The sequence below is a fragment of the Chenopodium quinoa genome, unplaced genomic scaffold (genome assembly GCF_001683475.1).
Source record: "Chenopodium quinoa cultivar QQ74 unplaced genomic scaffold, ASM168347v1, whole genome shotgun sequence".
Classification (NCBI taxonomy): domain Eukaryota; kingdom Viridiplantae; phylum Streptophyta; class Magnoliopsida; order Caryophyllales; family Amaranthaceae; genus Chenopodium; species Chenopodium quinoa.
The window spans coordinates 6,149,644-6,221,732 of record NW_018745286.1 but is presented as its reverse complement, the minus strand read 5'-3'; the positions used below and the strand labels follow the sequence as shown (position 1 = coordinate 6,221,732).

Here is a 72,089-nt window from a genome sequence, read left to right as displayed (position 1 = left end):
GGTTCGCGTCAACCGGTTGTCTCTTTGTTTGATCCGGTTGTATTGAATGGTTCGCTTGACGTGTCTCCTTTGGTTTGTTTGGTTGTTGATGGGGCTTGGGAGAGGTCGGATAATAGGGTAGGAGCTGGTTGGATCCTTCGTTGCTCTGATTTTGATAGGGTTTTGGGTGGGGGTTCTAGAGCTTTATTGGCTTCTTCAGCTTTGCATGCTGAAATTCAGGCTTGTTGTTGGGCCTTGGCTATGGATGTGCGTTAAGGCTTTCTCAGTGTTCGTCTATAAACTGATTGTTCAGATATCTTGATGCTATTACGTGGTTATAGGAGGACTGTCATGTCTTCCTATTGGCTCCTTGGGCCTCTGCATTCCCTTGTAGCCTCGTGCTCGACTCTCCATGTCCAGAAGTCCCTCGTCTTTGGGTGTCTCCTGCTCATTGGCTAGCTACTCATACTCATCGTCGTCACCTTCAACATTTTACGTTCTGATTCTTGTTTCTTGTTGTGTTTTTATCTTGTTAATTGTATAGTCCTTTTGTAAGTAAAAAAAAAAAAAAAAAAAAAAAAACCTACGTATGTGAATTTCAGAATATGTTATGTCATGTGCAAAGTGTACTCTTAGTATTTTATTTTTTTATTTTTTCATTTTTTTAATTTCTTTGTTGTAAGTTTTGGATACGTTTAGGCCCAACCCAAGCCCACCGCTAAATTTCCCATACATACTCCATCCTCTAGCCCAGCTTAAAATATCCAAGGGAAAAATTATATAAACATAAAATATACGGAGTGTTTTATATAATTGTACTAGATTAGTGCCCGTACTACGTACGATAGTATTAATATTTTTTTTCATAATTAATTTGTGATATAATATAAAATGAGGCAACTCATGTGGAATAAGGTAAAAATTATTAAAACTACAATTGAGAAAAAAAAAACTCCGTATTATTTTTCATTAATTGTATTGAAAATATTTAAAAATAGTGTACATTATATTACATTAATGATGCATGTTATTCCCAATAAAACTATACATCGTAGATGTTATATGACCATTTTTGTGTTTATATTTTTTTACTTTTTTTTTGTATGGAATTTAGTTTAAAAAAATACTATACAATGCACTTCCAAAAAATAAGTTAAGTAGAATAATTTTTTTTTTTTTTTTTTTTTAAAAATAACTCAAACCCGGCATCATATATAGTGTTGGTGGGAATTTTTATAATATTAGCTTGACATATGTCCAAAAAAATCGATGTAAGCATGACCTGTTTTAGTAATAGTTAATAGATTTTTTGAAGGAAATTTTTTTTATAAGTTGGTAAAATTATTACAGAAATATTTAGAAAACTAACTCAATTATTATTATTTTATAAGATTTCAAATCAACACCATAAAACCCCACTATTGAACAACTATATAATGGTAATTTAATGTTAATGTTGTAATTTTGGCTTCGTTATTTTATACTCTCCACCATATTTCGAACTTCTAAATTATAGCTTATTCTCCCTTAATTAAAAGGTCACAAAATCTTGTGTAACTATTTTAAGTAAATAAAACATGAAATAAAAAGGAATACAATTATTATAAAGATACTATATAAGATTACGAATAATATATTATTATAGTTGTAGTATACAAATATTCCATAGATAAAATATTTTTGCTAAAAAGGGAGGGGGAATTTTGGAGGGAATTATTATAATTATATTATATAAATATTACAAAAGTAAAAGATTTTTGCTAAAAAAGAAGGAGGGTTATGGAGGGAAAAAACAGGAAGTGACACGTGTCATTCCTAGTGTCTGTTTTAGTATTATGTTATTAATTGCTTGGAAAAAAACTTACAGTACTCCGGATTATTGCTTTCACTATTAGCTTCTTTTGGTTATTATTTGCTTGTAAGAAAATTTAATACTATTCCATAATGTTAAAGGGGATTGACATAAATGGGAAAAACGAAGCGTGCTAAAAGAAATTTCGAAAACAGAAAAAGATAAATAAAAAAAAAAGGAAAAAAATTTCACAATTTTCAGAAACGAATGTATATGGTAGTATATCACAGTTACATGCCATAATTTGCTTGAATCATATTCAGAGTGCATTACATATAAGCATATGAAACATTAACTCTCCTGAAAAAATTTCCCAGAACTAGCTGAAACCAATGAAGAGAGTAGAAGATGGTCTTATAAGAAATCTTAAGCTTCTACTACAGCTTCATAAAAGAGGCAAACAGGACCAAATTGGAGTTACAGAGACAAAAAAAATATATTAATAGTCCGAATCGTTGTTTAACTTTGTTAAGGATCATAATACTACTCTACTGCCAAGCACACCCCCGTCAAAAAGGGAAATTCAGCATAAATACAAACACAAAACAGTTGACAATATATATACATACAATTCTCAGAATCTATAAGATTGAATTAAATTTTTTTAAAAACTATTAATATTCAACTAGATCACAAACAAATAACTCTATAGACAAAAAATAAGTCAATTTTAGATGAAAATCTAGTATATCTACCGCGATGCTCTTCTAATCAATCATCGTCTGAATCTGAACTGGAGTCCACACGTCTATCAGCTATTGCAGGAAATAATTTCTGCCGCATATCCTGTATGGATTGATGCTGATCTAGAGCAGGTCTTTTGAGGGAAGATTCCTTGCTGGAGTTTCTTGATAACCTTGCAGATTGCCTCAATTCTGTACAAATCTTATCCAGCATTAAGAGAAAGTCGCGCACAATACTGAACAAACGCAAGCCTTCTTCTCTTCCAGCATTTGATCCATGGAAATAGTCTGCTGTTTTCCTCACCAAATCTGATATTCTTTTTTCTTCTTCTTGTAGCCATGTTGCCTCACCTTCTGAATGCTCTACAAAACTTACAAGAGCCTGATAGAACCCAGTCTCTTCCTCAGGAGTACCCATCTCATTGTTTAAGAAATTTTTTATTTTCGTTATTGACTGACCAAGCTTAGACACTGTTGACGTAAGCACATCATTGTCGATAATTGCTGCCTTTTTTACATTTTCAAGTTCGCTGCTTATACCTGACACAACTTGAAGGCCAAGAGTCTGGTACTGTTCTGATGGATCAAAGGTAGGATCCTCAACAGAATCATCAGTCTTCATGCTAGACACACTGCGGTTATCTTTTGCAGCACGCATAGCTTTCAAGCCTTCTGATCGTATTATCTCTTGAACAACAAAGTGCAACAATGTGGTCTTGCCATCTGTTCCTTTTACATCAGCAAGTTTCAAGAGGGTATCAAGTTTGAATGCCTGAGCCCCCCCTCGATAGGTGCCATCGTTCATACGGTTGCCTGTTTTCAGAACAGCTTCCAAGAGTTTTAGAAATAGTCTACTCTTTTTGAGGTCATCGCAAGCCACCTGGAAGATAAAACAGAAATCACATACACCAACTAACTTCCTGGAAAGACCTAAAAATCTATATTTCAAGTATTGTTTTACATTCAGGAAGGCATGATCTATTGAAAGTGAGAAGATCAATAGTTTATTCAGTTACATCTATTATTTGGCGAGGAATAGAACTATTACATCTTATTTCACCCTCTCCAAGACAATTAGGGTATGGAAAATACGATTGGAAGAACTAAGTTCAACATTAATTTTAATATCTCCTAACAAATTTATCACCAAGTTTAAATCCCTCTTACGCATAGAATTAATGATTATGGCCTTCTTACCTCCAATGTAGCAAAGGACTCTTTAATATTGGAAACTTCTTCCTTGAAAGTCATCATGAACATCAGTGAATCCATCCTTTTAAAAGCAAAGGGAATATCTACCATTACTTTTAAGAATCTTTCTGCAGGTCCAAGTTGAGAAGTATCACCACTGAATATTCGAAGCTTTAGTTCTTCTTCTTGTGTTGGTGCCATTCTCAGCAATGTTTGCAAAAGCTCTGTTGGAAGCTTGTTCCCTGATTCAATGCAGATAGCCCCAGACTTATTAATTTGAAGAAGAAATAAGATAAGAAAATTATAAACAGGTGACAACAAAATCAGGAAACAACAAAATAATATTCTGTGTGAAAGGCATATGTAAGTACAGAATTAACAATCTTATCATGAACTAGAGAAGTAGCACCAAGAGTCCAAGATGGCTGTTTCGAAGGCTTACTTCCTCTAAACGACATCATAGTTTGCAATCAATCTCACAGATGCCTTAATGGCATAATAAGAAGTGTCACAGCTTATTCGTCAGTTACGCTATTGCAAATATCGGAGATGGAGTGTTACATGAAAAGGTGGAATTTGGACATGGTACATACCATGTTTTTGTTGTTATTTGAATCACTCATTAATGTGCATGGGGAGTTTATGGAAAGTAAGCACTTAATTGGATTAGTTTAACGGATAGTATAGTGGAATAGCTTGACACAATGTACAGTCTGATCCATGGAGCAATAACATGGCATAAAAGGGATATGCATTGACATGCACTGGTGTCGTGACAACTTCAAGTTCAGCACCACATATATATAGATATATAATATCTAGCACTGGGGAGAGCCATACCTCACAGATAAACTAATTAATTTCAGATGTTACATATAACCCCACTAAAGTAGGAAATACGGTGTTCCACATACTCTATATGTGCAATAAAATATGCACAGTGAGCCTGTGAGAGCTGTGACTACAAGAAAGAAAAAGATAAGATTTAGAAATATGAAATGTGAACCTAACACCTTTATTCATTTAAAGCATTGATAAATTCATCACTATTGATAGGAGCTAGATAAGACATCATCCTTTTCTGCAAATTGTGCACACTATGGTTCATCTTCCTGAGTATAAGTAATGCATTTATCAAGTAATTGTTTTGTGAGCGTGTTTGAGTGAATTGTATAGTTAATTCAATACATGGACGAATGCAGAAGTAAGCTACCGATTAAAGTTGAAAAGAGGGAAGAAAGATAGGGAGATATACCTTCCAAAAGGGCATCGCGAACTTCCTCTGTTGTTACGTTAAGTGCTTTAAGAAGGATGGATAAGTTTTGAGACTTCTTTGGATCAATTATCTGTATATATTGTGGTTGAGAAGCATCATTTGACTGATTCCTATTCCCAGCATTCCGTTTGTTATCAGGATTATATCCAAACAGAGATTCTATCATCTCTTCGTTGAACCTGCAATTTACGCAGATATCAATTATACTGGTGATAACCGTGCTTAAACCAACATAGCAATTTTAATAAATAAACTTTCCTCCAAAAATACATGTAATTGTGAGAATATGCTTTCAAAGTAGATCCACAGAGACTTTTAAAGAATCTTACTGGAACGATCCTGATCGAATTTCATCCCACACCATTGACTGCTCAGGGTTACCGACCACTTTATCCCAGAAGAATGGCTTTAGCTTTGTTTTAGGGGCATCAGGATCATTTGTAGGGTCACTACCATCACCAGAAGCTGATCGTCCACGACTTGGAGGTCCTTTACCACCTGCTTTTGGAGGCGCAGGAGGAGGTTTAACACCTTTTGGTGGTGGTGGAGGCTGAGGTTTAGGCTTTGGTGGTGGAGGTGGTGGAGGTGCTGGGGCAGGAGGATGACTTGCTTTTTCAGGAGTAAGTTTCTGGTAAGACAATCCTTCAGTATTTGTAGAACCATTTTCTGGAATTCCAGCTAGGGGACCACCAAATCCCTCTTGTTTTAGATTTGAGTCGTTGAAAGATGTATTTCTTCCACTATCCTTAATGTCAGAACTCATTGAAGAGCCTGGCAGATGAATTTAATACATTAGGATATAAATAAGAGCAACTGACATAAATTCAATTGAGAAAACACACACACACAGGAAAAAAGGAAAGAGGAACACTGAGATTACCAGCTGAATAGTCACTTGAACTCAATGTCAGAAGAGGTCTGTCATCTTTCGGCCCATCTGCAACCCAGTTGTGACCTCTCATTAGGCAACAAAATAATAGCAAGGCAAAAATGACAACTGTTCCTGCTATTGATGCAGCAATAGTTATAACTTTGTTTAACTTTTTGTTATGTTCTTCCCTCCCTGAAGTAGCTACTGGAACCTCAACTTTCATAGGTGGTGGTGATGGATAAAGCAAATCAGGTGGTATGATAATTGGGTCATCAAATATATCTGGTGTTGGACTAGCAGCAGTACTGGAAGCAACTGCATCAACAGTGTCAGACTGTTAACAAAAGATAGGAATGGGGATGAGAAAAGCAAATGGATTACAGAAAGAACTGAAGCAACATTCAAAGATCTACCTTTAGAAGATTTCTCAGCCAGATATCTTCTAGGAAAACTATACTGATGAGAATGCAGTTTAGCATTACGACTACAACCATCTTGTTCACTCAAACCACGAAATAGATGGTGATTCTTTCTTACACAACCCAATACAAGTTCTTGGAGACTGGACTGCAAGGAAGTCAAGGTCCCATGAGGCCTCTGCTTTGCCAAAATTATACTTGACCCAATGTTCATTTCACCAGTTTTCAATGACAAATACAAGATGCATTCCCCGAGTTCATTCTTCATTTCTGTCAGTTCTTTGGAGCAGCTTTTCTGCATGTATTCTGCCTGAGGAGAGAAATCTATTCAATTTTCAAGTTTGATAAATATACAGCTTCATAATATACAATTGAAAGAAACTGGTGAGCAAAATATGACAACTAGGATCCGAAAAAGAATGTGTCCAAATTCTTAACGCATCTAGTATAATCTTTTAAGCAAGATTGATGACAAATCTATAAGATCACATTCCCCTCTCAGATACCATACCCAAGATTTCCATGTCAAAGAGATCCATCATAGATAATAAAACAACAACAACAACAAAGCCTTAGTCCAAAATGATTTGGGGTCAGCTAACATGAATAGTCAATTTGTCATAAGTAAATGAAACATTGTAACAAAAATCAAGTGAATGTGCGATCAAGACGGTGTCGCTCAATGAACATGCTTCTGTCTGAATTTGCACGGTTTAACAGATAATATTTACTACATAGTTCTCTACAATATAGTAGAAATGATATTGTTCATGCAGTGGTTCTTCATAGATGAACAGAACTAGTATCTAACTACCTAATTTACAACAATTTGTGGCAGATAACAGGAATTAAACATGGATAAAAGGGAAATATTAGAATGGTGAACCCCTCAAAAACAAAATCTCACCTGTAGACCCACCTCCCTCCACAAATCGCCATTCTCCACCACCAAAACAACCATTCCTTTCCTTCTTTCCATACACCCATTCTCTCTACTCCACACCACTTTTCCATTTGGGCAATAATTTTGCTCGTATAAGAGCAAGAGATTTTTTTTACGAACACTTCTGAGTAACAACAACCAGAAAAGAGTAAGCTAACAACAAGACCGCGCTACATAACACAAAACAACCTCATAATCTATTATTACACACACCATGAACATTATGCAACTATAACAATCAGATACATATCTTGATTCACATTAGAAATCCATCCTATTGAATTACTTGTATATTTAAAGAAAAAAATAAAAGCAAGTTTCATATACCCATTTTTTCATTACAAGTACAATAAAACCAGCATTAGCAATCAGTCGATCAAAACTCGATTTTACAAATGACATACATTATAACAAATCAAACAATCAAACACCCTTCAATTGTTAAACAATGCGAAATATGAGGTTTTGAAAAAATTATTGACATACCCATTGTTTCTTAAGCTCCAGTGGACAAGATTCAAATTCATTACCATGATATATTCTGGTAGAACATTCTCCTTCCAAGAAACTACAGGCAAAAAGCAAAATTGCTACCAAAATAATGATATAATTGAGTTTTCTCATTTCCATGAATCACCAAATTATTACTATTCCACGCCCATTTCCTTCTTTTCATCTCATCAAATAATAATTTCTCCTACACAATATTATCCTAAAATTATTATATGATTCAACAAAAATCATACAATCAAAATTTCAATAATATTGCATTAAATCATGCCCCCTTTTTGTTCTTGAAGATCAGAAATTCCAAAATGTGAGAACCTACAAAATAAAATGAAATAAAATAAATCAAAATCTAGTAAAGATAATAAGATTGAAAATGGGACAAAATTAAGATATTGCACAGAATTATACCTGAATGAGCTAAAAGGGGTGAAAATTGTAACATATAACAGAATTATAAAGAAATAAAAGTTATGAATTGTTTGTTGTTTTTGTGAAATGCTGATCAAGCAACGTTTTTCTCGGGGATAGTAAAAATAAAAAAAAAAACAAAAACAAATAAAAAAAGAAAAAAGTGGGAATGAAGTTTGGAGTTCACCCCCACCTCTTTGGTTCCCTCCTGGTAGACGTGCCGAGGACTACGTAGAGACATACACCAATTTCTACATTTTCGCTTTCACAGTTGGGGATGACCATGGCTCTGACTCTGATGTTCTAAAGATTGGCACAGGTTGGGTCGGGTTGGGCAAACGGATGTGAGCCTGTGCCATTATCAAGTACCTTATTCTCAACTTCCAATTGGTCTAAGATACATTCTTATACAGCTAGCATAGCTACAACAGCCCAAATGCGCAATGAACCTTTATAAAACGCAGACCCAATAAATGACTTTACTTCTCGCCATTATTCCATTTACATTAAAGCTGAAAAATTTAACAATTAAACAACTCTTCATTTTCATACTACTCATTCTCTCTCCTCTCTATAATTTTCTCTCTCTAAAAACTGGAGAATCGCTATGGATATTCGATAGAGTAAGACATTGACCAAAAATTTCCCAATAAAAGGTAAATTTATTTGATTACTTTAGTTTGTTTGAATTTTATGGTACTATATTAAAATTGAGTACTTAATATGATTTTATTTAAAAAGTTTCAAAATTCATGGATTGAATTTATATAATTTGTGTGAGATTATATGAACATCGTTTTGATTTGTTCGAATTTACTTGTACTCGATTTAATTTGTGTAATTGTATGATTATATTCATGAATTTTTTCATATTTTACGGACTACGCTCTCTTTCTTTATGTAGAAATTAAAAAAAATAATTAAAAAAAAAAGTAATAACTACACTTGATCTAGAAGAGTAAGTATGTGTAAATTAGTAATTGTTACATTGTTGATAATCTAGAATTTGAAGAACAATGTGAGGAAAATCTAAGTAAGAAGTATGTCCAATTTTTTGATGCTTATGTTCATTTTTTTGAAACGTAATGTTCATAATAATCTTTGAATTTCTTTTTGTTCATTCTTTTTATCTTAAAGTTTCATTTTATCAAGTATAATAACAAGTATTAAGTCTATTCATTTTTTTAATACATATATTCATTTATAAAACACATTTTTTTTTTTTAAAAAAATAGCTCATATTTTTTTAAAACGTAATGTTCATAATCTTTGAATTTCCTTTTGTTCATTCTTTTTATCTTAAAGTTTCATTTTATCAAGTATAATAACAAGTATCAAGTCTCTTCATTTTTTTAATACATATATTCATTTTTTTAAAAAAATTTCATATTTTTTTAAATTCCACAAAAAAAAAAAAAAAAAAAAAAAGAGGGTTCATTTTTTTTAAAGTGTATGTTCATTTTTATAACATCATATGTTCATTTTTTTTTACAAGTATAGCGACGAGTATGTTCAATTTTTAATGCTTTTTTTTTTTTTAATGCATATTGATTTATTATCAATATACTTTATGTCCATAATCATTTAACTTTAAGTTCATATTTATTTTGCCTTATGTTCGTATATATTAATTAATTACATATAGCTCATAAAAATTGTAGTGTTTATTTGCTAAAGTAGATGAAGATATACATATCAGATCTTTTGTAAGTGTAGGTTTGTGACTTAAAAGCTTATGATGTAAGTTTTTTATATCTTAAATATTCATTTATAAATGTGTGCTCATTTTTAAATCTTATATGTTCAAATATTTATTTGATTTGTTCATATTTTTGTTTTTCAGACTGATCAAATTAGGAAGTTAAGGGTGAGAGATTGTGCTAAAATTATACTAAAGAAGAAACACAGAAGGACATAGAGGTTACAATAGAAATACTAAATCAACTACTTTGCAAAACAAGTATATATATATATATATATATATATATATATATATATATATATATATATATATATATATATATATATATATATATATATATATATATATATATATATATATATATATATATATATATATATATATATATATATATATATATATATATAATTGAGATCATGTGAGAATCTAGGAGGAACTCATCTGGACCATTGATTCATTTAATCTAACGGTTGGGATGTTGTCCGCCTTTTTGCTAGAGTAATGACATTTTGGTAAATCTATCGAATACTTACCCATCAGCTTCTATTTCCACTCTCTCTTCTTCCCATTTTTTCTCTCTTGCTGCTCTGCTAGTCTACTCTCTTGCGATTTCGACGTTCGTAAATTCACAAATTTTTCATCATCAATTGCTGTTCTCTAAATTATAGGCGAAGTAAGTTAATTTGATTTTGATTTTCGTTGTTTTCTATGATTTAATTTGAATTTTAAATCAAGATTGTGCGATTTTGATTGCAAAAATTAAGGCTTCACATTTTGTGATTCTGAGTAGATTTGATTTTGATTTTCGTTGTTTTCTATGATTTAATTTGAATTTTAAATCAAGATTGTGCGATTTTGATTGCAAAAATTAGGGTTTCACATTTTGTGATTCTGATTAATGTATTAGAGTCTTTACAATTATGTGTTTGTATTAGGGTATTCACAATTACTTGGTTCGGAATATATGATTTCGATTGATGAATACGTTTTTTACAAGTTTTTGTTTGATTTCAGCTGATAAAATTGCAGTTTTGTGAATTTTTATTTATTTATTTTTAGTGAATTTTTAATGTGCCAGTATACTCTGAGTATAATGGTTTTCATCAAATGCTCAACTACTTCCTCGTATCTGAAGTAATGCTTGAAATTTGATCCAATTCGACAATTTTGCTGTGTAATTTACCAAATTTTTGTTGAGAACTCTTTACTTCAATTGCAAATTCACTTTGAACTTTGAAGCATAGAAAAATGTGTGATTACAATAGTTTCGTCTTTGATCTGTGTTAATTGATCATATCAAATTTCCTATCATATTCCAGCTTGAATTTGCAGCTTAAATTTTGAAGTTGATAGGAAATTCGGCATGAATTTGGTCGTTGATTGGTTATTAGACCAAGGGTTGCAAATGAGGTGATTATACTTGTATCTAAGTTGATTTGCTAGGAGTAAACGTAACTATGTTGCATATCCAGCATTTGTTCATAACTTTACTTGAGCCTTTTCTGACTAATGCCTAATGACTAGGTAATGGAAGTTCTGGCTGGCAAGCTCCTGAACAGTTACTTCATGAACGCCAAACACGGGCTTTGGATATGTTTAGCTTAGGCTATGTACTCTTTTTCTCTGTTACTGGTGGCAGACATCCTTTCGGTGATCGACTTGAACGTGATATCAATATAATCAGGAACCGAGTGGATTTTAATCTTGTGGAGAATATGCCAGAAGCACAGGATCTATAAACTTGCTGCTATTGAAAGATATTAACAGCAATCAAGCGTGTTCTGCTACTACCCTCCGAATGAGCTGTTTGATATATATGCTGCAAAAATCTCGGATTCAGAAGCTGCTTAATCATCCCGCAACTGCTGCTGTTCCTTGGTGTCCTTTTGCTACTAATGCTCTAGTCTAGTGGCCTTTTCTCAGTAGCTTGATATTTTAGTCAGTTTTATCTCTAATAATTTTGATACTTTGTGTATTTTCAGGTTGAGTGTCCTAAGTATCCAGGCTTTTGTATAGCACAACAAAGGAAGGAATATATCCATTTGTTGAAATATTTCACACCCCAAAGCAAGTATGTTAGATCCTTTTATATCTAATACTCCGTAGTCTTTTGGGATTTGGATTATGCAAGCATCCAGTTTTAGGATCTTACCTCCTTTTAAATTAGATTTACTTTTGAGATCGTTTTATTTTTTTTATTTACTTTTTGAGTAATTTTCTTTATATCGACAATATACACTAGCCTACTAGCTCAATAGGTAGAGCATTGTGCAAGTGCACAAAAGATGTGGGTTCGAATCCCATGTAGGTCTATTTATGAGATGAAATTATTTCTTTCAATTATTTGTGTGTATTTCATTCAGTTTATTTTAAAGTCTTTTTTATTCACTTTAGATTCTTTTTTATTTAATTTTAAATACCCTAATCTTCTTGCTAGTTGGAGGTCGTATCTTAATGCAAGAGCTTCAGCAATTGCAGGAGAAGTGTAGTATGATCATACTTTTCCAACAGCTACAACCTTATCCTACTCATCCATGATCACTGTCCCAAGCCTAATAGCCCGCCCCACTCAAACATATGCATCCATATCCACTTTCTTGTAAATGATCGGGAAGCTGCTGTGAGCAACAGTGCAGCCTGTGCAGGAGGAGCAGCAGAAGCATGAGCAGCAGAATAAGCTGAGGTATTTTGAGTTCAACACTATCACCAAACAGTGACATGTCCCATCTCCAACTCCAACCCCTACCTAGATACGAAATAAAAGAACAAAACTATGTTACCATAACCAAAGGCTTTATTGCAGTTTACTTTATAGATTATTTTATTTACTTTTAAGATAATTTGGTTTACTTTTGAGTAATTTTTTATTTATTGTGGGTTCGAATCCCACGTAGGTTCATTTCTATTTACTTTAATAAATATTTTATTTACTTTAATTTATTTTGTATCTACTTTTATTACTAGAAACTCAAGCTCACTTATCTAAGGATTAAAGATATAAACATGTTGGTAAACTTATACCATGCCTTTTCTTTTTAGCAATGTGCACCCTAGACTGAATAGTTGTGAGTAGATATTATTATTTACTTTTAAGTAAATACTAATTACTTTTGATTTACTTTTTAGCTACTTTGATATACTTTTGAGATGTTTTGAATTACTTTAGAATGTTTTGTATTTACTTTTAGAGGTAACCTATGTAGGAATCGAACCTACATCTCTATGCATCCGCATAGTGCTCTACCACTTGAGCTAATAGGTTTACTATAGAGTCTTTTTTATTCACTTTAAATACTTTTTTATTTACTTTAGACAACTACTATAGGAATCTACATTTTCCAACCTTATTCATCTTTTGTATTTTCAAACCCAATGTAAACGAAGATGAGCTATTAACAGCCACACTAACGTGAGAATTCCCCGCCTTTGCTTTATTGCACGCCATGGGACTTGGGTGAGCAAAGCATAGCAGCATCACATAAGAGCTCCACCCAAACCTTGCTTGTTATCTCCCATTGAATGTCACCGAATGTTTTTAGATGCTTTGTGAGAAGACAAGCATCTAGAACAATTCTAGTTCCTGCAATTCCAGTTCACCTCATCTGTTTTTGATTTATTTACTTTTGAGTGTTTTTTATTTACTTTTGAGTGTTTTTCATTTACTTCAATGCTCTTTAATTTACTTCGAGCGTTTTTCATTTAGTTTTAGAGACAACCTATGTAGGAATTGAACCTACATCCCCTATGCATTTGCATAGTGCTCTACCACTTGAGCTAATAGGTTTTAGTACACCTAGTAACAATCTAAAGCATAATCGATAATCTCATTTAACTTTTTTTTTTTTAGTAAAATGACCATTATTTTTTCTAGCTTCTTCTTGCTCTAGAGTTTCTTTTTGCTCTGGAGCTTCACTGCTTTCCTCAGCTACTGGAGTAGCATCCTCATTGCTTGTTTGAGCATCATCAGCTTGAGCCTCACTGCTCCCAACAGCTGGAGCAGAGGGTGCGAGCTTCACTGCTATCTTCTACAGTAGCAGGTGCTTCTCTAATTTTCTCGGGAGCAGCTTCTGCTGCAGTCTCAACCTTTGCTACTTCAACAGATTTTCAGTCAACAGGCTTCTCATCTTTTGGCAAAGAATTTTCCTAAGTTCAACAGCAGTAGGCAAAACATTTTAGATTCAAACAAACATGTACAGAAGACGAACTGCTAGATTGCAGATTTTCATCACATTCAAATCCCAAACTGAAACATGTAGCTAAAAACCACTCCAATTTTTCTGATTTGCACCGCCAATCATAATTCCTACAAGTGAAACATTCCCTTATAACTATGAAACTAAATTATATAATACCATATAATACACATTCCTTTCATTTAGACAACTCTCTCAATCTTTCATTACACAACTGGGCGATTTGTAGGGCTCAACACTCTATGTCTTCTAATCACTCTAAACCATGCTAAGATATAGCCTTACTCATGTGTGTGAAAGAGAGAGTAGAAAACTCAGATCAAGTTGTAATCAAATTATAAAAACAAATTAAACAAAACGGATAGCCATACTAAATTAGAGTTGCCAGGAAGAGAATGCATATCACAATCCTTATTTCATATTCAAAGATGTAGAGTAAATTAGATGTACAGCAAAAACAAAACAAAAAACAATAAGAGTATGTAATGAACATCACAGTTGTGCCTTGAACTCAATTTGCATAGTAGGTAGCATAAAAAATTTAAAAACAAAATTCGAAGCAGAGATTCAAAATGAACATGTTATCATTTGTTTTTCATAAAATCCAGAATGATAGGTAAGAGGAAAGCTGTTACTAGAGTGAGTGGAGTTAATAAAACCCCAATTTGGTACCTGACACGCTAAAGCTCTTCCCTTCCTAATAGAAGTATCCTCGGTAAGTAAGATCAGGGCTTCACTTAGTTTTCCTATGTAGTTGTTTGTTAGTTTCATCTATAGTGACATCATTGTTCTCAGTTTTTTTACCACCTTTAAAAATGGGAACTAGTGAACCTGAAAACTTGTGTCGGCGGCTTATGATGTAGATGGAGAAGCTGCAGCAACACACTGTGCCTCAATAGTGGTTGCGTCAACTTTTGCACTCATGTTTCCAACACTCAAACTTGCCTTCAATAATCCTTGAAAAATCAATGCATACAGAACATGCTGCAGTCTAACAATGGACAATACCAAATGTGAGACATATACCAAAGAAAATATTACTCTATACCCTCTATGTAAACATACATAAAATCCCTCTCATATAGCACGTAACCCAAAAAAAAAGCACTCAACTAGCATGACCAGTAGGCAAGTGTCAAGACACAAACACCCTATATAGATAAAATTAACTCAACCCCATATAATAAATTCCAAAACTTTCAACATTTCTACAACAATAAGAATCCATAAATTATACTAATAAAGACAATGTATTTAAATTGAAAGAGACCCGACAAAATTGAGTTTGTTGTATGACATTTTTGAATTGACCACGAGTTTGTTGCAAGACATAAATTATACTCATAAAGCTTTTCTTGTAATGTGTCATAGAGGGGTATGGATGTATGCTCTATAAGCTCTGCTATCTGCAGCATAGAGGGGTATGCTCTATAGGTTCAGTTTTTTGATTTTCTTTATAATGTAATTAGTTTACTTTTATTTGGTTTCTATCTACTTTTGAAATTGATAAAATAATACTTAAAGGAGACATTATTAGTTCAATAATAGCACGGTGTGTAAGCAGCAAGTAATATAAGATTTAGCTTTATAACTTCTTTAGATGGTAAAATTGTACTAGGTTGTTCAATCTCTCTTACAAATCCACAACGTCACGTTGATTTGAATGACTGCTTAAGTTTTTATGAAATATGCAGGAGCTAGATTACAACGAATTTCTAAATCAACAGATCATCAATTAAGATTAAGAACAAAGAAATGAACAGCTTTTTATCAACCAATGATCAAGAATAGGCAGAAAAGTGACGAGCTTTGCAATAGATTACTACCTAGCTGTGAATGTAGACTCCAACGTTCTCCAAGTTTGAAGCATTGCCAATACATCATCAAGTGTAACTTTAGTCTTGAAACAAAGTTCTGTCAATACTTAGAGTGATGAGATTTGCCAGAAGTTGGTTTATGATGTTGTGCAACATTCAGGTTGAACTCGCTCCTTGCTTGCCAGCCTTTCAAACACAGAGTCATAAAATAACCTCGTTCCCCACTTGGCAGCCTCTCAAACATCACCTCACTAGGTACAGGAAAAATATTGTACTTTAAAATTGATTTAATTCACATTTGAATAATTTTAGTTTACTTTAGTCACCAATGAAAGACACGACTTATCTCAGACAATTAAGCATCAATGCATCATAAGCATCACCGCATATGTTAAACTTTGCCAAATTTCGGCACATTCAACAATTCATTCGTCTCAATTTGATTTACAGCAGAAGATCTCCAAAATTGAAGAACTAGTAAAGTACAATGTAAATTTGATATCGAAATTGAACTCATGAAGATTTTCGATGAGTTTAATTAAGAAATTATTAACGGTAAACCCTAGATAGTGAGATCAAATTCTGATGATTTAGAAAAAGAGAGAAATAAAACATCTTACCTCAGAAGCTGCTTCAATGGCGTAGAGAAAGATCGGAAGCCGTTTCAATGGTTTTACCTAATTTGTATCGAAAAATTACACAAATATGGGTTCAAATTGTAGATTTCAAGATGATGATGAGTTTCAGCAACATGAATTTCAAAAATTCGCGTTGAATTGATAAGATTTGAGCTTGAAAATGGTAGAGGAGAACAAAAATGGCGTTAGTGAGGAGAGAGAAAATCGCGGAGGAGAGGAGAGAGAAACTCAGTCAATTCGTCTGATTTAATTTGGGCCGTTAGATCGCGCGCTTTCGGTGTTAGATCTGACGGTCTAGATTAGTTCCTAGTTCCTATTATAGGATTGGTTCTCATTATAACCTGGTCCTATATATATATATATATATATATAAATATATATATATGAATCGTGTTACCATGAGAACTAGGTAAATAATAGGAACTAGAAACTCTTTTGGACTGTTAGATCTAACAAAAATAGGCCCGCGATCAACGGTCTAGATTAAATCACGCATATTCAATTCATTTCCCAAAAATCAAGCGCTCTTTCTCTTTCCTCAAGCATTTTCTCCCTCCTCCCTTACAACGAGCCTCTGAATTCTCCATAAGCGGCCGCCGAGCTTTCTCTACTCCATTAAAGCAACTTTCGAGCTTTCACTACTCCATTGAAGCGGCTTAAGTAAATTACTTGTTGATTCTAACTCGTTTTGCAGAAATTACTTGATAATACTTCAAAAATTTTGGTACTATTTCAAAATGTTAATTTGAATTAGATTTATAATGCTGTGATAGTCTTTGAAGATTATAATGTTTGAAATGTTATTTATGTAATTACTAACTTATTTTAGTGTTTCCAGGTTGAATTCTGCTGAAATTTGAAGTTGTCCAAAATGAGGTTGCGAGAGATCGAGGTTGTGTGAAATTGAAGGTGTTTAAAGTTGAAATTTTACGCGAAATCGAGTAATATTTCTGAAATTTACTATAATTTTCCTGTTTTTTGTGTTTCAGTGATTTTATTGTTGAATAATTTAATTAGTATAAATGAAGGTTCTTAATTTGTTACTTTGCATATCAACTGTTCGACGAAATTCCTGTGAGAGATCATATATATATGTTGTCTGATAATGGTGATTAAAAGTCTTAAACACATTTGATGTTCCATCCGAGGTCCATTTCATTTAGATAATTTATTTTGTTTCGGGGTTTTTTGATGTCTTGCGGGAGAGTTACATCACTAAGTCTGGTTCCCGGCTGAGCTACAGCTGCAAAACAACGGAAGCTCTAGTTAGTCGGAGTTTTCGCCTCCGACGATCAAGTTAGAAAGTGTTCGGAGTAAAAAAGCGGGAAGTAAAATATCTTCTCGGATCCCGAGATTAGATGTTTTCTCCGTTGTAAGAGAACTAATTGCGATGTAATAAATGAATGTGTACGTGTCCCCAAAATGGGGTAAATCTCCCCATTTATAGGGTCGTTGGGATTTGTGCCCTTACCTAGGCCACTTCGACCTAGGACTGATGGGCTGTGCCGTTTTGCGGCTTTTTCAGGAATTGGGCCCTAAAGGCCGCCATTTCCTTTGGGGTATCTTCCTGCCACATGTCATGCCCTGGTAAGTCCACTTTGGACTCTCCCTAGAGTCACTAGTAGAGAAATGGTCATTTGCGTCGCACTTTTAGAGTGTATTTGCGTCGGTTCTAGGTGCAAAGCAAGTGTTCGCGACGCAAATGACTTTTAAGTCATTTGCGTCGCACATTGGTGCAATGCAAATAACTCTTATTTGCTTCCAAATAACTCTTATTTGCGTCGCACTTCTATAAAAGTGTGACGCAAATAACTCTTATTTGCTTCACACATTTATAAAAGTGCGACGCAAATGATTGTTATTTGCGTTAAATGGTGAAGCGAATTCTAGTTATTTGCATCGCTTTTTTACAATATTGTGACGCAAATGAATCTTGTTTGACAATTCAAAAAGCGAATTATTTGCGTTGCTTGTTTGTTTAATGATCAGCGATGAAAATGATATATAAACATATATATAATACAAAATAAAAAGTAAGAAGCAATAATAAAGAATTCAAATATAAATTTTGGCAGAATTTCCTTTGTAATTTGGCCTACCCATAAAATTGGGAATGACGGCATCATATCAAAAACCTGTCCAATAAATTTACAACTCAATTCCATTGACATTATAGTCATCATTCAACACAATCACCAACACCAACCCAAATTGTTGGTAAACAAAATACATACATTCATGTCAATCTTAACAAATAGAACAAGAGTCTAACAAGTAAATGGAGTTTTGTAAGTGTAGATCTAAAGTTCAACATTGCATACAAAATAGACTGTCCAAATATCTCGAACCTCGTTTATCTCCTCATTTGTGTACGGTGTAGATCTTGAAAAATCCTAATAGCACAACACAAACAAAAGATCAAAAGTTTAATCCAAGTGTAAGTACTTCAAATTGTATTTATTAAGTTAAAATGAAATATTTGACACCTCATACCGTAATAAGGTCCTCACTATTATGATGATATTGCATTATTTCGAGGGCACATAAGTTTCTTAGATCCAAAAACACTTCAAGTAGTTACAACCTAAATGAGATAGAACATTCAAGAACAGTCCCAAACCGGGGACTATTCAGAACTTACTCCTAATGAGTAAGCCCTGTACGGGTATCTAAGCCAATGATGCAAACATTATTACAATTTCAATCAATTATATCACAATTAGAAATCCAGTACAATTAACAATCATTATTCCAACCACAAAAAGTAAGTTAAAACTACATAATAAAATGGTTAGAGTATATACCACAAGTGAAGACAATGTCGTATGTGTACAATCGCCTCAAACTAGACAAAATTAACAAGAACTCACTTGAATATATTTTTAGTTATATACTATTGTTAATGAATAACTTTATACCAGGAAAAATTAACAAGAGGGTATATAATATATCTATGAAAAACAGTGGTCAAATTCAATAATTATAACACCCAAACTTTTTGAACATCAATTGGAAATACCTCTTCACTAATTAAGAGGTAAGGCAACATACCTATCAAAAAAATATATATATTTATCAATCTCTCCAAATCACTTATCCCAAAAGCCAAAAGCATTGTGAATTCTATTTTAATTTCACTTGCTTGAATATATAGCAAATAAAACATGGACAAAGCATCCTATCAATGGCAACATTAATAATTACCTCGAGTTTCTCGAGCAGATGATGTATGGTGGAATCTGCTAGCCGATGAAACTCGTCTTCCTGAAGCACAAAACTATTCACGGGGCGGATGGTCTGGGTAACCAAAACTTTCCTCCTCCAAATGGAAAGGCAATTGAGCAATCAGCAGCTGCTTTTCTTGTTGATCAGGCTAGCAAGTATCCTGGACAAAGCATCAGGCACATATCACCCAAAAGTAAAAACTAAACAAAGCTAAAAATAAAAAAATTAAGGTTGCTAGTGAATTTAGTCTAGAGGTGAATTATTAGTCAGTTCAAGCACCTTGTGCTGACTTTTCAGTTCTTGACTGTCCAAAAAATCTGAAGTTGAAAATACCAGCTATACCTTGTCCCTTTGCTAGCTTCTCAATTTCTACGAGTTTGTGCTTAAGTTGCTCCACTTCCTTATATAGAGCTTCGTTTTTGCTTATGTATCCAAATCTTTTCCTCATCTTTTTGCTCTATTGACAATAAAATTGATTTTTAAGCTAATACATACTCGGCTTCAGGTCTATCGTCATGTGTCAATGGTTAAGGAAGTTTCCTTAATGCCTTTAACCATTCAATCATGCAGATTTATCACAAACTATGACCAATAAAGAAAGAACCTAAACCATCCCTTTGTATCATATAATCAAGGCCAAGCAAACCAGTATAAGAAACGAATAAAGAGTCCCCCCCCTCCCCCCACTAAACAGAATCACATTATTCTCTGTTCTTCTTCGACACACCGCTTTGTAATTAGAATTTAAAGTTGTATGCCCATCATTCAGTATACTTCGTACTATGACAATGTATACGCTATTTGTCACTTACTCACATATATGTCGGATTTAGTTCTCTAATCAAACTATGACCAATAATTCATCAAAAAGTAAGTTCCTCCGACCCTCATGGCAACAGATAATTCAATTTACAAGGGGCAACTCTCTGAATTCCATTTCACACTACAGTTTTTGCTCAAGCACTATGAATGAATTGGGAGGCACAGTCCTAGCACTACATATCAAGTAAAACCTCAGTGTTAGCGTGTAGCAATATCAAGCTAATGGATACAATAAGGTTAACAGAGAAAGCATAAGAAACAAAAACAATGAAATAATCGCAAACTTATAACTCAAATCAAACCGCCGGTGAATGGCAACAATGAAAAGGGTTTCAATTCAAACTAACCCAAATCAAAATTCTAAACCAGCAACTTCCTAATTCACTTAAAATTCAAAAACAATACCCAATTCAATTCTCCCCAATTCCAGACTAATTAACTAGATTTGGCCCCAAAAAAACCTAAATTCTGAAGCAAATTGAATAAAACAAAGATAACAATCAATTAAAAACAAAAAAAAAAACCAAGAAAAAAGAATACCTCAAAATAAACCTTCAAATTTGCTCGTTTATGCTCTAAATTAGGGTTCAAATTAAACCTTCGAATTTGCTGCATAAATTTACATACATTAACCAACAAAATCAATACATGTTGCTCGAAAATTAGGGTTCGAATTCGCTGCACTAGTTTAGGGTTCGTTACCTGTGCGTTTGTTGCTCGAAAATTCGTCTTATGCTGCTGCTGGGAACGAATAAGGAGGTAGCTTAATTACCTTCGAATTTTTGCTCGAATTCAGTTGCTGGGAACGAATTGTTGCTGGGAAAGAATTGTTGTTGAGAAGAACGAATGAAGAAAAGTTTTGGGAACGTTGATGATAAATTCTAGCGAAAAGAAGAAAAGTTAGAAAGGTTTTTTTTATTTTTTTTCAGTTTTGGAATAGTTATTTGCGTCTCACTTTTAGTAACAAGTGACGCAAATAATTACGCAAATAATTACGCAAATAATTCACAAAATCATTTGCGTCACTTGTTACTAAAAGAGAGATGCAAATGACTTAATTATTTGCGTCGCTTATTTATTAAAAAGCGACGCAAATAACCAATATCAGTGTTCTGCGTCACACTTTTAATAAATAAGCGACGCAAATAACGTAAACTGAACTTAAATTATATCATTTGCTTCGTTTGTTTCTACAAGTGACGCAAATAAGGCGACGCAAATGAGCATTTCTCTACTAGTGAGTGACACGTGTCACGCTGTGGCTGGACCACGTGGTTGGGTAAAAATACCCAAATTATTTGTCCTTCACAAGGGTGACGTGGCGTGCCACGTGGCGCCTGTGACAAATGTCACGCATGCACTTGTGACAAGTTTTTTACTGTTCACCTTCTGGGGTAATTTTAGGGTTTTGGATCCTAAATTTTTACCCTTCTATAAATAATTTTCACCCCCCCCCATTTTCGCAAGTTTACAAAAAAATCCTTGAGAGAGAATGTTTGTCTTTTGAGAGAATTTGTCTTTTTATGAGAAAAACATCTTTTGCCTGCACCTTGTCCTCCTGTTCCACAGTCGATCAAGACTTTCAAGCGTCCTTAGTACCTTCATTCTAAAGGTAACCGCTCGTTTTTCTATCTCTTTCTCTTTATTTTAGTTTTGTTTCTTTTCTTCGAAAATGGTTTCACAAAAACACACGACACAGCCTAGGATAGCGATCAGTCGGTCACCGGGGACGGCTGAATCTAGAACTAGGAGTGCCGGCTGTCCCTTCTTAGACTCCCCTTTGCGAACTTCCCTAAATCCGACCGTCTCTGTGTCTGTGCAGGATACTATGGCCAGAACAAAGAGAACAACAAGGGAAAAAAATGTAGGCGGCTCCTTTAGGGTGCCTATTAGTGAATTTTCTGACCTGCCACTTGGCTCCTCAAGTACTCATGATGACTCAATTTTACGAGAGTCGGGGGAGGAGTTAGGGAGCAATGCTTCTAGCTCTGTTCGTCAGGCCTCCAATTCGGACGTTAGGTCCGACAATTCGGACGGTGAATTAGAGTCGTCTTCTTCTGATAGAGTCTCTGAAGGCTTTGATGAAAAGCGCTCTCGGCTGGAGACGGCGAGGGAGTCCCTCTCTGTAGAGAATGGTGAGGAATGGGCCTCTACCTCTGCCACTTTCCGAGAGCAATTTGCCGCCTATTATCATCATGTCCCAAAAAAGCAGGCGAAAAGTCATGCTTGATAAGATGAAATAGTTTAGATCAGACCATGTCATGGGGCATGGATATGTTATCAGCATTCCTAATTCAGAGGACACTGTTGTCTAGCCGAAAGGGTCAAGCTACGGGGACGAGTGTTTTGGCTGCTATGAAGCGGCAATTTAGGCTGGTTTAAGGTTCCCTCTCCATCCGACAGTGGAGAGGATTTTGGACGGATACCAGCTAGGTGTCTGGTAACTTGCCACCAACTCTTGGGTGAATATCCTGGGGTTCGTTGCCGCCTGTGAGATGTAGAAGGTAGAGCCCAACTTCGAGGCTTTTGCCAAGATGCACTACCTCAGCCGGACTTCAAAAGCAAGCGGATTAGGATGGTATACACTTTCGAACCATAAGGGTTATATGATGGCTGTCGGGAAAGAGTCCAAATGGAAGGACTGGAGGAGAAAGTTCTACATCATCTCCTCCCTCGACAGAGTGAAGAACAAAATACAACCGGTGGAACCGGAATCCCCTTCTGCTGGGTCAAAAGGCAGAACTGCCGCCTGTCCCAAGGAGGGGTCGGGAGCAGATCCTAAAGCTAGGTCTCTTTAAGGTGATTATCCGGTCAGAGGAAGAGAATGGAGAGAAAGAGATTGTCCCTCAAAGCTACATTCCCAATTATGAATGGCTAGCTAATGGAACTTACTTGGCCGCATGCGGCCTTAGCGTTGAGAGGCCCAGAGGTAGATGGTCGAATGTGTTTTAATTGTTAGTAAAACTTGATATTTGATCAGTTATCTTACTAACCATTTGACTTGTGATGCAGACAAAGCCATGGAGAAGCTCTCTGCCTTCAAAAAGTCGATTTCTAACTTAGCCACCTACTACCGCTCGCTTCTTCACAAGTGGAAGTCGGATGACCTCGAGGCGGACAAGCTGCCCAAGGTAAGCTCCAGTTTTATTTGAATTTTAACTTAATTGAGTTACTTTTCCAGCCTGATTTGACTCCCTTTGGTTTTTATGGGGGAATCAGGCAAGCCTCCATCCTTTTCTTAGCCGGACCCGAAGCTACAAAAACAGACGGCCGGCGATGTGAAGCCTCCTGGCAAGTCCAGGAAGCATGTGGCGTGCAAGCCGCGCCCTTCTAACCCTCTGAAGAATGACTCTCATCCCGCAACGGGGGGAAAATCTCCCTCCATTCTCGAAGCTCTAAAGAAGCCAGACGCCCGACGGGTGTCGAAGAGTGGCAAAAGTCCACTCGGCGCAACTACCATCTTAGCAGCATGAGGGAGCAAACTCCCTAAGGAACGGGAGGCTGTAGGCGGGAGCAAGCCTCCTAAGGAGAGTGAAGAGGTGAAGGCTAGAGGTATCACCACTTTAAACCCTTTGCCTTACCCTTGTAGGGTTAAATCTTATCAACAGTCACCAGGTACTTCCAAAGACACCCGGTCTTTTGGCCGGACTTACGTCGACTACTTACGCGGTGTTGAATGTGTAGATGCCACCATGAGGCTGGATCTTCAGCTATATGCGAAGAACATGCTGAGGGCCATCTCCCTAGAGGATAGGGAGTCTGTTAGAGGAGTCGACACACTCAACTTCGACGCCATCCTGGCCCTTCTTGCTGAGGTATAATGACTTATAGTTTTTCTTTTGGTTTACCTTTAGGGCCGCTTGGTATTAATGAACTTTTTCTTACTGGATGTAGGCTATGATGCGGGTGAACAGCCTTAAAAAGCCGTTCAATGAGAAGCAGAAAGAGGTAAAGGCTGCTAAAGACCGGGCTGCCTCTTCTCTAGATACGACAATGTTTGAGATTTCTCAAAATGAGATACTAACCACTGATATCCTGTATTCTATGGTGTCGACCAACCTGTAGGTCAAGGCCAACTTGGATGCGGCCTAGAAGTGAGTGACTGAGCTAGAGGATGAGGTGAAAAACCTCAAGGCCAAGCTTGAGCCACTTGAGGATGCGGACGCTGAAGCTGAGGGGCTGTGTAGTCGATGTGAGAGCCTTAAGAAAAAAAATACATAACCAGCAGGTTCAGCTGAGCAAGAAGTATACGACCCGGGCTGAACAGGAGAAGGCGGCTCTAGTTACGCAGATGATGGACGACTGGGACACTCTCATGCAGATGACCTGACACTCCCTCTTCCCAGCCAATGACTATAACGGGTGGAAGCATTCATTTGAGGGGGCCACCTTAGAGCTCAACGCCAAGCAGCTGAAGGAGTCAGAGGGAGAAGAGGAGTCATCCGACTCAGGTCCGATCAAGAGGAGCAGGAGAAGGAAAAAGATAGGCAGCCGACTGGGGACAATGAGGATGCGGCTGCCAACACTGGAGAGCTCCCTCCTGATGATAATTAGCTTTTTTGTCTTCTGCGGCCAAGTGGCCATTTGCTATGTTTTTTCGGCCCACGTGCCGAGTAACTATATATCTTTACCGACCAGGGGGTCGGTTAAATGAACATTTCTGCCGGTTGTACCGGTTAACAATTTCACCTACGGTCGGCTTTATTTATTAATGAATCATACGTCCATTAGGTCGGCTTTATTTCATTGTGCTTTTGCTTTAAAATTTTAAAGTCTTTGAATTTTCGTTATGCGTAGATTTTAGCTAAGTATTTAACTTGCCTTTTTCTATGCACTTTTTTTGTTATACCGGATGTTGTTGCCCCTAGGCGGCTGTGCACTTGATTCTAAAGGTGAATTGATTGACTTAGAAATTTTTAATACTTGAAAGAGTATGCTTAATTTCCAAGTCAATCAATCACTATGATAATTGCCCCAAACCAAGCGGACATTCGTCCATCGAGCAGACGGGTAAACGTTTAGTAGCAGACGGCCATTGGCCGTATTAAGTCATTTTGAACGAGCAATATTTAGCTGCTAAGTTTTGGACTTAGCTTATATTTTTAAATTTGGGCGCATGTGTTGCCCCTGAGTAATAACAACCGTCTTAATGGTGTAAGCACCAAAATGAGTTCTATTATCTAAATGAAATAATAGCCGACTACCGGTTGTTATAGAACAGGTGGTAAACTTTAGCTATCTAGGTCTCATACTAGATTATTCAAGTCAAACAGCTACGAGCTTGTCTTTATCCAGACAGTCGGTTGGGCCGTTTATTTTTGAGTTTATAGAGCAATGTACCACCCAAATGGGAGATGCTCTCTTTGGCAAATTCACCCGGATGGGCGTCGCCGGATGTCGCACTCTTGTAGGAGCAGACGGTTGGTTTAAATTTCGCCGCCTGCACATTGCACCAGCGGTGTTCCCATTGGGAGACATATCTAATATAGAAAAAATAATCAAATTTGAATATAAAAAGCAACTTTTCATTAATAGGCTTTTCATTTAAAAAAAATTAACAAGTCTCAGAGGTAGTACTTTTTTAAGTTGTCTACATTCCAAGTTTTGTCTAGGTTCCTGCCGTCTGGAGTTTCTAGGCGGTAGGTGCCGCCACTTACTTTTTCATAGATTCGGTAGGGACCTTCCCAATTGGGCGTCAACTTGCGTTGCTCATTGGCCCTACCGGTTGCCTCATTTTCCATAACACAAAGTTCCCAACTTTCAAGGGCCATTTGTGTACTCTCTTGTTGTAGGTTCTTGTCATTCTTAGACGGTAGATCTCATGACGCAAGGTAGCATTGCCCTTGCATTCTGGAAGTGAGTTCAATGCTAATCGCATGGCCTCCCAGTTTGCCTCTTCATCATATAACATGACTCGAAGAGTCGGCTCATAATGCTTGATTGGTAAGATGGCTTCTACGCCGTATACCATGAGGAATGGGGTTTCGCCGGTTGCCCCTTTTGTTGTTGTTTTTATGGCCCATAGGACATGAGTTAACTCTTCTGCCCATAGACCGCCGACCCTTTCAATTTTCTTCTTAATGCCGTCTAAGATTAGCTTGTTGAAGGCTTCAACCTGGCCGTTTGCTTGAGGCCGACCGACTGATGCAAAATAGTGAGAGATCCCTTGGTCTCCCGGCCAGTTCCTGAGGGTAGGCGTCTATCATTTTCTTTACTTCGGCGGCTGCCGCCTAACTTCTCTCCTCGCTGTGATTTCTTTTCTTTTGACTAATAGGCTTCTTCTTTGGATCCACGGCGAGTTTGTCGACAGCAAGATCCGGGCTGATGCCTGACATCTTTTCCACATCAAAGGCAAAGATGTCCTTGAATTCCTTTAGCAGATTGTGCAAGTCTGCCCCTAACTTTGCAAAGGCAACCGTCCCCACCTTCACATTACGCTCTGGACATGTGTCATCCAGAGCAATATCAATGTGTTCACCAGCCGGCTAGGGATGGAGTTATCTGACCGTTCCCTGGTCAGTGATTGCTATTGATTCTCTTTTTTGACAATGACCAGCTGGTCGACCTTCCTTTTCTTGCCGACTGCTGGTGGGGTAGGCTCTGGTTCCTTGACATCATCAAGGTCTATTGGCTCCTTACCCTGGCTGACTGCTGCCGCCGTGGGCTTGACGTCCGAGAGGTAGCATTCTCGGGCCGTCTTCTAGTCTCCATTCAAGAAGTCAACAGAACCGTCATCTCTTTCAAAACTTCAGCAGCATGAGGGATGGGATAATGACGGCTTTGGATTTGTTCAAAGTCGGACGACCAAAAATAAGATTATAGGCGGTCAGCTCTTCTACGACCAAGAACCGGACGACCATGTGGCGCCCCTCTCCCTTCTCTCCCACCCGGATGGGTAGATTTATTCGGCCGACTGGGTGCACAACTCCTCCCCCAAAACCAACCAGGGGGTGAGTGACCTTATGCATGTTGCCTGGCTTATACTTCAGCTTGGATAGACACTTCCAGCTCATGATGTCAGATGAGCTACCAGTATCAATGAGGATCCGGCTAACCCTTTGGTTGGCTACCTTGCATTCGATGACAATGGGGTCATCATGCGACAGGCGGACTTCGTCCCGGTCCTTCTCAGAGATGATGACCTCAGGAAATGTGTCGGTAGACGCTTGGCCCTCATCGACCGAGATGACATCCAGCCGCCTGACATGGTCCTTAGTGCCTTTGATAGTTAGGCCCCCATCAGCAAAGCCGCTTGCTATAGTGTAGATTAGCTCTTTTTCTGTGTCCGAACTACTGGTAGGCTTTGTTAGCTTTTGTGACGGCTGTCTGGGGTCCCTCTTCAAGGTCACCTTGAACTTGAGGATGTAAGACTTCAACACCCCCTTTATCAGCCATCTGTCCAACAACCGCTTGAGGCTATAGCCGTCATTGGTGTCATGGCCAATATCCTCATGGAAATGACAGTACTTGTCTTTGTTCCGGTTTTTTGCCGGACCCTTCATTGCAGCGGGTTTCTCAATAGTCACCTAGTCTTTTATCTCCATGAGAATGGAGTAGCAATCCTTGTTAAACTCGTACCTTGGGGCTTACGGTTTAAATTCTTTCTTTTTCATCTAGGATGGCTGATCAGAATCATCAACCGCCCAGATCTTTTTTCTCTTCTTGCTCTCTTTAGCTTTCTAAGCCGGCTATTCTTGCCAATTCCCTTTTTGTTTGTTAGACTTCTTCGAGTCCGACTGCTTGATGGTGTAGCAGAGCTCGGTCGCATGTATATAGGCTTTCGCATCCATCAGCGCCTCTTAAAGAGTTGAGATTCTCTTTCGGACGAGGTCGAACTTGAAAGTCGACCCGTCTTTCAGACCCTTGAAGAAGTGTGTGCAAGTAACATCGTCAGACAGTCCTTGGATCTGGATTCTCACCAGATTGAACCGCCTGACGTATGAACGGAGCCCCACCCTATCTTCCTGTTGTACTGCACCCAATTCAAGGCTTGTTTTTTTAGCGGGTATGTTCACGGAGAAGTTTGAGGCAAACAAGAAAGCAAGCGTTCTAAAATTGTTGATGCACCCAGTCGACAAATTGTCGAACCATTGCTGGGCAATGCCCTTCAGCGTGGCTGGGAAACACCTGCACCATGCAGCATTATCCAACCCCTACCAGTACATTAGGTGGGTGTATGCCAACAGGTGGTCTTCGGGGTTGGTGGTACATTCATAAGTACTCACCATGACATTCTTAACCTTAGCTGGCTGTGCCGCCTTGGTTATCTCCTTGGAGAACGCAGAAGGTTGTTCCCCAAGCTTTAGCAGACGGAGCTTCCAATCTAGTGGCTGGATGTTATATGCCGCTTGACCCCCGAAGAGGGCAGGCTGCTGGTAAGGCTGGGAAAACGACATGTATGGCTGCTGGGACACATACGGGACTGACCATATCATCTGAGGTCAAGTATGGACGGACGGGCCGCCTGACAGGCTCTCCTATGCAGATTGAGAATACCTCATCGAGGTATTCTTGAAGCTGTCTGGGAAAGTCGACGTTGAAGCAGAGTCAGACAGCTGCTGGTTTCTCCTTTGCTCAATAATAAGTCGGGCATCAGAGATAGTCCTCTTGCTGCCATCCGGCTGTTTATGCCGGATAACCTTCCTTTTCCCCGGCTCGGGGAAGCGAAACTTGGTCCAATCAATCAAAGGCTGGGTCCCCTCCTTTGTTTTTGGATGCGGAGTGGGCTCCCTGTCCTTGACTAACTTTGCCTTCTAAGAGTAAGAGGGCTTCTTGCCCGACTGACCCTTGCTAGGATCAACCGTCCTCCTGGAGATCAGGTCCTTCATCTCTCCCTTGAAACTTGTCATAAATTTCATGAACTCGTCTCGGGTGATGTGAGCAGTCTGTCCCGCCGCTTGGGGCTGGCCGGATGACTTACTTGGACCCGCCTGACCATCGCCTCGCTCCTTGTTGTCTTTGGAACGAATGCGCCTAGTAATAAGGGATCCATCTGCGGTCGTATATGTTTCGACCTTTGGATCTGAATCTGTATCATGGTCCGACTAGACCTCTGCTTCTTGACGCTTGTCCTCAGGAGGCGGTACAATCTCTTGAGAAACTATCTTAGAGGTACTCTCCCCACAGACGGCGCCAAAATGTTTCGGGGTTTTTTGATGTCCTACGGGAGAGTTACGTCACTAAGTCTGGTTCATGGCCGGCTGCACCTGCAAAACAACTGAATCTCCGGGTGGTCAGAGTTCCGCCTCCGACAATCAAGTTAGAAAGTGTTCGGAGTAAAAAAGCGGGAAATAAAATATCTTCTCGGATCCCGATATCAGATGTTTTCTCCGTTATAAGAGAATTAATTGCGATGTAATAAATGAATGTGTACGTGTCCCCAAAATGGGGTAAATCTCCCTATTTATAGGGTCGTTAGGATTTGTTCCCATACCCAGGTCACTTCGACCTAAGACTGATGGGCTGCGCCGTTTTGCGGATTTTTCAGGAATTGGGCCTTGAAGGCCGCCATTTCCTTTGGGGTATCTTCCTTCCACGTGTCATGCCCTGGTAGGTCCACTTTGGACTCTCCCTAGAGTGACACGTGTCACGCTCTGGCTGGACCACGTGGCTAGGTAAAAATACCCAAATCATATTTAATTAAGTATAAATCTCATAAAATTAAACTAAATCTCTCTTAAAGTATACCAATCATCTCTTAAAGTAAACTAATGCATACAATGAGGACTTTTTGATGTTTGTATGTGTCTTTGGTGTTGGGTGAGTGATCTAATAGGAACTCTACTGTGTTTAATGAGCAATGTCAGAATTGGGATATTGGAGTTATGGGTGTATTTGACTGGTTAGGAATTATTAAAACTACATTGATAGGTATTTCGGGACAGCTAGGGAGGAGTTTGAATGGGCAGCTGCTGAGAGCTCTTTGGTGCCACCTATAGCTGGCGGAGTTCATGTCAAAACACACTTAAGTAACTCAAAATTTTTCTAAAGTAAATCAAATTAACTATAAAGTAAATCAAATTAGCTTAAATAAAATTAGTAGCAGTAGGAGTCAGAAACTGATTTTGAAACTATGGAGATGCTTGAAAAGAATTATGCAGTAGGTTCTAATAAAAATGTCTCCATATTTAGTGATATGACGGGTGACCCTTTATGTAGGATCAGATTCCACCCTGTTATTTTAGGCTAAAAGAAGTTTGTTTACTTGTTGAACTCGATACTATCTCTGTTCTCAACTTTAGCTGCATAATTTTTATGTTGGGTTCCTTATGCCACCCTTTATAGAAGGTTGGGTTAAGGGGGCTCCCTGATGCAAATTCCACTTGGTTTATTATTTAGCCCTAAAGAAGTTAGTTGCGTGCTACTGATGGGCATTAGAACGGTCGCACATTCCACACTCATTCAAACACATTTATAAGCAAACATCTCACAAACCAAGCACAATGATAAGTAAGAGTTCGGTCCACAAGGCATGAGATATAATCGCTAAAGATCTTAATACGCAAGCTAGTTCGAAGACTTTTGTTGATTGGGGGTTCATCAAGTAGACAAACAAACTATTTTTCTAAATCAAGTAATTAAAAGTACTAGGGAATGGGATCCACTCATCCATGTTAATCAAGCGTATTGGGAGAAAATGGAGACAAGAGATAGCAAGGACTATATGTAAGACCAACCTCATGCAATTAGGAAAACAACTCACACTCTTAAACTTAGATCCCTCATTAGTTTAGCAATAGGAGATACATAATCAAATTGCAATAAGTAATGACATGCTCAATCTACATTTCCATGTCAAACTAAGCATAACATGCCATCAAGATCCAAATTCTAGGGTAGCTACTCCTATCATGAAGAACTAACAAGCAATCTCGTACAATCAATTTAATCACAAATCAAACATCAATACTTCTCCCACTAGTAGAAAAAATGAAATACACACCCCCCTTTTGGCACCGGTTCTTGAAAACCGGTGGGAAAAGATATGGGCGGGATTTAGATTCTTACTTTTCGCACCGGTTCCTTATAAACCGGTGGCAAATCTTGTTTTTCGCACCGGTTTGAACCGGTGGGAAATGTTTTTTTTTTTTTTTAAAAAAAAAGAAGGGAGAAAGGGATGTCGCACCGGTTCTGACCAAACCAGCGGGAAAAAGTTATTTAGAACCGGTTCGAACCGGTGCACAAATTTAACCAAAAATCCGCCTTAATTCGTGAAAAATCTTCTTCTTCCTTCAATTTTTTCACCCTGCTTTTCCACCTTATCTCTTCTCTCGTTCTCACCTAGCTTCACCATAGCTCTCCTTCATTGAAGCGCATAGCTCCGAATTTTCACCATAGCTCTCCTCCATTGAAGCTCATTTTGAGCTTTCTCACCTCCATTGTCGGGCAGCTGCACCTCCTTTTCTCTCCATAGCTCTCCTCCATTGAAGCGCATTCTGAGCTTTCTTACCTCCATTGAAGCGCATTTTGAGCTTTCTCACCTCCATTGAAGCAGCTTTGAGTTAAGATTTATTTTGTGGTCTTCTTAATCTATTGAATTGCTTCGCAATCTAGGGTTAGTCGTTGATTTGATTTTCAATTTCATAATTATAGGGTTTGTCTGCTCGCCTGCTGTTGTGACTTTCGAGTTGTGCATTCAACAATCTGTTGTTTTCCTCCAACACTTGTAAGATTTGTGCCTCTGAGCAGTTTGTTGTACATTCATCTATAGATAAACGCTGTCTTTTGCCCTTTCCTTGTGAATCCCAGTTAGAGAAGTTTGGCCTTGATTCTTTTGGAGTATCTGTTAGTGTGAAGAGACATCAGATTTATAACAAGTACTGAATAAAGAATGCCTGATATAATAGTAAATTTCATTTAGTTTAGCTTGTTTTGTAGAGAATTCAGAGAAATTGATAGACTGATAACCCGATAATGCATATGCATACGCATACTGATATTTGGTCTTGATTTGGATTCCTAAGTTGAAGATTAGGATAAATCCATAGATTTATAAAATGCATTAACTATTGGGTTTGGTTAGGCTAATGTATATAGAGTGTTTCATTCTCGTACTTGGATTTGAGCTTTTGTTGGGGATGAGAGGTGACGGTGGTGGTTGATGGTTGGTGTTGCTGTGTGTTGGCAGAACAAGAGATAGTGGGGTTTGTGAGGTGAGGCGTGGTTGTTTGTGAAAATTGGTGGAGTTGTGTTGGTTTGAAGGTGACATAGCAGCAAGGGGGAGGCAGGGGAGCAAAATAGGTAAGTAGTCTTTGTTGCTCGTACTCAATTTTGAGCCTCGAACCTTGACCGACCACTTAAACAACCAAGTTAACACAAGGGGGTTATCGGGAAATATAATAAAATAATAAAACAAAGTTAAAAAAATGTTAAACTAAAATAAATAAGAAAACGAGTGAAGTGTGGAATTACATTATTTACTATAAATTTAAAAAAAAAATAATACAAGTATTGTCTATTATATCTTAAGAAAATATTATGTGGTTGAATTAGTGATTAGAAATTGTGTTATAAATTAGTGAATAAATTAGTGGAATTACATTATTTACTCTAAATTTTAAAAAAATTAGTGATTAGCAATTGTTAGTTTGATTAATGATGCGTTATTCTTTAGCAATGTATGTAGGTATTAATTGCTTACTAACTTTTGTTTTTTCTTTTTAATTTTTTTATAGATTCATATGTGAATTGAAGCACAAGTTTAGCTTGAAGACTTCATATTTAGCTCAAGTGGGAAGTTAGAAGGAATACATCCATTGTACTTGCTATAGTGGTATGAATTATAAACTTAGTCTATATTTCTTTTTCTTGATTCATTTAATGAAAGTTTTTTCATGCTAATACAACTTGTGTATTGTTTAATGACAAATAAATACAACAATATATAAATGCTTGCATCATCATATGCCTAGATACCCGTTCAAGGCTTTCTCATTAGGAGAAAGTCTTGAATAGTCCCCGGTTGGGACTGTTCTTGAACGTTTACTCTCACTTAGGTGGTGAATGTATGTCTTCTTTTTTCAATTTTAAGGAACATCTTGGCTTAGCATTTCCTTACACTGTTCTCTGGGTACGTATGTGGGCAAGTAATTATCTACATCGTGTGCTTGGAGAACTGGGGGGAAATGCTGCCGGATTTTCCTTAAAATTGGAAAGTCGACATAAATTCACTAGTGAGATTAGACGTTCAAGGATGGGTTAGGTTGGAGTGATAAGGACCCTTTGGAAGCATATATGCATTTTTTTACTATAAGAATATTATATGCATGGTGTGTGTTTGAATTTTATTTACATATATAATATATGTAACAATTATACATTATTCGTAATATGTTGCTATGTTTAGACACAATTTACTCAATGGAGAAGGATCGTGGTTGGATGTATGGTAGACGTGATACATTGGAATTCTTTAATGGGGTTCAAGAGTTTTGCGAGAGGGCTTTATCTTATCAGCGTAGAATGGGTGTCAATTGCCTCTATTGTCCTTGTGTTGATTGTAATAATGTGAAGGTGGTCAATAGTGTTGATATCATTAGAAATCATGTAGTATGTCATGGGTTTAGGCTTAAATACCATGTGTGGATTTGGCACGGTGAAGAAGGAGAGTACAGTGGGGATGTTGATGGGAATGATGTGCATGATAGAAGCAATGAGATTTGTGTGGACGAGGAATACAGGAATGATGAATATATTATTGATAATGGTGATGAGGATGGATTTGAGGATGATCCGGTGGATGAGGTCGAGGATGAAGGGGTGGATGAAATGATGCGTGGTGTTGAAGGTGACGTGTTTGAGTCATTATCGGAGGCTTCTAAAAAGCCTTTGTATCTTGGGTGCAAAAAATACTCCAAACTATCAGCTGTGCTAACATTTTTGAACATACAGTCGAAGCATGGGTGGACGGACAATAGTTTTACTTCTTTGTTGACCGCGTTAAGTGAGATGTTTCCTGACGGGAATGAAATTCCTAAGTCTTACTATTATGCAAAGAAGCTCATGTGTCCATTTGGTTTGGAGTATAAGAAGATACATGCATTTCCTAATGATTGTATTCTTTATCGAAATGAATATGAACGATTGGAGGAGTGTCCACGATGCAAGAAGTCGCACTACAAGCGCATGAGTTACAATGCTGGTACGAAGGGACCTCCTGCTAAGGTGTTGTGGTATCTTCCCATCATTCCAAGGTTTAAGCGTGTTTTCTCAACACCAAAAGACGCTAAAAAATTGAGGTGGCATGCAGAGGGAAGAAAGAAAAACAAAATGCTGAAGCATCCAGCCGACTCCCCGCAATGGAAGAACATTGACATGAAGTTTGGGGAATTTGGTGATGAAGTCTGAAATTTAAGGCTTGGGTTGTGCACGGACGGGATGAATCCATTTGGCACTCTTAGTACCCGGCCAACACAGCATATGGCCGGTACTTTTAGTGATCTATAATTTGCCTCCTTGGTTGTGCATGAAACGTAAGTATGTAATGCTTTCACTACTAATAACGGGGCCAAGGCAACCTAGAAACGACATAGATGTTTATCTTGCGCCACTTGTTGACGATTTGAGAAAGATGTGGGACGAAGGCGTTTCCGTTTTTGATGCTCATAAGAATGAGATGTTCACGTTGCGTGCAGCTCTTATGTGGACCGTTAATGATTTTCCTGCATATGGCAACTTGTCTGGTTACAAGAACAAAGGAAAAAAAGCATGCCCCATTTGTATTGATGACACCCCAAGCATACACCTTGATAATTGTCACAAAGAGGTGTACGTGCGTACTCGAAGGTTGCTCAGGCGCGATCACCCGTACCGTAGGTAAAAAAAGGCTTTCGATGGGAAAGCGGAAGAGGGGACTGCGCCTAGGCCATTGACTGGTGAGGAGGTTTATGCTCGAGTTAAGGGTATACGAACAGTATTTGGGAAAACGGAAAAAGCTACGGACTCAACTGCTCTCTTCAAAAAAGAATCAATCTTTTGGAAGCTTCAGTACTGGAAAGAACATGAAGTTAGGCACTGTCTTGATGTAATGCATATAGAGAAGGATGTGTGTGATGCTCTTGTGGGAACGCTGATGAATATTCAAGGCAAAACAAAGGACGGAAAGGGTGCACGGTTAGAATTGGAAAAGATGGGGGTTCGTCCAGAATTGTGGGCATAGAAAAAGGTTAGAAAGGGAAAGGAACAGGAAATGGAAAATGAAATGAGTTCGAAAAAAGGAAAGGGGAAGAGCAAGGGAAAGGAAAAGGCCACGGATGCGTCGAAGAAGAAATATGCGGGAAAAGCCAAGGATGACAAGGCTTATTTACCTCCGGCTTGCTACACATTGTCAAGGGTTTGTAAAACGGATGTTTTGTGCATGTCTGTACGGCATTAAGGTTCCATCAGGGTACGCATCTAACAAGAAAATATTTGTATCCTTGAATGGAGAATTGAAGCTGACAAGTATGAAATCCCACGATTGTCATGTTCTGATGCAAGTATTCTTACCAATTGCAATACGTGGTATTTTACCAAAGCAAGTGAGGGAAGCTATTACAAGCCTCTGTTCGTTTTTCAATACAATATGCAGCAAAGTGCTTGATCCTTGTACACTTGATGCTTTGCAGGCGGATGTGGTTGTGACTTTGTGCAAATTTGAGATGTACTTCCCACCCTCATTTTTTGACATAATGGTGCATTTGATTCTTCATTTGGTGCGTGAGATAAATTTGTGCGGTCCAGTGTTCATGAGGTGGTGCTATCCCTTTGAAAGACACATGGGTACATTGCAAAATAAGGTAAGGAATCGGGCTCACCCGGAACGAAGTATGATTCAAGGGACCGTGGGTGAGGAGATTGGTAATTTTGTGGCCGACTATATAGCCGTTGCTGAACCTATTGGTCTTCCTACTTCTCGACATGAAGGGAGACTTGATGGTCAGGGCACAATCGGGTCGAAACGAATGTCATCTGATCGAGATAAGTTCTTACAAGCACACCTGTATGTGTTGCACCATGTTGCAGATGTTCACCCATACTTAGATGAGCACATGGCTAGTTTGCGTGATGAATTCCCATCGAAAAGTGAAAGGGCATTGATGCAGTTGCACAATAAGAGGTTTGTGAGTTGGTTTCGTGATCGAGTGATGGGTAGAATGGATGAGAGTGTCACTGATATAGTAAGGTGGCTTGCTTATGGTCCTGGGGATGATGTTCGCTCATTTGAGGGATATGACATAAATGGGTACACTTTTTGGACTGAGCGTCAAGATTTGAAATCTTCCTCGACCCAAAACGGTGGTGTAACGCTTGTGGCATCGTCAAGGGAGTATGCAAGTGCTAAGGATAAATCACCCGTTGATGCAGAGTTTTCATACTATGGTCGAATTCAAGAAATATGGGAGCTTGATTATTGTAACTTCACGGTTGCTCTTTCCGGTGTAAGTGGGTTGATAATATCAGGCGTAACGTTAAATATGATGACTTCTCTCTTGTAGATCTTGGCCACCTGAATGACAGTGCGGGACCATTCATCCTTGCATCTCATGCTAAGCAAGTGTTTTACGTAACTGACCCAGCCGATTCAAAATGTTCTATTGTGCTAGCCGGCAAAAGAAGAATCCTAGGCATTGGAGATGTCGAGGATGAGGAAGAATATGATGCGTTTGATGACTCGGCACCTTTCACTGTTCCTAGACCTGTTGTACCAAATGACATAGACGACCAAGCCAATTATATGCGATCAGACCACAATGAAGGAATATTAGATTGAGGTACTATTTTTCAGCAATTTTGAAATTGTAGGTGTTTAAAGTATTATTAAATCACAGGTTAGGTGAAATGAATGAAAGTGTTAACTTACTTGCCCATTTTTCACATTTTCTTTTAAATGAATGAAGTAACTTTTAAAACAATTGAAATATGGAATAAAAACAACCTACACTTGTCCATTTTCTATGTTGATTTGTATTATAATTCAGTAATTTATATTCGATTTTATAATTTTAACTTATAAATTTATTTATATTACAACTAATATCATGTTATGTTTGTCATGGCAGGTGTTTACATCTCATGGCGAACGATTAGGACCGTATTTGTGTCGAGGATGTAGAGGATGATGATGATGATCTCTCTGATGATGAGGACGAGCTGTATGATGCGAACAAGGAGCCTGATTTGGGTGAAGCAGAAGATCAGGCTCAGGATGAGTTGGAGCGTAGGCTTGATGAATTTGAAATTTCAGCTGAACAAGCGCCTCCTATTGAAAATGCAATTTCTGAGACTGTTGGTGAACCCTAATTCCCACACTCAAAGCCAACGACAAAGTGGAGGAGGGGTGAAGGCACCAGCTAAGAAAATGGTGAGGAGTCCGACGACAAGTTTCAAGAAACCCGTCGGTCCCATGGTCCTGGAGTACGACAAGGCGGGCCAACCTACAGGCAAATGGCGTCGTCAATATACTATTCATGTTGGCATTTGTGCGCGCAAAATCCCGATTACACTTGGTTGGCGGGAAGTAACTCCAGGCTTGATTGACATATTTTGGAATGATACAAGGGCAAGCTTTTTGTTTGCACATTTACACAGTTATAAATACCTTCACTTTATTGTTATTTAAAAATCGAAACTAATAATTTATTTTATTTGTGCTTGCAGAGTCTGTTTAATATTCCAAATGTTGCCGCCAAGCGAAGGGTGTTTGAATCTTTACTAGCGGAAAGATTCAGAGGCTTCAAGACCTCCTTAGTTCGTGGTTGGATCACAAAGACAGTTGTGAAAAAACCAAAGAAGAAGAAAGAAGGTGGCAATGATGATGAAGTCATCGAGGAAGAGCAACTCCCTTGGCAAAAATGGCCAAGCATATCGAAGGATGATTGGGAAGCTTTCGTTCTTCAAAAAAGTAAAAAGGAAGCAATTGTAAGTTTAAGTAAATCTGATGACAAATGTATAGTATATTAACTCTTTTTGAAGTAATGATACTAACATTTCTAATTATGTAGGAACTGAGGGAGCAAAATTCCAAATATGCAAGGATGAAGCTATACACCCAACGTATGGGGTGTAAGACATTTGGTGAATGGAGGGAAACATGGGTCAATGAAGGAGTATACCCCACTTCGCTTCAAGGGTCCTCTAAAGTACCCTCTGATTCCACGATCACTACGCTGGTGAGTCGTGCTGGTGATTTCTTCTATTCTCTGCATGCGCGTGACAAGGAAACCGGAAAATGGGTCATTAAGGCTCCAAAAACCAAAGAAATGGCAGATAAGCTCGTAAGCGACTATGAACTTGTGAACTTTATGAAGCTTTTGCATGAAAACCACTTATGGTTTGCTATGGTCTTGCTTGCTATCCTGTCTGCTGAGTGAAGCTGTGTGTTGGTTTGGATGCTGTTGGTTTCTGTTCTATTGCGTTTAGCTGTCTTGTTCTGTTGGTTTCATGTTGCCCTTTTTTTTTTGGCTACAGGTTGAACACACTGAAGAACTGGTTGAAGGAAAGCTCGTCCCAAGTGTAGAAAAAGACCCTTTCACCTTGGCTTTGGGAAAGCCCTACCATCCAGGACGGGTAGTAGGTGCAGGAGGGTGATTGCTCGGATGGGAAAAGGTGATGGGTCCAGAATACACCAAAACAGGAAGATCGAGCAAGTGTTAACTCACCTCATGACTTGGTTTCCACGGTGGCATCAATTAAGGAACAAGTGCGCAACGAGCTCGTAGGTGAATTCAATGCTTGGGCGAAGCAAATGAACTTACCGAGCTTGCCGTTCCCCTCGGTTACACTAGTCGACTCATGTAGTCACCCAAAAGGACAAGGAGAAGATGAAATACATGGAGAGGATGATATACATGAGGTAGTTTCAAATCTATTAGTTTTGGCATATTGAGTTACGTGGTCTAAGGTGGCATTAATTAATTTCCTGTTACAGGGTGGTACTCCTACACATGCGGACTCGAGGGAGCTCGATAATCCAGCACCTCATCATTTTCCAGATTTACAGGTGATTTTGTATAGTTCCAGCTTAGTGAATATGGGTACATTGAATGAAATTGTGTAGGAAACGACCCCTTGTGATATGTTTGGTTCTAATAAGTGATCTTTCAAATTGGTGTAGGAAGAGACCCGTTGTGCACTTCTACACCCGGGCGAATCTGGAGCTTTGCATGTGGTTGCATATGGTAGTGCACAACCGGCCGAACAAGGTACGGTCCATTTGCGACCGCTTAGGTCACAACATTACTCGGTCGGGATCAATTCTATGATTGCCGGGTTCGAGGACATCCTAATACTGGTGCCCGTAGAGGAGGATGAGTTTACTACACTTAGGGCAGCAAAAGGTAGCTTCGTGCAGTGGCCATGTGCTTGGGTAAGGTTGATGAACCAGGTAATTAAGATTTTAGGTTCACTCTTTACCCTATGCCCGGTTGTCTTCACAAGAGTTAGATGGATGTCTTTTCTAACCAATTGCGTGATTTGTTTTATCAGATTTCGAAAAAAAAACCAACCTTCAAAGAGGAGGGTAGAGCACCCTGAAAGCATTGATCAACCGCTGCCAAAGAAGAGGAGTGAACAACGGTCGGAGAGTGACATAGGGTCGAAGAAGAACTCTTCGAGAGGTTCAGCTATGCTAGCAACTCCGCTTCTTGCTGACACGGTCCTTCAAATGCTCTCTAAAGATTTAACTTTTCTACACAATCGTGTTAGTATGTTGCCTAGTGACACTCCCATTCAAGTTGCACTACCTATGGCAATGTTCCACTTTGATGAGGATGCAGTTGCATGGCTTAGCAAAGAAGATGTGAAGGAATTTCTAACTGGTTCAATGCTTAACATTTCCCTCATTCAAACATTCATGAGGTAATTCAATGCCGCTTAAATTATGTTATTCAGATTAGTGGTGATTGTCATTTATTTTTCCATTAATATTTTATTATCATGCATGCAGAGCACTACAGGAGCACTTACTTGAGATTGATTCTCCGTGTCAAGTAGGGTGGTTATGCCCCAAGCAGATCTCCACTACTAGAATCTTAGGCAACTACCCTGACGTGTTGTATTATGTTGAACGGGGTATCAAGGAATCAGTGCGTGCGGGAGACAAGTTCATATTCGCCCCATGTTTTGAGGAGTACGTCTGACTATGTCAAATTCATTTGTTTCCCCTAATTATATGTTGTACACGGCAAATTATTGATTTGTTTGTGTATTGTGAATTTATGTAGTTCACATTGGACCCTGTTGGTGATTTGTGTTTCCGGTAACACAATCTTCCTTTTTGATTCAGCTTGATTGCCTCATCCAAAAAAGCTCCTCGTGAAGTCTATACTGCGAAAGTAAATAAAGCTACCTAGTGTTGATTATCATTACCTAACTCATTTATTAGTCATACTAATCAAGTTTGAACTTACTTATCTATAGTGTTATGAAGAAGATAAATTGTCGAGCTCCTCAAGGTCCCACATGGAAATCACTGATGGTAATGCTACATGACATTATGATTTTCGTAATAAACAATGCATAAGATGTTGCTAATTTGCTATGCATGTTTGATTCATGTACTTTGTTCCTGTGCTAGTGCGCACAATAAGATAAAGCTACCTAGTGTTGATTATCATTACCTAACTCATTTATTAGTCATACTAATCAAGTTTGAACTTACTTTTCTAGTGTTATGAAGAAGATAAATTGTCGAGCTCCTCAAGGTCCCACATGGAAATCACTGATGGTAATGCTACATGACATTATGATTTTCTTAATAAACAATGCATAAGATGTTGCTAATTTGCTATGCATGTTTGATTCATGTACTTTGTTCCTGTGCTAGTGCGCACAACAAGATAACAGAGTTGATTGTGGACTATATGTGATGAGATTCATGTTCGACATACTGAGTCGTTGTACAGACACACTACAGCTTGATGAGGTATGCCATTAACTTTGTTAATTTGCTCTTTTCGTGTGATTTAACAAGAAATGTAGAAAATAGGCAACCTAGTATCCATATAGGCCTTATTTTGGCCATTTTCGATGAAATTGCGTCCTAAAACACTTGAATTGCTCTTCTAATGTGATTTCAAGGCTTAGCCGCCTATAACTAGGTAATAATGACATGTTAAGAGCAAGAATGAGTTGATTTGACAAAAAATGTAGAAAATAGGCGTCCTAGTAGTCATGTAGGACTTATTTGGGATTTTGAATGAAATTGCGTCTTAAAACCATTGAATTGGTCTTCTAATGTGATTTCTAGCCTTAGCCGCCTAATACTAGAAAATAATGACATGTTAACAGCAAGAATGAGTTGATTTGATAAGAAATGTAGAAAATAGGCAACCTAGTATCCATATAGGCCTTATTTTGGCCATTTTGGATGAAATTGCGTCCTTAAACCCTTGAATTGCTCTTATAATGTGATTTCAAGGCTTAGCCGCCTATAACTAGGTAATAATGACATTTTAAGAGCAAGAATGAGTTGATATGACAAGAAATGTAGAAAATAGGCATCCTATTAGTCATGTAGGCCTTATTTAGGATTTTGAATGAAATTGCGTCTTATAACCATTGAATTGCTCTTTTACTGTGATTTCGAGTCTTAGCCGCCTATAACTAGGTAATAATGCCATGTTAAGAGCAAGAATGAGTTGATTTGATAAGAAATGTAGAAAATAGGCAGCCTAGTATCCATATAGGCCTTATTTTGGCCATTTTAGATGAAATTGCGTCCTAAAACACTTGAATTGCTCTTCTAATGTGATTTCAAGTCTTTGCCGCCTATAACTTGGTAATAATGGCATGTTAAGAGCAAGAATGAGTTGATTTGATAAGAAATGTAGAAAATAGGCAACCTAGTATCCATATAGGCCTTATTTTGGCCATTTTAGATGAAATTGCGTCCTAAAACACTTGAATTGCTCTTCTTGATTAGGGGATTTTTCCCCACCAATCACCATCTGACAAGTGGACCAATCAGGTTCCGCCATGTGTCTGTCACATGGGCCAATAGGCGCCTGCCACGTGTCAAGCAATGATCCGTCCACTATGGACCAATTACGACACGACACGTGTCCTTCCCATGACACCTGGGATAACCGGTCACCTAGGCCCAACTTCCGAGGGAAGCCCAATCAGCCCAAGGTGAACCTAAACCTAGATTGGCACGTTTCCCGAGGTTATAAATACCTCCCTTAATCCTCATTAAGGGAGATTACGCAAAAAACGCAGATTACACACATTAAACACTCTCACCTAGAGAGACCCAATCACTTTAATTTCCGCATTAATTACTCCTTAATCAAGTACTAACTTGACCGTCGGAGGCGGATCTCCAATCATCCGGAGCATCCGTTTGTTTTACAGGTACAGGCGTCCGGTTCCAGTCTCAGAATTGTAACTCTCCCGCAGGACATCAGAAAACCCCGAAACATTTTGGCGCCGTCTGTGGGGAGAGTACTTCTGAGATGGCATCCACGTCTGTACCGGCTCCTGAAGAGAGGCGTCCCCTAGACGACCCTCAAGTTCAGTCGGACCACGATACTGAGAATGAATTTGAAGTTGAAGCTCACACAGCTTCAGACGGGACCCTAAGGGCCTGACGTACCCGTCATACCGAAAGGAGGGAACGGGAACATCTTCAAACTGGAAGCGAGCCAGCAGGCGCACCGCCTGTTCGGCAGCAGCCGACTGATGGGTCTGCTCCCATCACAAGGAACGAACTCATGACCTTCATGAGGGACTTCAAGGGAGAAATTCAAGAGTTGATCAACAAGAAGCCGCCTGCTCTGGACAAGGAGCAGTCGGCTAAGAAACCCTCCACTTCACGGAAGAGGAAGCCAGTTCAAGGGCGAGAGGCGACCCCTCATCCTAAATCTAGGAAGTGGGAGCCACCTGCCCTTGATTTCTCAAAATACCGTTTTCCTACTCCAGGAAATAGGAAACCTGTTCGTCATATTCAGGCGGACGGGTCGAGGAAAACATACACAGACGCTCGGCTACTGCTAGAGCAGAAGAAGAGTGACCGATTTTCAGAGTCGGCCTCTACTTCAAACTTCCAAGACAGTCTGCAAAATACCTCGATGAGGCATACTCAGTCGTATCATGAGGGTCAGTCAGGCGACACCTCCCGTCAGTCCAGCTTTCATAGCGACCAGGCGGTACCAAACTTACCGTTTGTACCGCAACAACAGTATTTTTTACAGCCACCTCCGTTTGGTGGACATGCAGCAAAAAATGTCCAACCTATGGACTGGCAGCTACGGTTGCTTAGACTTGGTGAACAGCCGTCGGCCTTCTCCAAGGAAATTACTGAAGCCGCTCAGCCGGCCAAAGTGAAAAATGTATTAGTAGGCGCCTATGACGGCACTACTAACCCAGAAGACCATCTGATGGCATTCACCAACCTGATGTACCTTCAAGGGTTGGATGATCCCACTTGGTGCAAGTGTTTCCCAGCGACTCTCAAAGGAATCGCACAACAATGGTTCGGCAACCTGCCGACTGGTTGTGTAAATAACTTCAAGACGCTTGCTTACTTATTCACCTCCAACTTCGCCATGAACATCCCTGCGAAGGAGACGACCCTTGATTTAGGAACAATTCAGCAGGGCGAGAAGGAGGGGCTTCGTTCTTACATCAGGCGGTTTAACCTGATGAGAATACAGATTCAAGGGTTACCGGATGAAGTAGCCTATACTGACTTTTTCAGAGGTCTCAAAGACGGGTCGACCTTCAAATTTGATTTGGTCCGAAAGAGGGTGGCGACTCTTCAAGAGGCCTTGATTGAAGCGGAAGCTTATATACAGGCGACTGATCTTTGTAGTACGGTAAAACAGTCAGACGGGAGAAGGTCCGACAAAAGAGAAAGACGACAGAAACAGTCGCCAAACAAAGACGAGAAGAGAAAAGAGGTCTGGGCGGCTGATTCCTCTAAACAGCCGGCCCAGAAAAAGAAAAAAGAATTCAAACCATACTCCCCAAAGTATGCGTTTAACAAGGATAGCCAATTTATCCTAAAGGAAATCAAGGGACGGATCTCAATTGAGAAGCCGGTCCCCATGAAGGGTTCTGCAAACAACCGGAACCAAGAAAAATTCTGTGATTATCATGAAGATGTTGGTCATCACACCAATGAATGCATCAGTCTCATGCGGTATCTGGACCGCCTGGCTGAGCAAGGTGATCTTGACACTTATGTCAAGAAATCTACGGGGAACACTTCCTCGAAAAAGCAGTCGGCCAAAAAGAATCAACAGGCCGACAGCTCCAATACAGATGATGCAGTCGTCTACACCATTGCAGGCGGCTTCTCAGGAGGCGGCCCCACTATTAAGGGCAACAAAGACAATATCAGAGGTTAGATGTAAATTCCGTTCACCAAGAACGACCCTCCAAATATTCATTTCCTGAGATAGTCATCACTGAAGAAGATCTAGGAGGGGTAAGAGGGCCGCATGACGACCCTATCGTTATTGAATGTAAAGTGGCCAACCAGAGAGTTGGCCGAATCCTCATAGATACTGGAAGCTCCTCAGATCTCATCAGTAGCAAATGTCTGTCGAAACTAAAATATCAGACTGATTGCATACATCCGGCATCCCACCCTTTAGTAGGGTTTGGAGGAGGAGTCGTCCACCCAGTGGGACGAGTAGATTTACCCATCCGCCTGGGTGAAAAAGGGGAAGGACGACACATGGTAGTCCGGTTCCTGGTAGTAGAAGAACTCTCGGCCTACAACATGATTCTGGGACGAACAACCCTGAATAATTCCAAGGCTGTTATAATCCCATCTCTTATGTTGCTCAAGTTTGAGAGGGATAATGGAACAGTAGGGTCCCTAAGGGGAGATCAGAGGATGGCCCGAGAGTGCTATCTCTCGGATGTCAAGCCCACTGTTATGGCCACTATGTCGAGCGGTGGAAAAATAGACCTTGACAATGTCAAGGAGAGTGCGCCTGTTCAAGAAGCAGGCGGCAAGAAGAGAAAGGCATCCCAGACAGGGGCCGCAAGAAAAGACAGAAAATAGCAATCATTGGCAGAGGAGCGGTCGGATGAATTCCGCCCTTAGCCAGCTGGTGAGCATACGGACCTGATGTTAGATGACTCGCGTCCTGACAGAACAATCAAGGTTGGGACGACTGCTCTAAGGGACCTGGGTGACGACTTTCACAAACTATTGAAAGAATACAAGGACATCTTTGCATTCGAAGTCCATGAAATGCTAGGCATCAGTCCTGATCTGGCGGTACATAAACTGGCCGTGGATCCGAAAAAGAAGCCGGTAAGGCAGAAGAAGCGGAACCATGGCGAAGAAAGAAGTCAGGCGGCAGCCGCCGAAGTTAAAAAATTACTTGATGCAGGGTTCATCCGGCAATGTTACTTCCCAGACTGGGTTGCCAATGTGGTGCTTGTTAAAAAGCCGAATGGCACCTGGCGAATGTGTGTAGACTACACAGACTTAAACAAGGCGTGCCCCAAAGACAGTTACCCTCTGCCTAAAATTGATAACCTGGTCGACTCAACAGCCGGCCATGCTTTGATGAGCTTTATGGACGCCTACTCTGGTTTCCATCAAATTCCTTTATGGGAGAAAGATCAGGAGAAGACGGCCTTCGTCACTGATCAGGGGTTATACTGTTACACGGTCATGCCGTTTGGTCTTAAGAATGCCCCGGCCACTTTCCAGCGAATGAAACACTGTGTTCTTTGATCAGATTGGGAGAAATGTCGAGGCATATATTGATGATATGATTGTCAAGTCTAAACTTCAGAAAGATCATCTGTCGGACCTCCGAGAAACTTTCGCCACACTCAGGCGGCACCATGTCATGCTCAATCCCAAGAAATGTGTCTTTGGAGTTGAGTCTGGGAAATTTCTCGGATTCCTTATCAATCAGAGAGGAATAGAGGCGAACCCTGAGAAGGTGCAGGCGGTCATCGACATGCAGTCGCCTCGTACCATCCGAGAGGTTCAGAAGTTAACAGGTTGTCTGGCGGCCTTGGGAAGATTTCTAAGCCGATCAGGCGACAAATGCCTATACTTTTTCCAGGCAATTAAGAAAAAGGCAAGGTTTGAATGGGGGTCGGATGCTGAGGCGGCCTTCCAGAAATTGAAAGTTCACTTGCATTCCTTTCCGAGGCTGGTCAGCCCTTTGCCCAAAGAAGTACTCTACATGTACCTGGCCGTCTCTGATCATGCGTTAAGCGCTGTTCTCCTTGCTGAAAGAGACGGCTGTCAGCTCCCGACTCTACTTTGTCAGTCACGTACTGAAAAATGCCGAGTTGAGGTATCCCTTAGTGGAGAAATTTGGTCTTGCACTCTTCATGGCTGTTAAAAAATTGAAGCCCTACTTTTTGGCACATGCAGTCGTCGTGTATACAGACCAACCTATCAAGCGGCCACTGACCATCATGGAGTCGTCAGGCCGAATGATCAAATGGGCCATAGAAATACAGAGCCTCGAAGTTACCTTCGAGCCTAGAAAAGCAGTGAAGGGGCAAGCCTTTGCTGACTTTATTGTTGAGATGACTCGTCCTCCTGACTCTCAAGTTCCAGACCAAGTCTGGAAGGTATATGTGGATGGAAGCTCTACTTCAAATGGTTGTGGAGCAGGCGTCATATGTCAGTCGCCAGAGGGCGACATGTACGAGTATGCTCTACGCTTCAGTTTTCAGGCCTCAAACAATGAGGCAGAATATGAAGCTTTACTAGCCGGAATCCGCATGTGCAAGGCGGCAGGGGCAAGAAAAATATACGCCTGTTCCGATTCACAATTGATAGTGAGTCAGTACAATGGCGAATACGAAGCAACCCATCCGGCCATGATCAAGTATTTACAGGCGGTCCGACAAGCAGTCGGCTCCCTTGAGGATTTCCATCTGACCCAAGTGCCGAGATCAGAAAACAACCAGGCGGATGCACTTTCAAAATTAGCATCATCCGCCTCCTGTGATACTCCTCGAACTGTTTTTTGGGAAGTAATGGAGAAGAGAAGCATCGAGGAAGACCCTATTGGAATCCTAGACAGAAGCTCAACCTGGATGGATCCAATCAGGGCATATCTGACAAACGGTACCCTGCCGGATGATCATCAACAGGCGGCAGCACTGAAAAAACGAGCAACCAGTTTTGAAATAATAAAGGGAGAACTTCACAAAAGGGGGTACCTTCAACCCTTCTTAAAGTGTGTTACTCCAGAAAAGGGACGACAGATTCTAGACGATCTTCACTCTGGTTACTGTGCTTCCCATATAGGCGGTAGGACGCTTGCTCAACGGGCAAGGCGGCAGGGCTACTTTTGGCCTACTTTAGAAGCAGATGCAATGGAGATGGTGAAAAAATGTGACAAGTGCCAAAGGTTTGGCAAGCTAATTCACCGTCCGGCTACTGACCTCACTACCATTCATAGCCCACTACCGTTTGCTAAGTGGGGCATGGATATTCTGGGTCCATATACGCCTGCTACAGGCGAAAGGAGGTACATACTTGTTGCCGTCGACTACTTCACTAAATGGGTAGAGGCGGAGGCTGTAAAGGGAATCAAGACGAAGGATGTAATTTCATTCATTTGGAAAAATGTCATCACTCGGTTTGGGGTTCCCATGTCTATGGTTTTTGATAATGGTCCCCAATTTGAGACGCCTGTTCTCAAAAGCTGGTTGGGTGACCAAGGAATTGCACACTACTTTGCATCTGTCGGCCGTCCACAAGCAAACGGCTAGGTAGAAGCCTTTAATAAAATCATCTCAGACGGTCTCAAGAAGAAGATTGAACGAGCAGGCGGCCTATGGGCGGATGAATTACCACATGTTCTCTGGACCATTAGGACGACTGAAAAAGGGGCGACTGGAGAAACTCCATTCCTCCTAACTTATGGTGCAGAAGCTGTTCTTCCAATAGAACACTACGAGCCGACTCTTCGAGTAATGCTATATGACGAAGAGGCAAACTGGGAAGCCATGCGCCTGACATTAGACTCACTTCCTGAAAGGAGGGGCAATGCTGTCTTGCGCCATGAAATTTACCGCCTGAGAATGACTAGATCATACAACAAAAAAGTACACAGGCGTCCACTCAAAGTGGGGGACTTTGTACTTAGAAAAATGGAAGCAGTTGGAAGGGCTAATGAGTCTGGCAAACTAACTCCCAACTGGGAAGGACCCTACCGAATCTGTGAAGAGGTCAGGGACGGTACCTACCGTCTGGAAACACCAGACGGCCAACCGTTGCCTTGAACTTGGAATGCAGATAATCTTAAGAAATATTTCTTTTGAATGATGTAAATAATCAAGGGCTACTTAATAAAAGTTTGCATACTTAATATTCAATTTTGTACTAAGAGGGGCACGCCTACTAACAAACAGTCGGCTACTCTCCATAGTTTTTATTCTTACTTAAGAGGGGCATGCCTGCTGACAAACAGTCGGCTACTCTCCATGTTTAATTTTTATTCTTACTTAAGAGGGGCAGGCCGCCTATACATTTACAGTCGGCTACTCTCCATAGAAGAGGGCCGACTGGTTCCAAACACACAGCCACCCCCCTTATACTTAACTAAAAATGATCAGGGCCTGGCCGACCCTGTGCCTAAACAGGCGGCTACCCTCCTTTTACTTAGCACCTACGTTCACCAAGAACTAACCAAGGCCACAGGCCGAATGATCAGACCAGGCGCCAAGCCAACTGATCCAATCTTCAAAACTAATACGACCTGTCCCAACATCATAGCAGGCGTCCGGCGGCATCCCTCCGGATGAAATTCGTCGCAGAGAGCAGCTCCCTTTTGGGTGGAACATTGCTCTATAAACTAATTACACGGCATCTATACGACTGTCCCCAAGGGCAACCACGTAGCCGTTTTTGAGACAAGGATAACTCTATCACTAACCAAACCAGTGGTAGCAGTTGACATCTGAGTCAGATGACCGCCTGTATTACTTGGGATAAATGCAGGGGGTACCTCTTGAGTTAATAGCCAACAAACATTGGCGAATCAAAAGGTTCAGCCGGCCTCCGTCGCCTGGTACCTTTACTACTCAAGCAGGAGTGACGGCGACTGAGTAACACCAAAGTTAACTCATAGTCACTCTCTCAAACTTAGTATGGAGCCTAAAAGGTATGAGTCGTCCGCCTGTTTTTAGCAAACAGGGGCTTTCAACCACTACTCCTGCTAGGTTAACAACCTATGAGTTAAAAGCCAACAAACATTGGCGAATAAAGGGGAACAACCGGTACCCACCGCTTGATACCTCTACTACTCAGTTACTTGGCGACTAGGTAACAATCATGTTTACTTGGTCACTCCTTAAAAATTTAGTATGAAACTAAAAAGGTGTTCATACAGCAACTGTTCACACTAGATTAAATATGGCGGGGAACAGTCGGCCTAGACGGCCTAAAGTCTCTAGCCTAAAAACATGACAAGTAGGAAACCACTTTCCTACTTGGTTAATTTTATATGACAGAACCGCCTGCCTAAAGGGGATCCAGTCTTTAAAATGGTTCGAATACCGATTGGATAAATGGCCGACTGATCGTCTAGCCTGGAAACAGACGACCAGTCGTCCAGGGGCATAGGCGGCGTGACTAACTATCTGTACCTGTCTGCAACTATCGGCCTTGTAAAACAGTCGGTATAGTGTACAATTGGATATCAGAATATTCAATACTTGAACAAGTTTGAAGCAAAACAAAAATATTCATTAAAAGGAAGCCGGTCATTAAAGATCGGCAAAATATTCAGAGCCCCGGCCCCCTGGCCGGGTAAATACAAACAAACGGCACGCAGGCCGTGGAAAGAAGACATAAAGCTTAAGTAGGGGGCATATCTTCAATATTAGCAGCTGCCGCCTGGTCAGCACTCTTCTTGCTGGACTCGGCTTCAGCTGCATCCTTTTTTGATGCATTACCCCCAAGCGGCACAAGCGCCACTACCGGCTGCTCCTCCTCCTCCACCGCCTCTTCCTCAGCAGCCGCCAGGATCTCTTGATTATATCTATCAGAACACTAGCGGTACGTTTTTTCCCATGAGGAAAAGTCGGCATTGGGGAAGAGGCGGCCCCAAGTCATGCGCTGGATTTGAGCAGAGTCTTCCATCATCTCCTGGACCAGCTCTTTCTTTTCTTGCTCGGCCTTTTCCGAGAGCTCCTGAGTAAGACTCTTCTCCTAGGTCACCAGGCGTTCCTTTACGCTCGCCAAGGATTTCTCCAAGGTTTCGTATGAGGACATCTTTTGGCGAAGAGGTCTCAGCTCGGCCTTGAGGTTGTTGATGGTCGCCTCCAGCTCGTTATTCCTCTTCTGGGCCGCCTCTAGCTGAGCCCGGATAGCGGCGGTAGCCTGCGCCTGATAATAAAGAATATCAATGGTCAGAACTTCATTTTGGGCAATTTGAAACATTGCCTTATCACAGTCAGAGGCGGCCATAGCTTTTGCAGCCTTTACCTCTTTGTTCTTCCGGTCAAGCGGCTTGCGAAGGCCGTTCACTCGGAGCAGGGCCTAAGTAAAAAGGGGAACAGGCGTCAGTTTCCAAACAAAAAAGAAAACAGGCGTCCTGGAATTCAAATACTCAAAAATATGCTAAGTATACCTCAGCAAGGACCCCTGCAATCCCGTCTAGGTCAAGGGTGCCGACACCCCTGACCGCCTCCCTTTCAGCTGGAGGAACGGCCTTGATCATAGACTTGGCCACCTCGACCAAGTCAGGCTCCTGAGGGCCGGCTGCATCAAGCATAAACAAACGGATTAGACCTAGTAAAGAAGGGAGCAAGTCTAAAATTTACAAGGATAATTTCATACTTCTAGGTGGCCCAGCTGGAGTTTTAGAAGAAGTGGCCGGCTGTTTCTCAGCCGCCGCATGTTTCCTGGCAGAACCAGGAGAGCTCGCAACAGTCGTCCTCCGGGCCTTGGGGTCCGGCTGTTGGGAAGAAGAAGCTCTTGGAGCGCCCGTCTAAAAAAGAAGAAAAGAGTCAGTATATGCATAAACACAACTCCAAAAAGAGGGTGAAAGGTTCGAAGCCCACCAAGGGTGCCCCCTTGTTGGGGGAGTCGGTTGAAGACTGTTGCATGATGGAGGCCCGCAACATGGCCGCCGCAGTCTTGGAGGCGGTAATTTTGCTCATGGCGTCCGCTGCAAAAACAAATAGCAAAGTTAATAAAAGTCATAACAAGAAATGCACGGAACAACAGAGTATTCGACAGGCCGGCTACCTCTTGAGCACCGACTGCTGAGGCCACAGGCGGCCAAAAAGTACTCGTCGTAGAGCCATTTGAAGCTCGGGACGCAGTGCAGGGGTACTTGCTCTCGTACCCCTGAAGTAGAGTTCACCTTCGACTCTACTTTGAAGAGTCCTTTATCTAGGATCTCTTTCTTAGCCTTGGGGGGAACAGGCGGCATGCTGCGGCCGCCTGCAAGAAGGGGCGGATTCCTGTTCCACCTGTTGAAGCGCTTGTTCAGCTCTGTGTCTGAACTCTCAATGATGAGGAAGGTGCTCCGCCAGTCCTTCCATTTGTTTGCTTTACCTCTCGTCATGAGGTAGCCCCTGTGGCTCGTCAATTGATACCAGCCGGTACCGCCTGCCTTAGGGGTCCGACTGAGGTAGTTCATGTGGGCGAAAGCCTCGAAGCTCGGCTCCACCCCGTGTAGTTCGCACCCGGCCACATAGCCGAGTACGTTGACCCAGGAGTTCGGGGCTAACTGCCATAACCCCAACTCATACCCATCCAAGATCCGGTGAACAGCCGAATGTAGTGGGAAGCGCAGCCCAGCCTTGATGGCCGCCTCGTAGCAGCCAAAGCAGGCGCCATCATAACTGGTACCAGCCGGCCATACGACTGTGTCTTCTGGATCCGGCACGAACACTAAAAAGCCGGGGCCCATTGTGTGGTTTGCGATAAAGCTCTCCACTTTCTCTTGCATGGCCGTGATCCGGCCCCGAGGTACCGTGCAATAGTAGGGGGTATTTTGCTCTCGGTGAGAGGCTGATGGCTCCGCCCAATCGTCCCCCTTCTCAACTGAGTGAGAAAGCCTCGCCTCTTGTAGGCGACTGTTTTTCTCTTCTGTGTCCAGGGAAGCATGGCCAGAAGAGCTAGACTCGGAATCGTCCTCTGACGAGTCCGAAGAGGACGACTCCTCCCCTCTCCCGGAGGGGCCCGCCTCCTCTCCTTTAAAAGGAGCAGGAGAGAATGTAGAATTGTCAACTGTAAAATGGGAAGGGGTCACTTTGACTCCTCCCTCAGAACTGCCGGCTTTCAAGCCGCTTTGTTTCACTTCCACATCTGGCGCCTGGTTAGATGTTTCACTAATCGGCACCCTGTGGGAGGAGCCGTCTGAGTTTGAGATCCTGGCAGTCTTTTTTGTTCTGGCCATCATGCTCTGCATAGACACAGATACAGTCGGACTTTGTATAAAGGGCAAAGATGGGTCCAGAAAAGGGCAGGCGACACTCCTAGTCCTAGATTCAGCCGTCCCCGGTGACCGGCTGATCACTAACCTAGGTCGTGTCGTGTGCTTCCGTGGTGCCATTTCAATAAAGAATAAAGTAAAGAGAAAATTAAGAGTAAGAGAAACGACGGTTACCTGAACGAGTGACGATTGATGAAGTTCTGAAAATCCTTTGCAGTCGGCTTGTCAGAGCAGGCGGTAGGCAGAAAGGGTCCAAAATGTAAGAGCAAGTTCAGGGGTCCGAATGTTCTCTCACAAAGTTTTCAAGTGTGAAAATGACCGAAGTCAACACTCCTTTATATAGGAGAAGTGAGAAGGCGAAGGGTCACTTCCAGAATTCAAAATTTTGGCGGGAGAATCTCTCGGCCTCTCGCCGAGTGACACCTGTAGCAGGCCGTCGTCTGTTACAGGGCGATACCTGTCACAGGTAACACGTGACCAGTCACGTGCCACCTGTGAGGGGCAAATGATTAGGGGATTTTTCCCCACTAATCACCATCTGACAAGTGGACCAATCAGGTTCCGCCATGTGTCCGTCACATGGGCCAATAGGTGCCTGCCACGTGTCAAGCAATGATCCGTCCACTATGGACCAATTACGACACGACACGTGTCCTTCCCATGACACCTGGGATAACCGGTCACCTAGGCCCAACTTCCGAGGGAAGCCCAATCAGCCCAAGGTTAACCTAAACCTAGATTGGCACGTTTCCCGAGGTTATAAATACCTCCCTTAATCCTCATTAAGGGAGATTACGCAAAAAACGCAGATTACACACATTAAACACTCTCACCTAGAGAGACCCAATCACTTTAATTTCCGCATTAATTACTCCTTAATCAAGTACTAACTTGACCGTCGGAGGCGGATCTCCAATCATCCGGAGCATCCGTTTGTTTTGCAGGTACAGGCGTCCGGTTCCAGTCTCGGAATTGTAACTCTCCCGCAGGACATCAGAAAACCCCGAAACACTTCTAATGTGATTTCAAGCCTTAGCCGCCTATAAGTAGGTAATAATGTCATGTTAAGAGCAAGAATGAGTTGATTTTATAAGAAATGTAGAAAATAGGCAACCTAGTATCCATATAGGCCTTAATTTAGCCATTTTGGATGAAATTGCGTCCTAAAACCCTTGAATTGCTCTTCTAATGTGATTTTAAGGCTTAGTCGACTATAACTAGGTAATAATGAAATGTTAAGAGCAAGAATGAATTGATTTGACAAGAAATGTAGGAAATAGGCATCGTAGTAGTCATGTAGGCCTTATTTAGGATTTTGAATGAAATTGCGTCTTATAACCATTGAATTGCTCTTTTACTGTGATTTTGAGTCTAAGCCGCCTATAATTAGGTAATAATGCCATGTTAAGAGAAAGAATGAGTTGATTTGATAAGAAATGTAGAAAATAGGCAACCTAGTATCCATATAGGCCTTATTTTGGCCATTTTAGATGAAATTGCGTCCTAAAACACTTGAATTGCTCTTCTAATGTGATTTTAAGCCTTAGACGCCTATAAGTAGGTAATAATGACATGTTAAGTGCAAGAATGAGTTGATTTGATAAGAAATGTAGAAAATAGGCAACCTAGTATCCACATAGGCCTTATTTTGGCCATTTTGGATGAAATATCGTCCTAAAACCCTTGAATTGCTCTTCTAATGTGATATCAAGGCTTAGACGCCTATAAATAGGTAATAATGAAATTTTAAGAGCAAGAATGAGTTGATTTGACAAGAAATGTAGAAAATAGGCATCCTAGTAGTCATGTAGGCCTTATTTAGGATTTTGAATGAAATTGCGTCTTATAACCATTGAATTGCTCTTTTACTGTGATTTCGAGTCTTAGCCGCCTATAATTAGGTAATAATGCCATGTTAAGAGCAAGAATGAGTTGATTTGATAAGAAATGTAGAAAATAGGCAACCTAGTATCGATATAGGCCTTATTTTGGCCATTTTAGATGAAATTGCGTCCTAAAACACTTAAATTGCTCTTCTAATGTGATTTCAAGCCTTAGACGCCTATAAGTAGGTAATAATGACATGTTAAGATCAAGAATGAGTTGATTTGATAAGAAATGTAGAAAATAGGCAACCTAGTATCCACATAGGCCTTAGTTTGGCCATTTTGGATGAAATTGCGTCCTAAAACCCTTGAATTGCTCTTCTAATGTGATATCAAGGCTTAGCCTCCTATAACTAGTTAATAATGACATTTTAAGAGCAAGAATGAGTTGATTTGACAAGAAATGTAGAAAATAGGCATCCTAATAGTCATGTAGGCCTTATTTGGGATTTTGATTGAAATTGCGTCTTAAAACCATTGAATTGGCCTTCTAATGTGATTTCAAGCCTTAGCCGCCTAATACTAGGTAATAATGACATGTTAACAGCAAGAATGAGTTGATTTGATAAGAAATGTAGAAAATAGGCAACCTAGTATCCATATAGGCCTTATTTTGGCCATTTTGGATGAAATTGCGTCCTAAAACCCTTGAATTGCTCTTCTAATGTGATTTCAAGGCTTAGCCGCCTATAAGTAGGTAATAATGACATGTTAACAACAAGAATGAGTTGATTTGATATAAAATGTAGAAAATAGGCAACCTAGTATTCATATAGGCCTTATTTGGTTCATTTTGAATGAAATTGTGTCCTAAAACCCTTGAATTGCTCTTTTAATGAGATTTCAAGCCTTAGCCTTCTCTAACTAGGTAATAATGACATGTTTAGAGAAATAATGAGTTGATTTGATAAGAAATGTAGAAAATTGGCATCCTAGTAGTCATATAGGCCTTATTTAGGCCATTTTAGATGAAATTGCGTCCTAAAACACTGTAATTGCTTTTTTAATGTGATTTCAACCCTTATCCGCCTATAAGTAGGTAATAATGACCTGTTAAGAGCAAGAATGAGTTGATTTGATAAGAAATGTAGAAAATAGGCATCCTAATAGTCATATAGGCCTTATTTGGGCCATTTTGGATGAAAATGCGTACTTAAACACTTGAATTGCTCTTTTAATGTGATTTCCAGCCTTAGCCGCCTATAACTATTTAATAATGACATGTTAAGAGAAAGAATGAGTTGATCTAATAAGAAATGTAGAAAATAGGCAAAGTCTTAGTCATATGGGCCGTATTTGTGCTATTTTTGATCAAATTGCGTCCTACAACCCTTCAATTGCTCTTTTAATGTGATTTCAAGCCTTAGCCGCCTATAACTAAGTAATATTGACATGTTATGAGAAAGAATGAGTTGATTTGACAAGATATGTAGAAAATAGGTTAAGTAGTAGTCATATAAGCCTACGTATTAAATTTTTGCCTAACTGAAAATGTAAATGTATTTTTACATACATAACCTAAGTAATTAATTCCAACATAATTTTTGTTTATCCAAGTTTTGCAAGGTACACAAAGGAGGTCCATTGACGAGCAAGGAACTGAATGATGTTCGAGACATGTTGGCGTCTTTAATCACATATAATTTAATTTGAACTTGTTAACTACATTAATAATTAGTATTGTTTGTAAATATGATACTTTTTTTTATAAGGAGTTGTATTTTTTTTTAATAATTAGTATTGTTTGTAAAAATGACATTTCATTGTATTAATTAATATCTATGTATTGTTGTTATTATTTCAATTTAGAAATTATTATATTATTATTTTATTAGTATTAATAATAATAATAATAATAATAATAATAATAATAATAATAATAATAATAATAATAATAATAATTATTATTATTATTATTATTATTATTATTATTATTTATTATTATTATTATTATTATTATTATTATTATTATTATTATTATTATTATTATTATTATTATTATTATTATTTATTATTATTATTATTATTATTATTATTATTATTATTATTATTATTATTATTATTATTATTATTTATTATTATTATTATTTTTTTTATTATTATTATTATTATTATTTTATTATTATTATTATTATTATTATTATTATTATTATTGTTTTCGCACCGGTTTTTGCTTTGAACCGGTACTAAAAGTATTTAATATTCAAGGCGCGCAAGACTTTTGGCACCGATTCTAAGTAAAAACCGGTGCAAAAAGTTCAGTTTTTGCCACTGGTTTTCCCTAAGAACCGGTGTAAAAAGTCCTTTTTTCCCACTGATTTTGAACCGGTGCGAAATCTATGGGGTTTTAGCACCCTCCAAATACAACCCGGTTCAAAACCGGTGGGAAAGGGGGGGTTTGAACCGGTGGGGAATTCGTTTTTTCGCCTAGTGTCCCAAGTTTACTTAATTAACCATTAGGTTGAGTTCACCAACCCTTAGCCAAGAGGACTACTCACAATTCATTTTTGAGTAACATGCAAAGCTCCAAGTTGAAATTCTAAGTAATTCTAAAATTGGGGAAAAGTGATTCACTATGGATAAAGCTAACATGCAACAACAATTTATCAAGAAAAAGAGAGATTCAAGTGACTTACAATAACAAAATAAAATCAAAAAATAAGTAGAGACAAGTGAAAGAAGTTACTATTGAAGCTTCAAATGTTGAATAATTGCTGAAAATATGAGAATGATCCTTGAAGTTTGCTTCTACAATGATTAGATTTTTGAGTTTCCAAACTAGATCATCAACTAATTTAATGAACTAAGGTGCTAACTAAGAGAGTTTTTGCTGAAAACTATTCTACTGTTTTCTAATCTCCTCTCAAAAAACAATCTAAAAAGGAACTTAAATAGTCCGTACAAAGTTGGATGATATCGGGAAAATGTCCGACTGAACTCTGGGTAGGTTCGGTCGAACCTCCCTGATCCTTGTTTGGTCGAACTTTTGAGGTTCGACCCCTCCTGCAAAATTGCTGAAAACTGGTTTGACACTGCCTTCTTTGCACCTTGGAGGTTCGGTCAAACTTTTCAAAATTTTGACCACACCTTGGTTTGAGCGAACCTTTTAGAGGTTTGGCCACACCTCCTCTTGCACTTTCTTTTCTTCCTCCTTTCCTTTTGCTCCTCTTGCCTTTGTCCATGCCTCCATACTTGGCCAAAGGGCCTCCCAGCGTGCTTAAGACCGCCATGGAACTTGCAAAAGATAGCAAAGATCACGAGAGCATGGGGATGATAAAATAATGCATAAAGATTATCAAAACAAGCGCAGATAAGCATAATTTTCATCAACACATAAAGAAGCCATAAGAGGAGAAATGAGGTGGAAAAACCTAAGAAAAATAGGAGGAAAAAGACCTAAACACTACCTCTAAGAGTGACATAAATGTCACTCATCAGCTATTAATTTGCTCTTGCCTTATAGTTTGTGTTCTTCCCTAACTTCATAACAAGAAATTATATTTTCCACCAGGGAAAGAGCATTTTTATTTTCCTAACTTGACTTTGTATAGATCATTAATATGTGCGTGCTTCAAACAAGACTACATGTCACAGAGATCAAGATGGAAAAGCTTGGGGAGCTTGTTGGAGTAGTCCGAGGGTGCATAAAATAAGTGGCGTTTGGTCTCAGGAGAAAAAAAAAAGAAAAAAGAATAAGCCATGGCTCATCTCAACCTGCTGTCAACAAGCATTCCAAACTTTACTGCTTCTCTAATTTATATGAAGCGTATGTGTACAAGGAGTAGGAAGAGGTACATGTCAATTACTTAGTTGATTAGTTGGGGGTTCTCAGCAAGAAGATTTTGGTTTTAGAGGATGACCTTCTCTTTCATGTTGCAAATTTTTTCATATATGAGTTGCTTCTTATTAAGTAACACTAAGTACATGTTTGGTATGAATCTAGGAAAGAAAATGAAAAGGAAAAAAAAGAAAAGAAAAAGTAGACAAAATTTCTCTATAAGTAAATTATATTCCTTATGTAGTAGATGTGATAAGCCGGAATTTGAGTGTTTTGTAATGTGTTGTGCTAGTGTGCGTGAGGTTTCTTGGAGATGTGATGTGTGTAGTATGTATAAGATTGTGTTGTGTTGTGTTATGTGTTGGTGTGTTTGAGCTAGATAGTTAGATTGGGGCAGTTTTTTAAAAGATACGAAGGGAGAGGGTGTGTTAAGATTTATGCTACTTTGACTATCTAATGCATTGACAAGTAACTCGATAATTTTAAGCTTCAATTCCTTATAAGTGCTAAACTATTGCATGCTTCCTGTTACTTGATATGTAAATGAAACTCTTACAAAAGTAATTAAATTGATGTAAGAAGTAAATAGTAATACATAAAAACTCAAAATTTTGGAAATTTGACATTGTGGTGAATATTTTGTTGCTAGGTGTTCTAAAACCTATTAGTTCAAATGGTAGAGCACTATGCTGATGCATAGGGGTGTAGGTTCAATTCCTAAATAGGTTATCTCCAAAAGTAAATAATTACACTCTAAAGTAAATAAAAAAAACCCCTAACGTAAATAAAAAATAATGAAAATAAGAGCATAACCCACTGCCCTTTGTTGCACACCCTTAACAATATTGATTGCACCACTTTCAACCTGCACATTCATGAATCCTTATCTCCACGCATGCAAGCAGCAATCTAAGGGAAAAGTATATGAGTTGAGGATTAAGTAAATGTTTTCAAATTAAAAGTAAATAAATCAATGTAAAAAGTAAATAATTTAATTTTTTGGTAAAAAACTAATTATACATAGATAAAGTTTCAACTAATAAACAAACCTACATGGGAATCGAACCCACATCCTTTGTGCATTTGCACAATGCTCTACCAATTGAGCTAGTAGGCTAGTATATATTATACATTTGATGTAAAAGTAAATCAAAATACCTACAAAGTTAAAAAAAAATGGCTAAAAAGTAAATTAAAACATCATTAGAGTAAATAAATAATATTACTTCTGCTCATGCTTTTGCTGCTCCTCACAGGCTTCCAAGGTGCACAGGTTGCACTCTTGCTCACAGCAGCTTCCCATTTTCCTCAACTCTAAGAACTCCCAAGCAACATTTACACCGTCGACGGCAGAGCAGAAGTAGAATAGAAGCAGCAGGCGGCAGAGCAAAAGTAGCATAGTAGCAGCAAGCCATGGCAGGGAAGCAGCTGCAGCAGCAGCTGTAGAGAAGCAACCTTCACAAAACCAATCGGCTCTAAACAAGAACTACAGCACCAACGTACCCATGAGGACATGTACTAAGCACGCGGTACTTCCCTGGCATTTCAACAACATATTTGACAAGGGTTTCCCGACTAACTCGAGATTTGGAAATGACCCATACAACTGGACGAAGATCATTGAATAGTGTTCTGAAGTTCTGTATGAATGACTGACAATAAAGACCCCTCGCATTCCAATGCAAAGCAGTGGTACCTCTAGGGATTAAGTTGGCATTATCGGTGTCAGGGCAACGTTTACAATGGATGTCTACCTAAATGTAACGATGTGGCCTAAAATACATTCTCCTCATAGTAACACCAAAGCATAACAAGTGGCAAATAGAATCCACTCGCACTACATGGAGATAATCTGTGAAAGGTGCCACAATTAGCGTAGCGAGGGACGTTGGGAAACTGTACACCACCGAGTTGTGAACCTGGATGTTAGGAGTAGGAACTATTATTGAAAGTAATTCTTCTAGGAGCAAATTAGTAGAATAATCAGATTCCCGCAACTTTGACGAACACCACTCGAAGAACTCCTAAACACCCGGATGGATGTCAGGATGCTCGTCGACAAGAGGAAGATGTGGCACAATAGCCTAATCACCATCAATGGTCATCACATCAGCTGTGAATCCATTTTGATTAGTTTTGGTGGAGAACATTGCTTTGATGACGTCATCCGCAGTGTGTGGGTTCCCATGGTATTAGTCGTTCTTGCTGAGGTAGTATTTCATTTTGTTGTAGTCAATCACAGGTTTGGTGTTAGATTTCAAACGACTAAATAGATTACGGCTTTAGGGTGGTAAAAAATGTGCCCATGGTGGTAGTCGTTCTCGCTGAGGTAGTATTTCATTTTATTGTAGTCAATCACAGGTTTGGTGTTAGATTCAAACGACTAAATAGATTACGGCTTTAGGGTGGTAAAAAATGTGGTTGCCGCCTTGAATCTCATTCATGGCTATTTGTTTTGGAAGGGAGTTGCGGTTTTTGCTCCTTAGGAACATTGTACATCAGACTAATTTGTGTACTGTGTTTCTGTAATACCAACACCATACTCTAGTACTACCAACTCCACCCAAAACAAATGTTTGATAGTATTAACATTATAAACAAACAATGTTACATTACAGATCTTCAATTGGTGAATATTCTTCCTTTTAGGACATCATATACTATTTGGCCATAGCCTGCTGCCATTGCAACGGAACTTTACGTCAAAATAGAAAGAACCTTTGGAATGACATGTCCATTAATGTACCAACAACACATGATTGCATACTAAGAAGGTTGTTTTTTTTTAACCACATATATTTTGGAGGGAATTTTCCCGCCTACTACGTATTCAACCTTAACCTTATGCCTCCTTGTTCTCCTATATAATAGATTACTTAATTATTCAACCTTTGAACCTAATAAATAAAAAATAGCCTTATAATTTTTAAACAATGTCAAGGGTTTCTTCTGGAAGTTTCGGCCACACTCGTAACCGACACGTCCACCACGAACAACCTGAAATTTCGTGGGTGGGAGTATTGTGATGCTCGCATTGTGGATCAACCGTTCTCGACATACGTGTATTAAAAACAGCAAACAACCCCGAGAGATTGTATTACAAGTGCCGTCGATACACTTATTTCAAATGGTGTGAGGAAGAAGATCTTATAAGATCTGAAGACATGGTCCCAAAGAAGTTAATTGGTTTAGGATTGGGTCACATCTTATCGCAATTGGAAATGATTCATGATTCAACCGATGTTCTGAAAAAGGTTCTTGTAGGGATGATTATTATTTTTATTGTAATGTATGTTTTATTTTCTTCTTAGTTATTGTCAAGGGTCCTTAATCAGTATTTGTAGAAGTACTTGTAGCATGATAAATTTGCTATTGGTCTATGAATAAATGCTGCTTCACCACTATTGACATCGCAAATTGTTCATAACATTGTTCATTACAATTACAACTAAGAAATACTTGAAATTAAAAGATATATGGAAAATAAACCATAACAATAAACTTAGTACATTTACTATTATAACTACATTAATAATAAGTATTCGGTTACAAGACGATGTTCATAACTTCAGCATCTTCACTTAGTGGAGAATAACCTTTTTTGGCTGTTCATTACATCACTGCCGTTTGACTGCAACCAAAGTAAATACCAACTTTTTAGTACAATATACTATTACTAACAGCACAACATACCATCAAGTTTGACACCTACCATTGTTGGTACATTTCAACATACCACCATGTATGACTCCTACAATTGTAGGTATATAATAACATACTGAAATACAATGTGTAGGTACCATCTAAGTTGAAACCTCTAGTTGATGGTACTTATTACAATACAATAACAACATACAATAATAACATATTATCAATTGTGAAACCCATGCTTCTTGGTACATATGAGCATACCACTTTGTAAATGTATGAAAGGTAAATGAACCACTTACATAAAAGGAAAGGTCTACATCTGCTCTTCCCTGTCTTTGTTTAGAGGATGAATAACGGGGGTCACCTCTTTTTTAAGCCATAAAATAACAACACCCCTGGGACAACCTCACTAAATAATTAACTTTCCTAATTAGTTCCGAACCCTCTATCCGAATAATACACTTGTTTGAAGGACACCATTCCTTTCATTGAAATCGAGGATGAATTGATCAAGGCTGCTGGTAGTAGCAACAACAACAATAACAACACTTAGAAAAATAAAAAGAACGACAGTCCTTCTTCTTCGTCTTCCAAGCCAAACAACACTACCAACAACAGTAGCCAGTACAATCTCAATGTTGTGTTGGCTCTTGACGCTCCTATACTAAAGTTTCAAAGTAAAAGAAGGGTTTACACACCTTTAGGAATGAACTATGACACTGCTTTTGATTGCCTTCACAGTCAAGGGCTAATCATGCTTGTTGGGCCATTTCCAGAGCCCAAGCTGGAAGACAGAAGTGCAAGCTAGGACCCCAATGCCCATTGCAAATTCCACCCAGGTAGGGATCAGACTACCTAACAATGTTGGGAATTGAAGGATGTTATTCAGGATCTGATGGATGCCAATCAACTTCCTGACCCTCCAAGGGCCATGAAACCTGATATTCAAACAGGTCCACTATTTGAAGCTTTGGCTATTGTGGGGGGATGAAATCTCCTTTGATCTATCACTACTTATTCAATCTATGGACAAACCTCTCCCAGAAGTTATTTTTGTCCCAAATTATGAAGAAGTCAATGGAGTTTGAGACAGTGATGATGAAGATGTCTATCTCAAGGACATGACTTATTCACCCCTTGGAGCTATCAATCATGAAGTTGGTGATGATGTCTAGGGTGCTCTCAGCTATGAGAACGGTGATGATGTTTAGGGTGATCTTGAAGTCGAGGTCCTCACTAGGTCTGGAAGGGTGTAACAACCTGATGCACCTCCATTTCAACCACAAGCATAACCAGTAATTGATCCCATCGATCCTCTAGGCAACAACGTAATCAAGCAACTTCAAAAGATCAAGGTGGAAATAAATGTGTGGAAGCTTTTGGCTACCTCCCATGAGCATCAAAAGGTTGTGATGAATGCTCTTGTTAAGGTAGGAGTTGATAGTGACATGACTCCTCAGGGGCTAGTTAACTTTCTTACTATTGAATTACCAAGTTCAAACAATCTGATTTCTTTCTCTAACAAGGATTAACCCTTAGAGGGTAATCAACACAACAACGCATTGCACCTTACTGTAGTGTGCAGGAAAATGAATGTTCCTATGAGCCTAGTGATAATGGCTCAGCAATCAATGTATGCCCCCTTCGCACTGCGAAGAAGCTTATTGGCATAAAAGATGAAGAATTAATCCCCTCCACTCAAGGGATCCGAGCTTTTGATTATACTCGCAGTCAAGCAGTGGGTACAATCATGTTGAACATTACTATTGGAGCTATTGAACGTCGCATCAAGTTTCAAGTGGTAGACATTAAAGCTTCCTTCAACCTATTGCTAGGACGCCCTTGGGTTCATGAGCTAAAGATGATTCCTTCATCGTTGCACTAGAAAGTCAAAGCAATAGTTGGAGGGATTCCAATCACTATTGATGCTTCACCTATGCGCATCCAGGTCATCGATACCCCCATTGTTCCAGTTGAGCATGACGAAGAAGATGAAGATCTCTGGGGCTTTTCTTTGGAAGACGATCTTATGATCGAGGAGGAAGAGAAGTGTCACCTTGACTTTGATCCTTATTCTAATGCCAATGTCAATGCAATCATGAAGAAACAAGGGCATTTTCTTGGAATGACCCTAGGAATTAAGAAGAAAATGGCCAAACTTTGGTGCTATCATGGTGAACCCAAGAAGGACACCTTTGGCTTAGGATTCAAACAGACAAAGGAAGATATGAAGTAAGTTGTGCTCAAGATGGTCGCTCGCAGCAGAGCTCGTGCCATGAATAGAGAAATGCCTATGGATCCCTATCTTCTCACTCTCAATGGCCAATATATCAAGGAAGGGGAAGACTTTTCATGCTACAAATTTCCTGAACCTTTCATTTACAATGGAAGGCGCGAGCCAGGATTCAAGGTCTTCATGGATTGTGATTTCATCGACGAAAGCATCCCTTTCCTAACTACTAGGGAACCAGCTAGTCCAGGCTCAGAGAATATGGCTATTAATCTTCTCTTTGGGCTCGAGAGGAATGAACCCAAGCGCATCGACAATGATAACTCTGCACTCATCCTGGCTGTTATTTCGAACAAGGAGTTTGACCCCTATGAGCTCATTGTCCCAGCTGAAGGTGTTCTGAAGGGTTGACGCTAGATTGTGAAGATCACTACTCCAAGTAGAGAAAAGTTTGAAGTCACCATTGGCGAAGGCCCCATGTTTGATGAATCTAAATTGTTGGAGTCCAAGTTTGAGTCTGAGTCTGTCTATGATCCTATAGGATCTAAGGCTAAACCCCTATCTGCTATTGAGTCCTTTTCTGTAGTTGCTGCTAGTGTCAAGTCTCTTATTGAGTCTCCTCCTTCTATCCTCAATAATTCTGGTGAGGTCGCAGCTGACCTTGCTCTCTTTGATGTAATGGTTAATGAATTCAACAACATGAGTACTTTTACTTACGATGCTTGCCATTCCCTTAACCCTGATCAATATTGCTTTGCTAATTATGAAATGACAAAGAAATAATAAAAGCAATGGAAGAACATGATAATAAAACTGCAGTAATTGAAGATATAGAAACAATTAATATTTCTAATCATACTACGCTCAAAGAGGTTAAAATTGGATTAGCACTAAGTCATGATGAGCGCAAAGAACTTATTAACTTCCTTAGTGAATTTGTTGATGTATTTGCTTGGTCATATCAAGATATGCCAGGTATTGACAAGGACATAGCTCAACACACGATATCACTCATTCCAGGTAAGAAGCCCATCAAGCAAAAGCTGCATCGAATGAAACCTGATATGACCCTTAAAATCAAAGATGAAATCAAAAGCAACTAGCCGCAGGCTTCATCAAAGTATCCAAATATATATATATCCAGAATGGATCGCCAATGTGGTTCCAGTTTCCAAGAAAGATGGAGAGTCTGAATGTGTGTTGATTACAGGGATCTCAACAAAGCAAGTCAAAAAGATGGGTTCCCTCTACCTAACATCGACATTCTAGTTGACAACACAGCAAACCATGCACTCCTCTCCTTCATGGATTTGTATGCCAGATATAATCAAGTATTGATGGCCAAGGAAGACATGGAGAAAACCACATTCATTGCATAGTGGGGGTACATATTGCTATACAGTAATGCCATTCGGGTTGAAAAACGCGGGTGCCACCTACCAAAGAGCAGCGAGAGCATTGTTACATGACAAAATGTATAAAGAAGTGGAGGTCTATGTTGATGATATGATTGTCAAATCAAAAGATCGACCAAGCCACATCATTGCACTCCGTAAGTTCTTTGAACGACTTCATAAGTACAACATGAGATTAAATTTTGAAAAGTGTGCATTTGGAGTTACATCAGGAAAACTCCTTGGCTATGCGAACAGTTCTCGAGGGATTGAGATAGATCCCACAAAGGTCAAGGCAATCATGTCCATGCCACCACCCAAGACAGAGAAGGTGATTCGAGGTTTCATTGGAAGATTGCAATACATAACACTACAAGAAATAGGCCGATTTCCGACGAACTGTTTCCGACGGACACGTAATTCCGTCGGAAAACTTAGAAATTCCAACGGATTTTCATTTTGTCGGATATTCCGTCGGAAAATTCCGACGGAATAAAAATCCTTCAAAATATAAGGTTTTCCGACGGAATTAAAATTCCATCAGAAATTTTAATTTCTGACGGAATTAAAATCCGTAAGAATATTCCGACGGAATATTCTGTCGGAAAACCTTATATTCCGACGGAATTAAAATCCGTCAGAAGATTCCGACGGAATATTCTGTCGGAATTTAAGAATATAAAAAAACCAAACCCTTAGCTCTCCTTCTCATTTCTCTTTCTCTCTCCTTCTCTTCCTCCCGTTTCTCGGTTTTTTCTCTCTCCTCTCCTCTCCTCCGCCTCTCTTCTCTTTCTCTCTCCTCAGCTCTTTCCTCTTCTCTTCCTCTCTAACCTCCTCTTTCCCCTTCTCCTTCCTTCTCATTCTTCGTCCTCTTTCCTCTTCTCCTTCCTTCTCCTTCTTCGTCCTTTCCTCTTCTCCTTCCTTTGTCCTCTTTCCTCTTCTCCTTCCTTCTCCTTCTTCGTCCTTTCCTCTTCTCCTTCCTTTGTCCTCTTTCCTCTTCTCCTTCCTTCTCCTTCTTCGTCCTCTTCGACCACTGCACCGACACCAACCACCAACGACACCAGCAGCACCGACAACCAACAACCACCGCGCAAGCATCTCAAGGTTTCCACAACACCACCACCGCGAAACAACGGCCACCGTCGCAACAACACCAAGGTTTTTTTGTAGATCTAGTTTTAGTTAAGGTTAAATTGTAGATCTTGTTTTGTTTTTGAACATTATGATTATAGTTAATTATTTTTGTAATTGTAATTGTAGTTTATAAATTTATTAGATCTTTGTAATGACAATAGTGAATTTTGTTTTTCTTTCTTTCTGTTTTTTTTTTTAATTGAAAGTCAGATCAAATATGCATGGTTTAGATCTTATTTTTGTGGGAATTTTTGTTTCGGATTTTATTTTGTTTTGGATTTTACGTTTTTTTTTTCGAATTTGATATTTTTATTTTGTGGGTATTTTTTTTTCGTTTTTCTGGGTGGGTGGGTTAGGGGGTTGGTTAGGTGGGGTGGTGGTGGCTCGACAGGGTGGGGGTCTGGTCAGGGGTGGGTGGGTGGGGTTTGGGAGGTTTAGACAGGGTGGGTGGGGTGGTGGAGGTTTGGACAGGGTGGGTGGGGTGGGGCTGTCTTTTTTTTTTTTATTGATTTTTCCGATGGATTTTCCGTTGGAATATACCACTTCCGACGGAATTTCAATTAAAGTCAAAAACAGTGCTGACAGAATTACATCCGTCGAAATTCCGTCGGAAACTTGTCTTCCGACGGAAAAGGACGAATTTCCTGCGAATGGTTTTGCGACAGACTGATTTTGACAGAATTCTGTCGGAAGACCGTTTTCCTACGGAATTTCCGATGTTTCCGACGGATTTTTTCCGTCGGAATCAAGGTTTTTTCTTGTAGTGTAAGTAGGTTCATATCCAAACTCACTACGGTATGTGAACCTATATTCAAAAATCTCAAGAAGAGTTGGATGATGAATGCCAAAAAGCTTTTGACAAGATCAAGACAGGTTTGGTGAATTCATCTGTGCTAGCACTCACAATACCAGACATTCCTCTTCGACTCTACCTTACGATCACAAGAGAAACGATGGGGGCAATGCTAGCACAAGAAATTGATGGCATAGTAAATGCAATCTACTACTTAAGTAAGAAGCTTCAAGGCTATGAGGTCCGTTTTATAGCTCTCGAAAAATTGTGTCTCACACTTGTGTGGGCTGTAAAGAAGTTAAGACCTTATATTCTCACTTATAAAGTGCATGTCGTGTCAAAGATGGATCCTCTCAAGTACTTGTTCGAGAAAACCACTATCAACGACAGATTATTAAGGTGGATAGTCAACCTTGCTGAGTTTGACTTGAAGTTCATGCCACAAAAAGCCATCAAAGGTTCCGTAGTTTTTGAGTTCTTAGCTGATTTCCCATTAGAAGAACCTGAGACGGCGGAAGAAGAATATGATTTCCCTGATGAAGATTTGCTTATGGCTGAGGACGATAGTTGGACGCTCTATTTTGATGGAGCTTCAAACTAACCAAAAAAGGTTGTGGAGTAGGAGTTTTACTCGTATCACCCAATGAAGAGCACGTCACAATCTCTATGAAGCTCGATTTCGATGTCACCAACAATGCTGCAGAATATGAAGCAAGGATCTTGGAATTAAAGATACCTGGTGCTTTGGAAATTATGAAGATATGAATCTTTGGTGACTCTTCATTAATCATTAACCAAATCTCCAAGAGATGGAAAGTGATAAGTGAAAGTTTTACTATGTATCAAGCTCATCTGGAAACTCTCACGGAGCAACTAGATGAAGTGGAATACACTTATTTACCTAGAGAAGAAAATCAGTTCACTGATGCACTAGCAAAGTTAGGTTCATTGGTCTGGATCCTAAGGGATACAGTCCGAATGCCATTAACTATACAACGAAGATATCAACCAGCGTATGTTCATGCACTTGATGATGAACAAGACTCACAAGAAGTAGACGAAGAGCCATGGTACACAGATATTTTCAACTATGTGACAAAAGGAGAATACCCTCACAACACTGATAAAAGGGCATGCCGTGCTTTGAGTCTCCTAGCCTCATAGTATGTGCTCGTTAGGGGAGAACTCCATAAGAGGACCGTGCTAGGAAGAAGTCTGTTGTGCATAGCCAATAAAGAAGAACACAAAATAATAGAGGACCTTCACGTCGGAATATGTGGAACGCACATGAATGCAAAAATGTTAGTCCAGAAAATAATGCAACAAGGGTACTATTGGAATACCATGGAAAAAGATTGTCACGAGTACGTTAAAAAATGTATGAAGTGTCAAATCTATGCAAATTTACAACATGTTCCTCCATCGCTCCTCTACACAAACACCTCTCCCTGGCCTTTCTTTACTTGGGGAATCGACATCATTGGGAAAATAACACCACCAGGACAAGGAGGACAAGAGTTCATCCTTGTAGCAATCAATTACTTCACCAAATGGGTCGAAGCCGCCTCATATGCTAAGCTTGCAGCAAAACATGTAGTTCAATTCATCGAAAAGAACATCATATGCCGCTATGGTGTGCCACAAGAAATGATCAGTGATAATGGATCGCATTTCCAAGCTGAGTGCGCAAAACTATTTAAGAAATATCAAATCCAAAATCAGATACCATCACCTTACAGGCCACAAATTAATGGTGCGGTAGAATCAGCCAATAAGAATGTAAAGACCATCATCGAAAAGATGACGGAAAACTATAAAGATTCGCCAAGCAAGCTATATTTCGCTCTTTGGGGCTATCGAACTCTTATTCGTACATCAACGGGGGCCATTCCCTTCTCTCTATTCTATAAAATTAAAGCCATCCAACCAATCGAGCTAGAGATTCCTTCTCTACGGATTGCGTTAGAAAGCCAAATAGACGAAGTCAATTGGATGACAGTGAGATATGATGAACTAGTCTTATGATCCGGAATTGGTCCTTGATCAAGACCTTCTGCAACCTAATGAGCCTAATAGTTCAAAGGGCCCAAACATACGTTAATTGTCCATAGGCTGTTCATTCATGGCTCCAAAGTATGCAATGTTCCACGCATGGGTTTCAACATAGCCCCATCTTTGTACAAGTTATTCGTGACTTGGATGGATGAGTAAGCTAGGAGTTTATTTGCTTTGGATGCCTTGATGATATTCGTAGCATTGGGATGGAATATTCTCTTGTTCCAATCAGTTTTGAGGCAGCCAAGACAAAAGAATAAAGAAGGGGGAGTTACACGGTTTTAAGTGTGTGATCAAGAAGAGATTTACTCTCTTGTTGGGCGCCATTTTAGGGTGTAACTTCCGTAGTTAATTTGCACTTTTATTTTTAATTAATTTTATGTTTTATTTTCAAGTTGTTAGAGAGTAATTAGCTGAGTTAATTGCAGTAATAAAGTTGTAAATGAAAAGCCATTGAAGTAGGGAGAGCTGGGCGTATTTGTAGCAAGTTCCTAAAGGAACTTCTTAAGGAACTGCTTTAAGGAACAACAACAGCTATTATTCTTCAATATGTGACGGTTTTCATGGGAACTGTTACACCTAAGGGCTGAATGTGGTTGGCGACTTTTGAGTTTCGTTTTTTTAAATTAGCTAAGTAAGATAATTAATGTAACTACTTCCTTAGTCTATAAAAGGAAGTCTAGTCTAGCTTTAGTAATCAGATTATTATGAATGAAATATTTATCTTTGAAATATACTTTGTATTATTTCTAATTTTAACTTGTGGATTCAAGTTACCGGAACTCGTGGATTCGAGTTTGTGAGTTAATCCGGAGTGTTCGGGATTAGCTTGTCTTATGGTTAGTAGAGTAAGTGTTCAACTCTAACCATACCTATCCTTGTTTAGTAGTGCGATTGTTCCTTGCTTGTCAAACCTTGAGTTCCACACTCTTAGGAACTAGTTCATGTTCCTTAATCTGTTCCCACGTAAACACCTAGCCTAAACACTTAACCCATAACCCGAAACACACAACCTAACCTTAGATTCCGCATCATCTTACTTGACGAAAAACACTTGGCAGCTTTAGGCATCATGTCCAAACCTACCAAAAGCGTATGGCACGACATTTCAATAAAAAGTAATGATTAGGAATTTTAAAGAAGGCGATTTGGTACTTAAAGCACCTCTCAAAATTGTGTTGGATCCAAGAAGAAAATTTAGGCCGAATTGGTCTGGTCCGTACATTGTCAAGTCAATATTATCCGGCGGAGCGACACAATTAGTGAACATGGACGACAATGGCTTATATAGTCTAACCAACTTGGATCAACTCAAGAAATTTTATGCTTAATTGCACGGGTTAAAGATCCAATAGAGCTACGTTTGCCCTGATTCCGTTTTAAGGAAACGTTGGCAACCCCTCAAGGGGGCCCGGTCACTTTAATAATTAAAATCCCTCCTTCGTCATCAAGCGCGCAGCGAACAAAGAAGCAGAGCATTAAAAACTGGAAGCCGCGCACAATAGCAAGTACCACGCCACGGCATGATCAACTGCAACGCGGCATAAGCGCCGTGGTAAGGAAGGAAACATCGTGACACGGCAAAAATGTCGTGGGACGATATTAAGTTTTGCGAAATACCTGCTGCTTTATTTTTTCGATGATTATTTTTATTATTCTTCCATTACATCCGACTTCATGACTCGGATTAAAAAAAAAAAAGAAAGTCATTGTAAGTTCTAATTAAGGCAAAAATAAATACACTATTATTAATAAAAAAAAGTGTCACTACAATTATCGCCATTATAAGCCTTATTTAAATTAAAACTTCAATCATAAATGCAAAGCAACATTGATTTAATCCTTCTTCGCGTTACGAACTTCTTTCTTTTTCTCAACCTTGTCAGCCTTCACCATTATTGTATCCTTAGTAGCTCGAACCGTCACCCCCCTTGTCGAACTTTCACCCCTTTCATAGTCCTTAGGTCGTTTCTCCTTATAAACCATCTTGTCTTTACCCCTTCCTTGTACCGAACTGTTCTTTCTAGGCATGATAGGAGTCTTAAACACAATTTCTTGTGATCTCAGACCAAGACGATCTGTAGGGGGCGCTTTCTTGCTTCCAAGTCATTCCTTCACATCAACATCCATAAGATTTTTTGATTTCATCTAATCATGCTTGCGTGACCCAACTCTTTCTCTTCTACTCCGAGGATTCAACCAAGCTTTGTATTCACTAGTTAAGGGTGGAGGAGGTTGATCGCTAGCAGAAACAGTCCACATTGGCCTTC

The 72,089-nt window shown here is 39.5% G+C and overlaps 1 protein-coding gene and 2 long non-coding RNA genes across 5 annotated transcripts; 1 reads left to right on the top strand and 2 right to left on the bottom strand.

The window, feature by feature from the left end:
* Nucleotides 1-2,253: 2,253 nt before the first annotated feature.
* On the bottom strand, nucleotides 2,254-8,683 carry LOC110711996 (formin-like protein 3). Its single transcript, XM_021890431.1, has 7 exons — nucleotides 7,701-8,683; nucleotides 6,266-6,581; nucleotides 5,862-6,167; nucleotides 5,311-5,752; nucleotides 4,961-5,160; nucleotides 3,712-3,947; nucleotides 2,254-3,394 (listed from the first exon to the last, which is right to left on the bottom strand). The coding sequence occupies exons 1-7, from the start codon at nucleotides 7,842-7,844 to the stop codon at nucleotides 2,543-2,545; spliced, it is 2,496 nt and encodes an 831-aa protein (XP_021746123.1). The 5' UTR covers nucleotides 7,845-8,683; the 3' UTR covers nucleotides 2,254-2,542.
* Nucleotides 8,684-18,568: 9,885 nt separating this feature from the next.
* LOC110711998 lies at nucleotides 18,569-21,654 on the bottom strand. 3 transcript variants are annotated; one of them, XR_002509480.1, is made up of 5 exons: nucleotides 21,232-21,654; nucleotides 21,070-21,138; nucleotides 19,987-20,164; nucleotides 19,687-19,867; nucleotides 18,569-18,875 (listed from the first exon to the last, which is right to left on the bottom strand). It is a non-coding gene; the product is annotated as an uncharacterized LOC110711998 (long non-coding RNA). The 3 variants fall into 3 exon arrangements; XR_002509481.1 differs by having other exon boundaries at nucleotides 20,041-20,164; nucleotides 21,232-21,653; XR_002509482.1 differs by having other exon boundaries at nucleotides 20,050-20,164; nucleotides 21,232-21,652.
* Nucleotides 21,655-37,810: 16,156 nt separating this feature from the next.
* LOC110712022 lies at nucleotides 37,811-41,425 on the top strand. The gene is made up of 11 exons (XR_002509490.1): nucleotides 37,811-38,427; nucleotides 38,511-38,783; nucleotides 38,977-39,361; nucleotides 39,437-39,508; nucleotides 39,623-39,892; nucleotides 39,994-40,365; nucleotides 40,454-40,636; nucleotides 40,731-40,841; nucleotides 40,927-40,984; nucleotides 41,176-41,233; nucleotides 41,333-41,425. It is a non-coding gene; the product is annotated as an uncharacterized LOC110712022 (long non-coding RNA).
* The last annotated feature ends 30,664 nt before the right edge of the window (nucleotides 41,426-72,089 follow it).

Excerpts from the sequence above, each read along its gene's own strand:
- LOC110711996 (XM_021890431.1), bottom strand. The coding sequence starts at position 7,844 with ATGGAAATGAGAAAACTCAATTATATCATTATTTTGGTAGCAATTTTG. Across the intron at positions 6,168-6,265 it reads GGCTGAGAAATCTTCTAAAG|TTGCTTCCAGTACTGCTGCT; the intron begins GTAGATCTTTGA and ends CTGTTGATGCAG. Across the intron at positions 3,395-3,711 it reads AGTCCTTTGCTACATTGGAG|GTGGCTTGCGATGACCTCAA; the intron begins GTAAGAAGGCCA and ends TTTATCTTCCAG.